A 69534-nucleotide genomic window follows, 5' to 3' on the forward strand; every position below is an offset into this window, starting at 1 on the left:
CTTACAGGTCTGTGTAGCTGGTAAGGTAACAAATTAGTTTGAGCATACTCTCAAGTGCCTATCAATTATACAAACAACATTCAAGCACTATACCCTTACCCAAATCACTAACATTTGGTTAACCTTTCTGTAACATTTGCTAGAACCTGCAAAATGATAAGCAAATGTTTAATTTTAACCTTTATGCTTAGGTGGAATGTGTAAATATAATGGTAAATTTGAAAGGTTTAGGTTTATAAAATGCTTACTAACCTTCCAGAGAAGCGAATTATTTAAATGAGCTTAACCTTTAAAGGTTAAGCAAAGGTTAACAGGAATGGTTATATTAAAAAAGGTTAAGGTTAGCTTCTTAACCTTTAAATGTTAAGCTCCTAAGCCTTAATTGGGAAAAAATGCTGGTTAACCTTATATAGAGGCGAAATATTTAAATGAGCTAAACATTTCAAAGGTTAAGAAGCTGTTCTCTAACATTTGAAGGTTAACATCTCTGAAAGGGAAATTCACCTTTGGTAGCTTCTGAAAGGTTAAGGATACTTCCTTAACCTTTTATTTTTAAAGGTTAGGGAAGCTCGCCTGGTAGCTATAGCCATATACTAGTATGCAATTCACACGTCCTGCGAATTGTGTACTTGAGGCATTTTTTAAATTGCTGGACTCTACATTCATGTGTGTACATGTATACACAAAAAGTCTTCAATCAAAATTACCAAACTGAAAGACGTACAAGCTAGTATGTGCTTATAAATCATTTTAATAGTACATACCAGAAACATACAGATCAAAGTACATACAGTAATTGCATTTGATCTTTTTACTGTTGCAAGCGGTCAATAAAAGGGCGATGTATTGTGCAAAATAACTTAACAGTAGTGAACATGTAATTTTCATTCTTAATCACACATTCTGCAAAAACTAGAGCAAGTCAACTAGTCCAATGGGATGCCTCCACCTCTCTGGCAGTCACTAAATATTGCCACGAGTGAATTTTACCAATTACCTTGACAGGATCAAGTGGATTAAGTTATTAAGCCTTTAAACTCAGCCAAAAATCTGTTTATATGTACAGTAGTTGCATTGGCAATGTATTGCTCAATATAAAAATAAAAAAAAATGAAAAAAAAATGTCTGAAACATTATTATACATCTAGCACAAATTCAGCTGATCTGGTCCAAAATCTAATCAGCTCATCTTCATAGAAATGGAGTATCCCTGAGCCAGGTTTGATGAAAATCCATCAAGGCATTCTTTACATATCGCGGCAACAAGAAATAGGACGGACAGATGGACAGACCACCCTTCAAGGCGGAACATCACTGAAGGTGATCAAGGTTTAACCCTGCTCCAGCAGATCCAACTCCGAAAAAAAAAAATGGTAAAACTTACTTTGGCGACACTTTGTCCTATAAACCCAAAACGTATGTCTTGAACATCTATACCTCAATGCCTTCATGTACACCAGATCTGATTTCAATTGCTTGCAAACTGTGAAAGTACAGTACTTTGTTCCAGAAGATTTTTGCAAATATATATTATTACTATGGCAATGCTTGAACATGTACAAACATTAAGGATGTCATGCACAACTGTACAACTGATCATACATGCCCAATTTCACCTTAATTGCTCAAATGCTGTTGAAGCAGTTGACTCCACAAGATTTTGGTATAATTTTGGTTGCCATGGCAATGCTTAATTCTCTAACAAACATAAAAAAAACATATCATGCACATCTAAACCTTAATCTCATCTCAGATGTACGTCTCTTAGCTACTTTGAAAGAGTTTTATTCACAATGTCATCATAATTTTCATTGTTTTGAGCATTACCATCATATTGATATGAGGGGCTGCGACAGCTAATGAGTGAATCCATTATGCTGAATCCGAGTGATTATTTGGTGCTAGCTGGTCAACATATGAATATTGGCAAACTCAAATGACCCACAATTTGCTATTGGCAATTTTCTACTCTGCAAAATACGCATTACTTGTAACTGTCAAAAATCACTTATAAATTTATTTCATTTTTTAAACAATAATTAATGCATCATTTTTGTAAAAAGCTGTAAGCTGTTGGAATACATACATACGTACATGTAAATATAATACACACATCATGACATTCGTACAGGCAGTAAAGCGTCTTTGCCAAGACGTACAAAGAGGTATACAGGGGAAACTCGATATAACGAGATGGTCGGGACCTAGTCATTTTCCTCGTTGTAGCGGATATCTTGTTGTATCAGTAGGCATAAAAGAAAGCATAACATAAGGACATTAATTTGCACACGTTGGACTACCCATCATCTTTCAATCAATACTGACAACTTGGTAATGTGTGTGAGGGAATTGCTCACCTTTATGGGTAAGATGTTTTTCACCAATGAAATTCAATATCAAGAATGTGTTTCTCATTAATTGTAGATGTTTGAAGTTGTAAATCTATCATATAGCTTGCGATTGCGTCAAGATCGTCTGTGGATTTGTATGTGGTTATGGTATGGGTGTGTGTTGTGTGTGGAAAGCTTGAATACGGTCTGCACAATGCTATGTGTGTTTGTGACACATTCTGTATGTACATTGTGACTGCGTTTGTGTGTAGATGGGGAATTCCCTACATAGAAAGCCAATCACAGCATCAGATTGCCTCACACCAGCTAAACTTCATGATGTCATGGACTGTATACATACGGCCGTCCCACCACATTTTCTGCATGTACCAGTGCGCGCACACACACACACACATACACTTACAACAGGGAGGTGTCCCTGCTTACAACATGCAGTGCTAGCTGTAGAGTGCACTGAAGAAAATATGTGTGTACAAGACAGTTTTTGGCGCATTGAGCTTTACAATCTCGCAACATGATAGCACAGACAAAGTAAAGCTTTACCCAAAGGCATTTTGCTTTTAAACCTCGCTATAACAGGTTTGATTGGCTTTATTTTTCCTTGTTTGGAAATCACACAATTTATCTCATTATAGCAGTTATTTCGTTATAGCCGATCTTGCTATTAGAGTAGCATTTTACATAGACTTGTGTGGAAGGAAATCTGGAACCGGGAAAATTTCCTCGTAATAACCGATATCTTGTTATAGCAGTGTTCGTTATACAGAGTTTCCTCTGTATTTATTTTATGATACATCAAATGCCCTAAGACATATCCTTGTCAACTGCCAACACCAGCAATAGTGATATGATTTTTCCCTAGATACAGAGGACTCTTGTTATGAGGTCTTTGGGACCAGAGAAATATGCTACTTATAATGAAACCTTGTTATATCAGGGTTACAAAAACAATATAATACAAAGGGGAATTAAAATTTGGGACCACAAAAATTACCTTGTTATAATGAAAGCTCATTATATCAGTGCTCATTATCATGAGAGTCCACGGTTTTTGAAATTCAAATTAAACCCGTTCAGTGCTGAAACATTGATTCCATATCCGATATTCTGAAAATGTTCAAGCATAATGTCAAAATCTAAAGCATCAAACGCAGCTTGACGATCAAGGGGAATAATGTAAACAGCCATTTCCTGATCAAGTTCACAAAGGATATGAGTGCTGAATTAAACGGCTTTGGCACACAGTGCTCTGGCATTGCAGCACTTGTTGGTGAAGCGCAAATTAAATGCCTGTTCTGTCGTTTGTGGCCAGTCATACCTGGCAGTGACTGCCTTCATGTATTCTGAAAAGAGACAGAAAAAGTAAAGAGTATTATGAATGTATAATTTATACGTACAAACTTTCTTACATTATATACCTCATCTGAGATGAGAAAAAAAACCTTATATGTTGTATGCCCTAACCTAGATTTACATGTATCGTATGGGCCCTGTTGCATAAAAATTAAAATTGTTTACCTGAGAAAACTGTTTTTGTTTTTTTTTACATTTTATTCCTTTTCCTGTGTTAAAGCCAATGGCAAAGTCAGACTAACCAGATTTTTTAGTTTTTACCCGAGTTTTTCTCAGTTAAAACTTTCATGCGATAGGGCAATGGAGTGCCGTTTTCACAAACTTTTTATGAACACTGTAAAAAAATTTTTCCAAAGTTTCATGAGTTAATTTGACCCCACAAAAATGTGAATACTTATCACTCAGAAAAGCACAGCTGATAATGATTTACTGTATACGCCATATATTTCGCGAGTCTAAATTTTCGCAAATCGGGAATTCCCGACGATTTCGCAAGTGTTTAATTTGCGATCATGAAGTCCTGTACTGAATGAAGAAGTGTACACGCGTACGTCGCGTTCACATTGGGGATCAGAGTCAAATTTTCGCGTGTCTTTAATTTTGCGAATAGCACCCGACTCGCGAAATTCACGAAAATAAAAACCTCGCGAAATATCTGGCGTACACAGTAAATAAGATTCAAGATTAATATTTCTCAGACCAGGCTTGTTACAGTAATAGATGTTCGGTCATGCAACTTCAGACAAGGTTTTACGAGTCTGCGTGAAACTGAAACATGCAGAGTTATGCAATGTTTGGCCAACATGAAAGTAAAAAAAAAAAAAAAAAAAAAAAAAAATTGTACATGTACACATGCATGCCAGCAGCATGTGACCATCCAGCAAAATATGACATGCATGCAATCATGTAAATGATACGATCTGCATGTGTACAGTGTAGTAAATGAGTGGCCATTAGAAATAAGCATGAAAAGTTCCAAGGAATTTGATTAACTTACGGTAGACAATAATTCCACTAAAATATTTTGATTTCTGCAGAGGATTAATCAATGCAAGTCCATGGAATTAAATTTGAACACTTTAACATCAACTTAGCTGATTGCCTGAGGAATATGACTTCGACTTCTGACTTTGACTGTATTATATTCTTGACCTTTCACTAAAATGAAATTGGTCTAATGGCTTGTAAATCGTTTTCTAATGAATTGAGTGGTAGAAAATGTGCCAAACATCACCGACCTTACCTCTAATTGCTTCCACTGCCACTTTGTTTAGTGGCTTCCGGTTGGCCACCTTCTTCTTAGCAGTTCTTATGCCCAGGGAAGAAGACATCGCGAGCTCTTCCCGCGTGAACACCATCCCAATAACTGCATTTAGAAGGAAGGCTGGTCCTCCATTAGGACCCTTGGAGACAGCTTTCTGTTCCGCCTTGAAGAGGTCCTTCTTGTCCACCAGTATTCCAGAATACTTTTGAACATCAGCAGGGTCACTGATGAGAGGACGCTGGAAAAACATATACAACAATTTTTACATCATAAATGCAATGCAAAGCATGATAAATGAACTAAGTACAGGTAAATCCTGTTATAACGAATTGCTTGGGACTGCAAAAAAATCCTTTGTTAAAGGCAAATTACATTTTAAATGAAGTTCAAATATCATGTACAAATACTACATGTACAAACCATATGAACATTATGTGATATACATTCCTAGTATAATCAACAATATGACACAAATGGACCATGTACATTTCATCAGTGACGTTGAAATGTACACAATACATGATGAACTATAATGTTTATTTTGAAGGAAAATATGTAAGAACTGAAAACCAATACTTCTCAACAAAAACGCAGCATAAACCGTGATTCCAGTTTTCAAAATTGACACTTCGTTTCTGTCATGTCTCTCGTTTATAAACTATGCCTGGCTTTGTACAGGCATAGTTGGTAGTGAAGGGCTTCGCTAGTGTGTGGCCGAGTCCAAGTGACCTAATTTTATCAGCGCACACAACGCAACTGCCGAATGCATGCACCATGTACATCATATATTCAGCTATTACATAAACTTGCTTGTTGCTCAATGTTGTGCTGAAGAGGCGAGGCTTTGCTTGCGTATCAAGAAGTGTCTGTTGATCAGAGAGAATGATGGAGTGGGGTGCTTTTGAGGACTGAAAATTTGCGACTTCCCCATAAGCAAGCTCTAAATCAAAGGAATATATGAAGACGGGACAGAACAATCAGTTCGTAATGAGTGAAAATTTGTTATAGGCCACTTTGTTTCATGGGGATTGTTTTGCTGTTGGTTTGCAGATGCAGAGATTCAAGACTTAAGTTTTATTTCATTTGTAAGCAGTCATTCTTTAGAAGGGACTTCGTTATAATGGGATTTACCTGTAATATATAGGAAATTTTGAATGTTTGATCACCTGGGTAGCTACCTTTGCTCATAAGTTGTGGTTAGATCAGTGAAACCTGGTCCTTGGGACCATGAAAATTACCTTATATTAGGTTTCTTGTTATATCAGGACCATAAAAAAGCAATACAAACTTATAAAGTAAAACTACCTTGTCTGTTATAACACCTCTAGAGGTTATATCTGACCTCTATGTGAGGTTTAACTGTACTAGCAACCTTCTAGCTTCCACAGTAATGGGTATGGCTGTTACGGCACTAAACCAATGTGATGTTGAAACAGACTGGGGATTGGCTATCTACACACAATCATAGATAAGCAATGATTGTAATACAATTGTAGTTTATGTCAAGCATACCTTACGGACATTTTCCTTGTCCTGGTGTGAAGTGGGTGATGGAGATGGTGTTGCAGCTGGTGGAAGGTGACAAGGACTCTTGGTTATGGACCGAGGAATGTTTTGGGTTGAGGAAGGTTCAGTTGATTGAAGGGAACTTGTGGTGGTTGATGATTCATGCTGTAAGCAAGGAGAGAATGTCAAGATGAATTGATGAAAACTAGAACTATCACTGAAGGTGATTAACCCCCCCCCCCCCCCCCCAGTGTTTATTTATAGTATGTGATATCTTGAGGGCACTGAGAATACCGAAATAAGTGGTTACCATGGCAATGCATCGTCCAATACAAACACAAAGGACATTTTGCACAACTGTACTTATTACAGAGCATCATGCACACCAAATTTGACCTTCATAGCTTAAATGCTTAATTTTGAGAGAAAAATGAATGGTTACGATGGCAACACATTTTTCTCATACTAACACATTGGTGTCTTCCAACTACACCTGTAGATCATCATACATACTAAATTTGAATTTAATTGCTTGAATGATGTGGAAGTTATTCAATCCGCAAGGTTTTGGTAAAATTGTGGTTACCATGGCAACGCTTTGTCTGACAAACACAAAAAATGTGTTCCACATCTGTACCTCAAGGCCATAATGCATACCAAATTTGATTTCAATTGCTTTAAAACTGTGGTAGTTCACTCGACAGGATATTTAAAAGAAATACATGCTGTTACCATGGCAATGCTTCGTCAAGTACAAATACAAAGAGTGTCTCGCATAACTACACCTATAGATCATCATAGATACCAAATTTTGAAATTAATTGCTTGAATACAGTGGACGATATTCCCTCCACAAGGTTTTGGTAAAATTGTGGTTAGCACGGCAATGCATTGCCCAACAAACACACACACAAAAAAAAAACATGTCTTGTACCTCTTTACCTCACTATCATCATTTACCCTAAGTTTCATTTAAATTGCTTCAAAACTGTAGGAGTTCGTGACGCAAGATTTTGCATTAGACTGACCTCACGCTGATTCCTATATATCCCCTTCAAACTACGTCTGGCGGGGGTATAATTATAATTTTTTCAGTGGAACTGGAAATCTCGTGGTGGCATTGGCCCTAAAAACTATGCTGGGCATCTCTGGCCAAATTATTTAGCCATACGTTAAACGGGTCAGTCAGATTTATTTCGTCTACTTAGGCTAAAATGAGAAATAATCTTGTGTCCGGCACCCTACCTACCCAAAAACATGTAAAATGGTTCTAAGTGAACCAATTTCATAAGCAATTTGGCGAAATGAAATGTATTCTTACCAGGAATTTTTGTCCATACAAAAACTTTAAAAAAGGGGGGCAATGGAGAAATGAATACTGTATTCTAGCACTGATAAAATACAATAATGTGAGATCATGGTTAATTCAGGTGAATAATCCCTAGCATACTGGTTTCGTTCAATTAGAGCATTATGTTTGTATGCCAAATTTTTCTTACCTTGGTATTGGAAACAAATTATTTTGTTTGGCCTTATATGTACAATTACCTGGATACTCGATGTGTGGCATGAGAGGAGATCCGCAATAGCCTTCACATGGTATTGGAAATCTGGAGAAGCTGTAAATAGAATAAAAGTAGTACCACCTTCAAGTTCTGGAGCATAAGACAAACCCCCGGCTTGCTTTTAGAGCCACTGGTTAATATTGCAGTTGATTGATGTTAACATTCTAAAACTGGGCTGCTTGACCAATGTAATATATATACAGTTTGTATGTTCAGATTTTTGCCAAAATTTGTCTCAGATACTTTTTTAATTTTTTTTTTGGACATTAGAATCAATTAACTTGAATGATTTAAAGTTGAAATAATGTAATTAATATCAATTTAACCACCAAAACAAAATTTGTATTGGAATTGTACACAAAATTACAAATTTGATCCGTTCTCGGGCCAATGTTCAGGCAGTGTATGTACAAAACATTATGTAATACTTCGGAATGGTGTACCCGGAAGTGGCAAATTTGGTCTAAAAAATGTGGGAGACTTCAAAGAAAAAAAAATCATGAAATGGCACAGCAAAATCTTTGCGGGTTGTGGAATTATCGCACGACAAACTTCAGACTTTTGTTTTTGATGTCAAATAGAAACCATCGTTTATTTCTGGCACTAAAGACAAACTTAAACTTCCAACTTGTTTTTTAGCACCATGAGGAAGTGCTTCTTCACCTAAAACCAGAAAAAGATATGGGTTTCAAATACCTGTATAATATGGACACCAAAACTGTCACCCAAGTGTGATTGAAATTGAAGCCCAGAGTACAGGATTATTCAAGTTTTTGTAGCATTACAGATGAGGGACGCCACAAGGAATTCTTTTCTTACCTGCAAGTCCTACATGCTCATTCTCTCTCTCCAGACGCTTCACCTTGGCTTCAAGAATCCCTATTTTGGTATTTGCAAAAGCCAGGTCTCTTTCTAACTTTCTGATTCTCTCATCTTTTGTCTCCATAGTAGTGTAAGTCGGAAGGTAACTGTTGTAAATTGGTTGAACAGCGGGCTCCCAACTGCTGCCACCTATGTTTGAAAAATAGTTTGTGAAGTTCCAAGGAGATAAATAAAAAGGGCAGTCAACATATCAGAAATCTGTATTGCATCATGCTGTCTTCATATATAAAGATTATCTACATACAACTGAACTTCTTTTGGGTTGGGAGACTGAACCTCTTTTGGTCAGTAGACTGAACTTCTTTTGGGTCTGGAGAGAAGATTTTTAATATTTACCCACTTTTTGTTTTTCCCTTGCACCCCCCCCCCCCCCCCCCCCCCCCCCCAGGGCCACATGCTCCACATGAACAATTTCAGGTTCCTATCCACTAAGGTTGACCCCCACCAAGTTTGGTTGAAATCCGCTCACCGGTTCTGGAGAAGAAGATGAAAATGTAAAAAGTTTACGCAAGACGAACGAAAAGCAATCGCAATATCTCACTTTGGCTTGGGTGAGCTAATAAAAATGCCTTGGTTATGGTTTTTATTGGGGCTGGTTCGATATCATATCGGTTATTGGCCAATTTTTGGCCATATCGGTATAGGCCGAAATTATTTGAAAATTTGTTTTGATAACGATATAGAAAAAAAAAAGGAAAGGAAAATTTAGAGTTTGAAAGCTGTGGGATATCAGTAATTTCCAAGTAATGGGTAGAATAAATTCACAAAGTTTCAGCCATATTGAGGACTGCACCTAGCACTCAATTTTCAAATTTTCTTTAATTTTCTTAATATCGGTGTCAGTACCGGTATCGGCCGATATGAAATGTCCTCATATCGATATCGGCTGATATGCGTTTTTCCATAATGAAACCGCCCTAGTTTTATTTCAAAATATACCTTCATCAAAAGGTGAAGACAACATATCTAAGAAGCCACCATGTTGCTGATCATCATGCTGTAATGGTTGATGATCCTGCTGCTGTGGCGGTGGTTGAACCTCCTGCTGCTGTAGCGGAAGTTGCTTCTGCTGCTGAAGCGGAAGTTGCTTCTGCTGCTGTAGCGGAAGTTGCTTCTGCTGCTGAAGCGATGGTTGTACCTCCTGCTGTGGCAGTGGTTGCTTCTGCTGCTGAAGCGGTGGTTGTACCTCCTGCTGTGGCGGTGGTTGTACATCCTGCTGCTGCAGTGGAAGTTGCTTCTGCTGCTGAAGCGGTGGTTGTACCTCCTGCTGTGGCAGTGGTTGCTTTTGCTGCTGTAGCAGAAGTTGCTTCTGCTGCTGAAGTGGTGGTTGTACCTCCTGCTGTGGCAGTGGTTGCTTCTGCTGCTGAAGTGGTGGTTGTACCTCCTGCTGTGGCAGAGGTTGCTTCTGCTGCTGTGGCGGTAGTTGCTCCCCCTGCTGTTCGTGCTGCTGTGGGGGTGGCTGTACATCCTGCTGTGTTGGAGGTTGTTCCTGCTGGTTTGGATGCTCCTGCAGCTGTTGTCGTTTCTGTGGCTGTGGTGGTGGAGGTTCCCGTGGCTGTGATGGTGGTGCATGCTTCTGCTGCTGAGCGAATACGGAATTAAATCCGTGGATCATCCCCATGTTAACCAGTTGAGCAGCTGTATGAAAGGTATTTTTGTAACATCACTTTAATGACGAGGGTCACAATGAAATTTTGAAATCATTAGATGTTTAATAATGTGTGTGGTACAGATCTGCAATCATATAAAGCACTAATACGTGTATATTATGTAATGGTAATATACAATATTACATTTATGTCAGTAATAATACTATACACAGTAGGTTAGCACTAGCCTAAAATATCTTGTGACTCAATTTCAAACCTTTGCAGGCCATTCAAAACCAAATGTAGGGGTCCAATCAGAATTTCAAGGGTCCAAACTTCTGGGCTCTGAAATGGGTAAACAATAATGGGTCTGTCCTGGTGGGTGTACTCACGTTTTGCAGAAATGTCAGTTTTTGTTTGTTTCTCTTCCGCTTTCTGTGACTTCTGTCTCTTTCTTTTTTCAGTTGCTGTTTTTATTGCCATATCTGCACGTTTACATACAGAAAAAAGGCACTTTACACTTCAATTATAAGACAAAAATCATGATAAACAAAACATGAAATTAATCAAAATATGCAATATGTCGAATACCGTTGCTGCATGTTTATTTTCGCAATTATCTAAAGTTGTGATTCAGCACAGACATGCAATCATGCTTCAATGATATCCGCATTCCAATACAGGGCTTTATTTATTTAAAAGAAAATTGCTGGAGAGCAATGAATCCCTTTCATGAAACATAAAATCTTCCAGGAATGTGATTTAATTTAAAAAAAAAGGAATGTCAGAGCAGTAAATAATTCTTGTGGAAGTTTTAGGAGGGTTGTAGAATGAAATGTATATCACCCTCCTAAAAATGAAGATTTCCTAATGATATGTATAAAGCATGGCAAATCCCCCCCCCCTCACCAAAAAAAAAAACAATCTCTTTTTATCATTTCAGCATTTTCTTTTACCACAGCAGCAATCTTCCAACAAGATACATGTAGCCATGAAATTTCCACCCAGCATTGTTATATAAAATGTAATACAGAATTAAATACAAATGTATGATATACAATGTACATACCTTCTCAGTTATGCATGGAATGAACAGTGTACTGACATGGTAATATATACGGTATGCATGCTGTCAACAACGTCCAACTTCTGCAAATGATATGAATTCAACAGTAAGTTAGTGGCTGTATGTAATACATTTAGATAACAAACAAACTTTAACAAAGCTTTGGGAACACAAATTCTCATGTGAGCTGCACTATTAGTGTTGGCTCACGAAAGTAGGAGGAAAGATTATAGTAGGTAAATCCCATTATAACAAAGTCCCTTTATAACGAATGACTGCTTTAATACAACAAAGCAATGCTAGAGCTGAAGTTAGATTACTAGTAATGCCTTGCATGTACAAACCATGCAATATTGCACAGTGATTCACTTATAACAAAGGATTTTGCGTGGTAAGATTATAAGGGGATTTGCCTGCATTGAGTACATCTAGGGGTTTTTCAACATTAACAAAATTATCAACTACAATATTCTAACATGAAGATATTTCAATCAATTAGAGAATTTGTTTGCAAAAACTGGTAAGTCTGTTAACATTTTGTCAACGGTTTTCCACGATGATTTCTAACATGTAACGCCGAAAGGTTTGGCATTTTGCCCGACAGGTTTGAAAATTGCCAATAGGTTTGAAATCATTACCAACAGGTTAAAAAATTTTGACATGGAACAATTGTTATTGGAAACTATTACAATGAACACATAATAAACTACATGTAGATATGTACCATGCCCTTTCCTTGGTAAATCGGCATGTTTACATGCGGTATTAATCAAAGTTACAAGGGTTTGTTTGACTTAGGCGAGGTTGACTTATGAATAATTAAAGATAAACTAGAAATGTCGCTACAGCGACTGGTTATACCCCCGCCAAACAACATTTCATAAGCTTTGGTCAAAAAATTGAGGAAGTAGTTAAATCCGCAAGATCTTTCCTTGATCTTCTGCCATTAATATGCCGTTACCATGGCAACGTACTTTCAGATACTGTCAAAAAATGCGTCTTGCACATCTACAACCAAAGGCACACATCTGTACCAAGTTTCATGGAAATTGGGCAAAAACTGAGGAAGTAGTTTGCAACACAAAATTTTCCATCATTTTGGCTCATAATATGTGAGCTGTTACCATGGCAACATACTTTTTGTCACTGTCAAGAAATGTGTCATGCTGACCTATATCCTAAGACAAACATTCAATATGAATTCCATGAGAATTGGAAGAACACTGATGAAGCAGTTTTGCCATGAAGCATTTTGCCCTATATTTTACCAATAACATGCCGTTAACATGGCAACGCACTTTTTGCCACTGCGGAAATATGTGCCTTGCACATTAACATATTCAGATGAACATCTGTACCTAATTTCATAAAAATTGATCAAAAACTGTGGGAGAAGTTCGCGACGCAAGATTTGTACCCATTTTTGCCCATAATATGCCGTTACCATGGCAACGTACTTTTGGGTACTGTCAAAAAATACGTCTTGCACATCTACAACCCAAGGCACACATCTGTGCCAAGTTTTATGGGAATCGGTTGAAAACTGAGGAAGTAGTTCGCGACGCAAGATTTGCAACGGACCGACCGCCCGACCGACCGCCCGACCGACCGTCCGCTGATTCCTATATACCCCCTTCAAACTTCGTTTGACGGGGGTATAATTATATTATATGAATAATTTCAAAGGATTAAATGTTAGAAGAAATAAAAACATGTTTGTATACACACACCTGTCTCATGACCTTGTCCACAGCTTTCCTTCTTCCTTTTAGTGTTGCCTTTCGTTCCTGCCTCAACAGCATTCAGTTCTCCTATTGTTACATGATTTGGGTTGATCAAACTAAAATGATTGATGGAATACAATGTACACAATACAATAAGGCTGAATTAAGTCAGGTTTTTTTGGTCAGCAGTGGGGGGCGAATTGGCACTGGCCCCTCTTTTTATGCTGCTGACCTTTTTTTTTCCCCCTTTAGTCATCACGCAAAAATGCGTGCGTGATTACTGATGACCTTTTTTTTAATCATCACACAAAAATATTCGGCCGAATTTTCGGCACCCCCTTTTGGTGAATCCTGGATCCGGCACTGGTCAGCTACACATATGAGCAGGGAGGTGCCTCCCTGGTGATTACAGCTCGTTGTTCCGAAGGTTCGTTATTCCGAAGGCTCTTTAGTCCGAAGATTCGTTATTCCGAAGGTTCATTGTTCCGAATTTCATTTTCGGATTAACGGATCTTCAGAATAACGAACCTTCGGAATAACGCCACAAATGTTCGGATTAACGAACCCTTATTCATTTTTGGTTTAACGAACGTCTAGGTATAGGGAATTTGTGTGTTTCGGATTAACGACCCTTCGGAATAACGAACCTTCGAATAGCGAACCTTCGGAATAACGAACAGCACCCCTCCTTGGTATATAGCCGTCTGCATGGTAAACCATCCACCACAAGAGGAAGGTTTTCAAAGACTTGGCAATAAGCATTAATGTGTCTTGCCCGCTTGAATGACTTCATTAACAAAATAACCAGAAAGATTTACACATGTAGCCTACTAGTATTCTACTGTACTACCCATGCATTAATGAGTGCACGGACAAGGATTAAGGACCTATGCAGAAACTTGCACAATGTTAGTGGAACGATTATATTCAGTTGGAAGATGACACAGTCTGCAGAGCTGCCAACCTTTGGAAGCACAAATTAGCACTCCAAAATTCGTATTTTTCCACCAGAATTCATATTTTATCCATCTCCCTCTTTTTGCTATCTTGAATCAAAGTCGTCGACTTACGCGGCCTACAGGCTCTAAACATAACAGTACGACACATGCCGAAGTATCGAACTGGTCACCAGCACGATAAAGATTCCAAACTACGCAATGTTCAGCGTTGACTGCTTTCTCGCAATTGTTGTTGTTGGTGCTTAAAGGCGCGTCGTTCAATATTGAATATTTACGCCAATATTTACGCAATGAATGTGTACAAGTGGATGTATGTACCTCCAGAAACTTGCTGGGCTGGTTATGGAAGCCTCCACTATCAAGCAGGGGAGGGAATGCTTTCATCGTCTCAAAAGAGCTTCTGTGAGCGAATGCAAAACTCTGTTCGGTGTTTCCAATTATTGCCTAATATAAAACATAATCATGCGTTGTTTTCAGGCTTTACCCTTTTCATTTTACTGGATTTTAAAAATCAGTATTTCCTGAAGTATCCCAATTCATTTTACCCTAACTGGAATCAGAAAGTCAGCTACAACGACGATCGCAAACTGCCGCGCTGCGTGTGGTTGTGCCAATTTGCAAACACGTGGTGAATGCACCATGTGCTCCTGCCTAAGAGGTTACTGCAAGTTCGATGGATCGAATGTGCCATAGCTGAGCTGAATGGCTTGTTTACGGTAAACATGCAGTTTACGTTTGATACGAAGAAATCATTACGTCCTTCACGAGGAATAACATACAAACAAACAAACAAAAACACCTACGAACGAATGTTGATAGTCAAAACTTTGAAAAGTAATAAGCAGTTATGATGAGCGTGAACTCAAATTGATGTGCAATGTCATGATTCTGCTGTCTAACCAGGTGATGACTGCATCTCATTGGACATACTCGTAGTGAATTTGTCTGGGCATACGAGACCTTTTCGGTATTTCTGTGATTGCATTTTCAATTGACTGATTAATCGATCCTTTTCTTTTTAAGTGTTCAGGGAACATAAGATATTCGAATATAGTGTACTGCAGTACACTATATTCGACTGTTTTACGTTTCCTACTATGCGCCAAAAGAAAGGCTATAGAATCACGATATCTTGGCAATGATTCCTTTAATTCAACTAATACGATCGATATTTCCTGGATATTTATACGCTGTTTCAGAGCTACCAAGTCTCACGCATGGCACCCATTTCTTCTCACGTATCGGGCAAATTCTGCAACTTGGGCCAATAATAGGGAGCATAGCTCGAAGGATTAAAGTGATAGTTGCAATTGAAGGTATTATTTCCCTTTTGTCTTTCAAAATAAGTAAAAAAATAGTCACTTAAGTATGCTCCTGCACCATTAAGAGCTGAAAATTAAAAAAGCTCCCTACCGCGGGAGGTGGGAAAACCCCTCCGACACCATCGCTTGCGCGCATATTCGCGCGCCGAGATGCCGAGTCATGAAATCTCACTCATATTCTTTTTTTTTTTAAACTTCGCACCCCTGCTGTTTACTCCAGTGCGCGCATTCTTTCGTCTGGCACGCACCTGGGTGTGTGGCACCTGCTTTTGTGGAAATTTCCACAAGGGGGAGAAGGGTGGGGGGTCAAGTTTCTTCGAGCCGAAGAGAGTGCACGTAACACGATCTCTTCGCTCTGCTAGTAATTTATTGTTATTCGTGCTTTCCCCTTATTCTTTGCTGATATTGAACATATTTAGGTTTAACTTTACGAGGGTTGGTAGCACGTGCATGGTTCTTTTTGTGGTGAGGTGTATGTAATTTTTTTTTCATCATTCTTGGGAGGGGAAATAAAGAAGAGTAAGGGGGAAAGAAGAATAAGAGGGAAAGAGAAATAAAACGAACAGCACGTACGCTCAGCATTCACAGTAAGCCGTCTTTTTACACCAGCATAGTTAATTATCAGCATCACCATCAGACATTACTCAGATCATTTTAGCCTTTTCCTATCAACATTAAGAAACACGCACAGTCCCTCGAGATAAACACCTGGGAAAATAAATAACAAATACAACATATCAACACCTCCCAACAACACAAATATCTAGAAAAGACAACACACAGCACACCGAAGCGGCTGGGATCAAACTTCGTCGCTTTGATCAGTTGATTCGAAAAAGCATTGCAGGAGATCAGAGAAATCGCCGTTACGAAAATAACAATGCAAGACACTTGAAAGAATTACGTCTAAATACTTCAAAGTACAAAGGGAACGGATACTAGTGATATAAAATATAAGAAATCGTACCAAACGAGGTGTGAAAAACGACAGAAATAGAACGATAAGTTTAGTACACATACATGTAACGTAGCTTGACCAGACCCCTGTGCGACTTCGAGACAGTGGCTGCGTGTAGTTAGTTCTCTAACAGGCCCTAGGCCTAGCAAAAGTTTGCAGCACCGAAAGCTACGCGAAAATAAATGCACATTGGAAGCTCGGTTTTGCGACGAGATCCTTGGGATCAAGTCAATAAACGATACAAAACAAAGGAAATTAATTCATTTTGACCGGAGAATAGTTTATATTGTTACACGAGATCTCCTTTAAATGGGCCTAGAACCACTAGAAATACATGGAGTTTCCACGAAACTCGGGAAGGAAAGTTCGAACGCTTTTCACTTGCACATACTGCAGACAGCAGTGCACATCAATACACGAACAGAAACTCACCTCTTCCTTGCAGAAAAATGATGCAATAACGTTACAAAAAACACACACAACACTCTAAAAATCATTTCGTACTTGGGAGGCAAGGGAAAAGTGGATGAAGAAGAAGAGAAAAAGAAGCAGACATTGCACAACGGAACGCTTCTACCCCGACTCAAAACGGAATAGGGTACTGTCTGTTGTGGCAGCTGGCTACAGTTTGTAGCTAAGCTACATACTGTACATGTACTGTATACTCACGCTCCCCCAGCCGCCAGTAGCCGGCCGCGCCAGCCGGCCACACATGGGGATACCACAGCGATCGGTGTTTTCAGTACTAAACACCCGTTGATCCAGGGTCCGTAGGCAACAGGGATTCACGCACGCGAAGTTCGGTTCGGTGTACACAGTACGCAAGCGGCGAATTGCGTGTGCGCACACTTTTCTATTCAGCGCTTTCCACACATGGTGCGTACGCGTTGCATCGATATCCCAGCTGAGTAGAGAATGATAACATTGCACATGCGATGTGCGTTATGCCAAGGAGGTACTAGGCCTAGTACCTCCTTGGTTATGCCATTTTTTTTACCCATTATTTTTTTCCCACTGTAAATTCGTACTTTTTAAGGATGTTTTCGTATTTTCGTATTTTCGTATTTTCGTATTTTCGTATTCCCTTCGATTTTTCGTAACAAATATTTTTAACAATTTTCGGAACGGTTGGCAGCTCTGTACAGTAATCCAAGATTACCACCTTACAACTCAAGAGTAAAAATTGGGGTCAGGGTCAGCTGTGAATGTAAAGCCTAATGTTCTACTACAGTACTCTCCGCGTAATCGGGTATCGCTTAAACGGGTACTCCGTTTATTTGGGTAGTAATGTCAAAATCAGTTCCAATGCACATTAAAATTACCTGATAATTGGGTTGCCTCTCCGCATAAATGGGTAAATAATTTCTTCTAATCTATTGTCTACCCACATTTTATCACAGATATAACATTTTAAGAAATCATGAATGTCAAATTTTCCATCGCTAACCGCATTCTCTGCCTAATTTGAAAAGAAGACCGATCATTTGGGGAGTGATCAAACATAAAAACACATGTACCAGTACCGACTTGCCACACTTAAACGAGCATTATACATGTAGCTGGCACTCATAGACATAGACAGACAGGAGTTATCCACACTTGCGCTCCTCCCTTGCTCCCCAACAACATTCACAATACGAGAAATTTGCAAAGAAAGGTCATGCAGCAGCTCCATAATGTTGCTTTTCCCCAGTCAATTCTCGAAAAGTAACCTGACGTTCTACGTGACCAGTGCACGCAAAGAGAAATGTTCATTTCGGAAAACGCCTTCATGTTAGCGGGCTAGAGTCTATACTCAAACAACAAAGTTTTCTGAAGGACATATTTGTCCACAAAAAGAGTGTAAATTATTGTTCGTGACTGAGGAGTGAAGCGTAATGTATGTATAATGTGCCGTGCAAGCACGCGCGTTACGCATACAGTGTAGGTGTTTGGTGCAGTGTACAATGCATGTACATACACATTGAGTGTGTCAATTATGAATGAGACCTGGGCCCCGTTGCTAGAAACTTTGCGTTTAAACGCAACTCCAAAAATCAAACGCAAGTCCTGGAAATCCCACGCAACTTTGCGTTTAAACGCAAGTCTGTTGCTGAAAGGACTTGCGTTTAAACGCAAAGTTGCGTTTAAACGCAAGTCCCTTGCGATCAAACGCAACTTTGCGTTTGATGTAGATCAAATGCAAGCAATCAGTCACAGCACAATCAAAATGGCTGCCTATGTGGTAGAACTTGAGGAGGAGGAGGAGGCACTCCATCAAGCTCCTCGGCCTCATCGTACTTTCAAACAAAGGTTCTCTGCCTTGGACTCCCTCACTGACGAGGAACTCAGAAAGAAATATCGTTTCAGTAGGGATGGTATCATGCACATTGTCAACATGCTGGACAACCATCTACAGCGCGCTACAGCAAGGAGCCATGCCATCCCTACTGAACTTCAAGTTCTAATTGCCCTGAATTTCATGGCTACCGGCTCATTATTTGACTCTGTTGCGAGTATTCACGGTGTACACCGCAGCACAGTCTCCCGGTGCGTGCATGCTGTTGCCGAGGCCTTGTGCCAGCAGAAGAACAACGTTAGTACATTTATTTGCCTTTGTAAAATTTATTTTGTATTCTAGAACTAGATACCGACTTTCAATAAAGTCGCTATTGATATCACCACATTCATTTTAGCAATGTTCTGAACTAAACTTTATTATGAAGGCCACCGTGGCAGTCGCCACCATGAACAACCATGGCTGGGACTAAGAGTACCTGTACGAATGTTTACCGTAGTTACTACACAGTATAATAGTCATTACGCTGCAGCTGACACTCAGCTTGCTTGCCTTGCCTTGCCTTGACTACATTTTTCCCACGTTGTTTGAAGCGAACATTCAATTGTAACTCAGCAGTCCTAGCCTTGTCTAATGTCCAGTAGTGAACTAGTACACTTGCAGAATTTCCAGACAGTCAGTTTAGCTCAGTTCAGGAAGATGTAGAACACTAACTCAGTTTGATTATGATAATTTGTCAGCCTTCAAATCGAGCCTTTCTGAACTTCTGCTACAGTTCAGTGGTGGTGTACGCATCGAACAGTATCCGATCTCCTGTGATCATCGAATCGTCGTCTACGTTTACGTGGCCTGAGAGGGCAGCAATTAATCCAGCAACTTTTTATTATTATTATTATTATTACTGTACAATGTATTTAGAATTTAAAAAAAAGTTTTTTCCCTGCAAACACTGTTTAGGGCAAAATGTTTGAATGTCATTATTAGCATCATATTCACACACTCATACACATCAGAATACAAGTGTAAACTTAAAGCACGCAGCTATACTTTTTTAATGTACAGTTAAAGCACACTTTTTAAAGTGCACAATATGACATCTTTTAAATGAAATATTTCAAAATCCTTAATAACTTTTTTAAATGAAAAATCTGCCTCCAATAACTTGCTAGAGACATCAATGTCTCTTAATAACTTTCATAATATGACCACAATCATTTACCTTATTACCCATTCTACAATGTATGTGAAATACCTCTAGACAATTGAAAACAATACCCTGTAATCTGTATTAATTATGAAGAGTTTGTTTGCAAAAACCGATAAGTCCATATTAGCCAAATTGAGATATTTACGATTAAAGGTCAAGAAAAATAAAGAGAATAATAAGGAAATGTTCGCTTCTTTTGACCATAAGTTCAAAAATGTACCTGTATGTGTAGTGACCAATATATCATTTAAAAAGGTATTATTTTGTACTTTATGACAGAGACAGTACTTCAAAATCTTCAAAAATGGACCTATTGGTTTTTGCGAACAAATTCGTCATATGTTCTACATGTATATATGTATGTATGTATATACACACATATATACATATAGAACACATAAGTCTACACACCAAACTGTAGCACCCGCCCCCATAAAGAAGAAATTAACAAAGCACCACACAAATACTTAACAGCACAACAAAACAAAAAACATTTCCACTCTCATACATTGATGTACAAGTCAATAACATGTGTCAAATGTGTACGCACTCCATTGAAAGCGTTACTACTTATAAGATGTGCAAAGTTAAAGCAGTGAATCATGATACACACACATATACTGAATGCACCACATACATCCCACACAAAGAAATGAAAAAATTCATTGCATGTACATACATAGAGAGAGATATAGATATAGATATAGATCTGTAAATATGTAACCACACAATTACACATAGTATACTGTACAAGAGAAAATGAAATAATATGAAGTTATTAGGTGTCAATGATGTGAAGAAATAATTTATTCAACATCATAATAACTTTTCATTTAACTTATCATTGTAATGAAAAAGAGAATATACACGGTATAGAAAAAAACTGACAACAATAATACAAACGTCACGTACGTAGATGTAAGTACCACATACTGTGAGTATTGTATTCTAGACCTTTTGCGATGTTATTTAAAATGTTCAATTACATGTAGAACAATTTGTCTTGTCAACAAATTTCAGGTCATCAAATTCCCCCATGCCCCAGAAGTTGTGGCCTCAACTGTGGAGCAGTTTCACAACATTGCGGGATTCCCAAGAGTCGTAAGCGTGATAGACTGCACGCATGTCAGTCTCCACGGATGCCACCTCGGGGAAGACGAATATGTTTACATAAATCGTAAGGGAAGGTGTACAGTAAATGTTCAGCTGGCATGCGATGCCAAGTTCAGGATAACCAACTGTGTTGCGCGATGGCCAGGCAGCACACATGATAGCCGCATATTTCAGGTAAGTTCTCTCGATAATGATAATACAATTTGAAAATGCACCATTTTTTTTTGCTTTAAATCTCACAAACTTGACCATATGTATCGAAAGAGTTGATACAGTTTCATGACAAATTACAATTTAAATGAGTTTGACATTAGCTGTTATGAAATAGCACCTTTCAGAATTTACATTGCTTTAAAAGTCTTGATGATGTTAAAACAAGAAATAGTACTGCAGCACAAGGCCATCAATGTATATTTCCTTAGGCAATGAGTCAATGATACTATGAAACAAAATAAGAAACTAAATGCAATAAAATTTGAAAAGTCAATGTGAGAAAATTGATATTACCTTCACTCAAAAAAAAAGAGAAAAACATGTCATAATTGAAGTCACACTTATATATAAAAATATAAATAATTGTTGGTTGACTGAATACAAAAAACCAAAAGCATTACTTTATATTCTTACAAGTTTGTATTGTATCACAAACTGTTATCACAGAACAGCAGACTCTTCCAGAAGTTTGAAAGTGGCCAACTTCAAGGCATACTGCTCGGAGATTCTGGGTATCCCTTGCTTCCATACCTCATGACCCCAATACTGAATCCTCAAACGAGAGCAGAACATGCATACAACCAGTAAGTAACCAAGTATGTCAAATTCTACAGTAAATATTATGGTACATGTTTTCAAAACATAACATGACATAGTGTTCATTGAATAACATCTTCCTTTTTTTTTAGAAAATGGTGAACACTGCAGTTATTTCACAGATATCTTATCTTTGTGTATTGCATTGCTATCATTTACTTTGTATTTCTTTTACATCAACAAATGTATTCAATCTTTTCTTCTCTGAATGATTACACACTGTGGTACTACACCCTCAGACCAAACTAAAAATGAAGAAGGCTTACCGGTATATACAACCTTCACTGTACTGTAACTCTATCTAGGAAAAAAAAAAAGATCTGTTCATTACAACACTAATATATATTGGTAGATATCTGTTTACAGTTGAATACAGTTACTCCAAAATTATTTATTTTGGCAAAATTCTGATAGACAGCTTCTTTCAAGCAATTCTGTGGCATTTGACACAATTACCTCTTATAACAGTGTTGTATAATACATCATTGTACAGGAGGTTATGCATATAAATGTAATGTACCCTTTCACTGTGAAAATGCCTCACTTTATATTTTGATGTCTGGGCAAAAAATGTCTTCATTTTCAATTTGTAGGAGGGTAAGACAACATTAATGTTGACATTTTTTCTTTGTTTTTTTCTAATTTCATCTACAAATCTACAGTGCACATGTTCACACCAGGTCCATCATTGAGCAACTCAACGGCCAGATCAAAAACAAATTTCGTTGTTTAATCGGCCATGGACTGCAAATTTCCCCCCAGCGAGCCTGCAATATCATCACAGCAGCGTGTGTCCTGTTTAACATCTCAAAGGATCTGGGTGGACACGACATGGATGACGACTTCGCACCTGCCAACGAAGATGCTGCAATGGAGTTCGTCAACAGAAATGTGGACCCAGCAGCCGCAGCTGTGCGAGCAGAGATAGTCCGTGCATTTGATGCCTAGGTTTCTTTGGACCATAAGTACAGCATACATGTGCTTTTATGCCTCAGCCATGAAGTGTTACTTTTGGGGTTCAGGGGTTATTCGTATGTCAAGTTGTTCCAAAATCTATCTTGTGAAGAGTGTCAATTAGAAAAAAAAATAGTGAACAGAGCTGTGCCTATCAACTCCTGGTTGCACATGCTCAATAAGATTAAAGGTTAAAGTCAAATTCTTAAAAACATCACAATAACTCCTATATACATGCATTGCCTGGAAGTACTTCATTGCAACATATAGCGTACATACATGTACATGCATTTTCAGATAAATTCGCTGGGGAAAGTTTTGGGCCAAGATTTCAAAGGGCAATGGTCAAAGGGCCAGCTGAATTGCTAAAATGTCCACACTAGCAGCTATGCTCTCTTAATAACAAAATGAATAAGTAAAATCCATTGATCTTCAGTCCATTTCAGCTCGTTGGAACCATACCTCAGAATTTTTATTGGATAACTTCACCACCTCGAAAAAAATGGATTGAAATTAAACTTGTCAAATTGGACCAGTTATCTCTATGGGAGTGAATTTTTTCTTGAAATGAAAGTTGACACGACTGTCTTCTGAGAGTACTAGCTCACTATCCTTCGATGAATATGTACATGTATTAGCCGAGACCTGGGGCTATCCATTTTTCATCATATGTTGGGATCACATCAAAAAACTTATCTGAAAATGAATCTTTGCTTCGATGTATGGAGATATTTCTTCTTTCTGTGATTTTCTTAGCAATAGCAAATGAAGAAAATTCAATATCACCCCACTATTTTGCACTTGCTTAGTACATGTCATGTACATCACTTCATTAAATAATTACTTCATCTGACACCATCTTGGGTAGGTAAATTTGGGTCATTGGTCATAAATGTTTAATACTGTGTATTCATGAATACATGTTGTATCTTTCCCATATTTTACAGACTTAAAGAGCATGATACAACAATCATTTCACAAAATAACAACTTCTTGCTTAGACCCAATCTTGTCCGTGCAAAGGAGGTTGAAGGTCAAATATACTTCATTCAGTAGCTTTGTGATTGTATGTGGTATCACCCCCGTACTTTGCACACATGGACCACGATACATTGATAAAATAACTCTTTGGTCATCTGCCATCATGGCTGTAATAACAAGTTCAAAAATTCTTTCTTCTGTATCTTGGTTATTATACAGTCCCTTACGGGGGCCAGATTGTGCACATACGTAGACCAAGTTATCATGATCATTTCATAGAATGTCGACTTTTTTAATCAGACGACATGTTGGCTGGAGCAAAGGAAGAGTCAAGACTAGAATTTGTACTGTACCTTTGTATACATGTCATATTACTCCCATATTGTGCACACATTTAGCCGAAGCCATATGGAAGGTTTCATGAAATAACAACTTTCTAATTAGGAGCCATCTTGTCTATGTACATGTTAGGGACAAGGATCGAAAGCATCTTTTTCTTTATCGTAGCAGATACATAGCATATTGCCCCCATATTTTCCATAGACATGGCTGCGGAAGTGAGGCATGAAGGTCAAAAGTTCTTTATATTGTATCTCGGTTAGAATAGGCCTTACAGAAGGGAGATTGTACACATATATCAAACAATGTTACCTGAATCATTTCATGAAATAATGACTTTATCCTCAGAAGCCATCGTGTCTGTGCAAGGGAGCGTCATAGGTCAAGAATACTTCCTCTTGTATATTGTATAATATGTGACGTAATGTCCACAAATTTGCAGATTTTCACCCAGATTTTAGTATGTTGTAGCTTATTAAATGCTCTCATCGATATTCTAGCAAAAATTTAATTGGAAGACGGCATCACCTCGTAAAAATGGATTGAAAGTAATCTTGTCAAATTTGACCAGTTTACGTGTTATCTCTACGGGAGTGCAGTTTCTCTGGAAATGAAAATTGACATGACTATCTTTATCGAGCACTAGCTCACTTATGCTTTGGTGAATTTCTCCCAGAATTTCATACGTTGTAGCTGTACCCTCCATTATTTCATACCACATCGAAAAACTTGGTTGAATTTAAAGCTTATCTTCGATGTATTGAGGTATTTCTTTCTTTCTGCAACTGTCCTTGCAATAACTCAAGAAAAACAGCCCCTATCACCCCCATATTTTGCATATGTTTAGTTCATGTCACATACATATTTCATAAATGAGCAACTACTTGATCGGACACCATCTTGTGTAGGTAAATTAGGGTCAAAGGTCAGAAATGTTTCATCCTGTATCTTGGTGAATACATGTCCAAGCTTTCCCATATTTTGCACACGCAAAAGACCATGTTACAAGGATCATTTCACAAAATAACCACTTTTTGCTCAGATGCCATCTTGGCAGTGCAAAGTGGGGTCAAAGGTCAAATATACTTCATTCTGTATCTTCATTAGTGTATACGGAATTCGGTACCAAAGATGGCAAGTCTGACTCCCTTTTAAATGAGAATCCAAACATCACACGGCCAATGTCCCCTAAACACATATGAAACCTGTATGGTCATGCCTATTGGGATCAGGACTCAAATTATTGATTTCCAAATAGATCGGATCACCTAATTTGTCAGTGCTGACAAATTCCAACTCTAGTTTATATTTGTTTTTAATGCCCCATGAACTAATATGAAGATGCAGATTATGCATGTTGTGATGGATAAGCAGTTAACATTATTTGTAAAGAGATGGAATAGATTGAGGTGATTTGGGGTATGCAGATTGAAACTTTCTGTGAGATAATCACAAACCATTTGCAAAGATTGATAAAGATCATACTGCTTGAAGAGGTATTCATGACGCAAATCTCTCGTTTGAAGAGGCTACACCCCCGTAAATAATGTCAGTGTATATCTTGGCAATCAATGACTTAAAAACCAAAGATATAAAACACCTGTTTCTTGACCCTTGCCTAATCTAAGCATCAGTCATTGCCACAGCGCCACGGGGGGGGGGGGGGGGGGGGCACCGCGATAGGAGGAGATTGTTTTGGTTTTGGCATGGGCTATGTAGCTCCTTCTTATTCCTGTATTTTCGTTATTTACGGGTCAATTTTTTTCGTTCGAAATGTAAAATGGATGACCATAGAATTTCTCAATAGAATATAAAATTGAAAACTTTAGAAAGGATAGAGAAAATTGAGTTCACTTTGAATGGTCTGCCACAGGCAGATATCCTTATCATGCTCTTACGTAATACGACAGCTGCTGTAGTCATTAAACCCTGGCTTTATAATTGGCCTCCAGGTTTGTCACGCCTGAGCAGAAAGCTAATTTGCAATGGACAAATACTTCGACTACCAACGATCAAACGAAGAATCGTTAGGGGGGTATAGCACCCCATCAGCTTCGTTAAAGTGGGGTCTCGCCTCAAACGAGGGATTGACGGCATGTCAAAGTTAGAAATATAGAAGTCCAATTTTAAAGGACAAGTTCACCTTCATAAATGTGTGGATTGAGTGAATGCAGCAATATACAATAGAAGAATACATCAGCAAGAGTTTGATTGAAATCAGACAATCATTTTAAAAGTCATCAACTTTTGAAGTTTCTGCTTCTTCATTGTTAGTTGAGAAGACTAGTACAGCTTGTGATGCCATTTGTGTAGAACAATGTAAAGAAAATAAGAAGAAAAATCAAGATATTCACACTTTTCTCGCATAGTCAAAGAACACTTGACTTCCTTCTTTCAAAAGGGAAGGGGGAATAAAATTACCCTTAACTTATGACAATGATGAGTCGAGGAAATGTCAACTTTTTTTCAAAAAAAGTGAAATTCTTTTTATATTTTTTATATCGTTGTTTGCATGTGACATCACACACTGTAGTAGTCTTCTCATTCAGCAGTGATTGTGCAAAAACCTTAAAAATCTGTAAATTTTTAATGGATTGTCTGATTTTCCTAAAACTCTCACTGATATGATCTCCTTTTTATTCTTGCATTTACTAAATCCACATGTATGAATGAAAGTTAACTTGTCCAGTAAGTGGCACAGATATCCAAACAAATAATGAAGTAAATGGTCCTATTATGAGAATAAAACTGTCACTAGGATTTCTTTGTTTCTGGATATCTAAGCCTTTTCAAAACCAATTAACATCCAATAAAATGTAAATTCTTTTAAAATGTCATTTTTCGGTTGCATAATTCATAACAGGTTTGTCATCATCTCACAGAAAATATGGCAAACTGCAGTCCCATCTCAACACATGCAATTACATTCATGGTATAAAAAAGAACATTATAGAATTAACACAAGTTAGGTGTTGACATTGCAGCAGCAATAACATCAAGAGAGTTTGCTATTCTCTCAAGGTGGGAATTTTGCTGCCTCAAAATAATAAGACGCTCCCTTTCCAACGCAACGAGCTGCTGACTAGCAGGTGGATGGGTCGTGGGGGGATGTGGAGTAGGGAAAGGAATTTCAAAGGGGCATGTTGCAGAAGGAAGAGATGCTGTCGGGTGGGTTGCAGGGGAATCAGTTGCAGGGGGAAGGGAAGCTGGACGATCTGGAGTTATGGGAGTTGGTTGTTGAACTGGAGTGGAAATCGGGAGCACTGGGGAGGATGCCGTCCCTTCAAGCAGCTGCCTCAAAAGATTTGAGGCAGTGTCATTTTCGCTTTCGTTGGTGCTCTATTAAAGGGACAAACGGTAAACACAATCAAATTGGTAATAGCTAATGTTATGTATTGAAGATGACTATTCTTACACAATTATCAATTAAAAGATTATCTTTTGGGATTTACTTCATGCATCTTTCCTTATTAGCTATCAATTTTATGACATATAACTTGAAACAGAAATAAACCTTTGAACGAAATAGTGATGCATTAAAGTAATTCATTATTCAAGTCTTTTAATCAAAATGTAATTCCTTTTACAATGGTTTATTCCTACAATAAAAAAATGAACACAAAGGCCTACTTCTTGATTAGAAAATGACAGGAATTTGAATGTTTTGTTGGAAACTTCATTTTGGTGAAATTGAACAATAAACATTAAAAGGCCCATTAAAAAAACATGATAAATGGCCACAAAACACTTTACCAACCTGAGATGAACTGAACCCCGCTTCAGTCTCCTGTCCCTTTACACCTACAACAGCTTCCTTGGCCAACACTTCAAGCACCGCCTCCATCAAGGGTTTGATTTCAAGGCTTCCTCCACCTGCATGTAACATAACGTGTCAACAGTCGGTAACTTGTATGTTGATTTGTAACATTTGTAACATCAGTCAACATATTTGAACTGACATGCTATGCGTACATATCACACAGGGAACAATACACTTATAGTTGAGAGAGATAGACTTTAATAGATGACTATGTTTGGCCAGAACTTGGAATAAAATTCCAATACACTGTGACTGTCTGCTCATATACTGATACTACCTACAAAGGGAACACCTGCTTCTGTAACACATTGTGATCTCTGAGTGACGTGTGGTTGAACCCTCTGGTCGATAGAGCTTAGAGGCCATGTCTTGCCTCATTATGTAATATACTGCTTATTTCAGTTATCTGTAGCAATCACAATGGTAAAAGGATCCCTCCTTCCAATACATTTGCCAATTTGTGCATGTTTTCTGGTTGCCCTACATTCAATAGGAAAAGCAATTTGCTGTTTCCCTACAATCAATAATAAACTCAGTCAATGATCTGCATGTTAGAAGTTTTTTATAAGATGAGAGGTATCATATATGACACAAAACTAATTTGAATTATCAATCCATAAATGATCTAGTGAGGGATTTAAGTTTATCAAAATCACATACTATCAATGTGTTTGTTTCATTATAAATGCTGTTTGCTTCGATTCATCTGGGACTAATTGGTTGTTCATAGCAATCATTGTGATCACTGTTGACACTGGGTTAGGATATGACTGGAAAAAAATGCAGAGGCTGTACGTACAACTATCAATTGCACCAATACAATAATACAATATTATCTAAAAATCAAAGAGTTGTGTAAATTACAGCAGTTTGCTTCAATTCATTTGGGACTAATCTGTTGATCATTGCAAGCATTATGATCACTTTTGACACCGGGCTAGGATATGACTGAAAAGAACATGCAAAGGTAATTTGAATTATGAATCCATGTATGAGGACTTAAATGACCTAGTGAGGGATTAAATATGTATCAATTGCATGCTTTAAATGTGTTTGTTTCGGTAGAAATGCTGTTTGCTTCAATTCATTTGGGACTAATCAGTTGTTCATAGCAATCATTAAGATCACTTTTGACACCGGGTTATAGGTTATGACTGGAAAAAATTGCAAAAGTAATTTGAATTATGAATCCGTATATGAGGACTTATATGATCTAGTGAGGGATTAAGGTGTATCAATTGCATACTATCAATGTGTTGTTTTGAAAGAAATGCTGTTTGCTTCAATTCATCTGGGACTAATTGGTTGTTCATAGCAATCATTATGATCATGTATCCATAGGATCATGAATCCATGTATGAGGACTTAAATGACCTAGTGAGGGATTAAATATGTATCAATTGCATGCTTTAAATGTGTTTGTTTCGGTAGAAATGCTGTTTGCTTCAATTCATTTGGGACTAATCAGTTGTTCATAGCAATCATTAAGATCACTTTTGACACCGGGTTATAGGTTATGACTGGAAAAAATTGCAAAAGTAATTTGAATTATGAATCCGTATATGAGGACTTATATGATCTAGTGAGGGATTAAGGTGTATCAATTGCATACTATCAATGTGTTGTTTTGAAAGAAATGCTGTTTGCTTCAATTCATCTGGGACTAATTGGTTGTTCATAGCAATCATTATGATCACTGTTGACACCGGGCTAGGATATGACTGGAAAAAATTGCAGAGGCTGTACATACAACTATCAATTGCACCAATACAACATCTGGAAATTGAAGAGTTGTGTAGATTACATGTATATGTATCTTTAGTGTGCTTGTTTTGGTGATTAATTCAACTCACCAAAGCTTAATTTTATTTAGAAAAAGCCATTACAATGACTAATGACACAGTACCAAGATATTAAAGAAATATGATTATTTTGACAGAGGCTGTTTGCCCAACTGTAATAAATGCATTGATTCAACACTAAGCTGTGTGATTTTTTTTGTTACTTTTGTACGATGTTGATGTTTCGTGTCATTTGGGTTTAGATATTTGTTCACTGCAATCATTGTAACGAATTACACTGAAATCGGATACAGATTTGTACAAATATTATAAAAAACAGCAGAGGCTTCAAAAGAATAAATGGACTGAAGTTTGAGGCAAAACATAGTTATGGTGTGCCTGCAAATCTGTCAATTGAATTTTCGGTCCAAAATGTGCATGTATGCCTAAAAGAATGTAATGAATAATGCTTTAAGAACAAGATATTCGTTGGATAACGATGAAAAATGCAAAATATCAACAATAAATGTTTGCATATCTGAACTTATCTGATCGGGGTCAGGCTAACTCGGACTCAGGGACAACTCGGCCCACTTGGATGGCAGGGCTGAGTTGTCCCTCTGGACTGTAAAGCGTGTATGGGAGCGCATCATATTCTGGCTGGTCGCAGTTTTGGGCCGAGTTGATACAACACAAACATCAAAGAACCCCTTTGGCGAGTCTAAAAAATGAACATACGTGCCTATGTATGGCGATCACTAACTGCGTATAAATTGTCTGAAATAAAGTGGGCTGAGTTGTCCTTCATACCGAGTTAACCTATATCCTTTTGCACTAAAAGTTGGTATAAACCAACTTTTAGTCTTTATCTCAAAATAATATGAAACTCATCATCCCATCAAATTGTGTCATCGAAGTAAGTTTCTTGGTATGCTCTTTCAATATATTGCAAGCAAATACGAAATGGTGCCAGACAGGTTTATTTAACTTTTCACTTAAAATCAATGCAATATGTAGTCTGACGATAATTTCGGGTGCTGTTCGTTATTCCAAAGGTTCGCTATTCCGAAGGTTCGTTATTCCGAAGGGTCGTTAATACGCAAATTCCCTATTCCTAGAGGTTCGTTAATGCGAAAATGAAAAAGGGTTTGTTAATCTGAAAATTTGTGGCGTTATGCCGAAGGTTTGTTATTCCGAAGATTGGTTTATCCGAAAAGGAAATTCAAAACAATGAACCTTCGGAATAACGAGCTGTAACCAATAATTTCAGTGTAAATTGCAACATTGAATTCTTCAGCGTCAATAAAATATGATAAATGTCATATTGCTCTGTTAAGGCATGGATTGGTGTGTTTCGGTGTATGGGTGTTTACAGAATCATGACAATGCATTTCCCATTCAAATCATACTTCATTTCTTTTCAGTAATGTTTGCATGAAAAATGCTTTAAATGCATGGTGAAACATTACAAGAATACGGCGACTGTGAACAGAAAAGACATGCATCGGTATGTAACGTTACCCGTTGCATTTCTTGCTGTCTTGTATTTCAGCGCCCTCTGCTTGAGGTCCTGCCATTTTCTTCTCACTTCCTCCTCCTCCCTGGAAAACCCCACTGCTTTCAAATGTATGGTTGCCTTCCTCCAATACCTCTTTTTCCGCTTTTCCACCTGAAAACATAAATGAAAATGAAGAAAGTAATTATGACTACATACAATATGAGTAGAGACATGTATTATTGATTTATAATATTCTGGACTACACCTTCACATCTTTCACCACTATTTATCTCAATCATTTCCAGTTCTAGAGGAAATTTGTCAAGATTCCTTACAGGAATTGGGGGGGGGGGGGGGCACCCCCCCCCCCCCCCAGGTGGGGTATGTTGCCATTTTGATGTAATTGAGATTCTATTCCCCTAGGGATGCTCCCTGCCAAGTTTGGTGAAAATTAGTGATAGGGTTTTCAATAAAAAGATGAAAATTTACAATGTCCGTCCAAATTCAGGCCCCCTAGGGCCCCCAGGTGGGGCATAGTGCCCATTTGATGGGAATGAGATTCTTTCCCCCTAGGGATGCTACCTGCCAACTTTGGTGAAAATTCTTAATGGCATTTTCAAGAAAAGATGAAAATGTACAATTTGGGCCCCATTAGGACCCCTCCCCACCCCCTTCCCTGGGTCCCAAGGGGGGGGGGGGGGGGGCACCCCTGATTCTGCTATGAACAAACTTGAAACTACAGTCATCAATGCACTAATTCATAGTATAAACTTAGGTCTATCACTACTGGTTCTACAGAAGATGATTTTTTAAGATTCCTTAATTTGGGGGGATTTGGGGGTTTGGTGCCCACTTGAGCAAATTGAGATCCTATCCCCCTAGGGATGCTACCTGCCAAGTTTGTTGAAAATCGGTCAAGGGGTCCTCAAGAAGAAGATGAAAATGTAAAACTTTACGCACGACGTACGCCGGATGAAAAGCGATCGCAATAGCTCACTAAAATAGCTAAAAATACAGGCAGTATTGCACCAAAACAATCAGAATGAATAGTGAAGTTCTCATGAAGCAAGTGTTAATATAAGTTTGTGTAAAAGCTTTCAGTACAGGCTAACTTACCGGAACGCTGGCATGGCCTGCCTTGCCAAACAGGGCAGACTTATGTCTGCCCACAAATTGGCACAAAGCCATAGCCTCTCTGTCTGTCCAGTTTCTTCTTCTTCTTCTTGACAGATCTTCCTGAAATTTAAGAGGGAAAAATGCAGATTTCACTAAATGTATAGTTTAATGTCCGTTTACATAATTTATTTTTCTTCATGAAAACTATAAATTATGAATATATTGCTACCTCCAATAGCGATGTATGCTAACACTTTACTGAAAAACCTAATACAAAATGAAGTTTGGCAAAAACTGCTGATACTCTCATTTTCGGACATGGAAAATGCTTAGAAGTACAATTGCAACATCTTGAAGGATTTTTTTTTTTTTTTTTTTTGGTGTGCAAGTGATACAAAAAAAGTAATGGAACTTGTCACTAACATTATTTTTAGTGTAATATCAGTCACCTTGCTTTCTGAAAAAGGTTAACTGAATGCTTTATTATTAATATGTAATGTGAAACATTCTAAATATTCTTCATAATTTCCTGATATTGATCAATACATCATATGGTGTACAGAGTTCCTATCCAGATATGATTCCACCAAAACTGAAAGATTTGCAACCTTTTATGACAAAGTTATGTCAAGCTTTAATGGATATATGCATTAGTACTACTGCTGCTGTCACTCAGTCCACATTCATGTTGGGAATATAGTATCCTTTGTATTTTCATGCCCTGCTTATTTTGGATGGATATCTAAGAGATGTTTGTTAGTTTGTGTTTGCTGTTGTTTTATTTTCTACAAAAAACATGAAATAACAGATACAGCATTGGAAAATCAGTTATAATTTACTTTAAGTGAAGAATGCCAAATTACAGCCAGAATTGTTCATTCAAACTTCTCATTTGTATTGGCAACACAGACATGCAGAGTATATTACACAATTATTAACTTCAATTTGGCAATGACAATAAAACACAGATTCTGAAAATGACTTACCATCTTGATGATATGAGCTAGCAACCTGAAAAATAACATAGAGAAAATGTGTGCTTAAGATAAATTTCAGAACCATTGCAACAGAAAAATTCAGTAAGTGATTAATTTCAAATCAGTTAACATCATTTAGTTAACATCAGTTAACATGACATTAGGACTATGACAGCTGACTTTGCAGACTTGTATAGTCACTATGAAAGCATCTGTATTGGTACTGAATTTTAGTCCACTTCATTGTGTGAGCAATCCATTATGAAATAATCTGGAAATAAAATACCATATCCACAGGTCAGTGCATAACTCACAGAATAACGTTACCCTACAAGATAACGGAGGTGTAACAATGTCATAAAAAAGTACAGGCTGTTAATGGACAGTACAATCATCAACAAATTATTCTTCACTCATCAATTTGTCCATGTAACAATCAAACTAGGGGAGCAAAGGAGACTACCTGAAAGTATTCAAAGAAGGACCACTGAAATGATTCCAGGAATGAGACATTTGTCATACTCTTCTAGTCTGTGTCATCTATCCCTACCACCTCTCAGTAATATACAGGCAAAAAGAGGGGACAGGATAGATGTGTACAAATATTTGCATAGTCATTGTCACACTAAGTTTGACATGTTGAGTCCTAACAGTGTTGGAAGAACTCGTGGTCACTCAATGAAGCTTGGAAAATTGTATGTCATTAAATTGGATGTGAGCAAGTATTTTTTCTCTTCTTTTTTTTGCCAACATTGGTCCATATGTAGAATTCTCAGAAGATGTGGTCTCAGCATGCTCTGCTAATGCTTTTAATAAGCTGGACCAGCATAAGAAAAACTGTGCATTTGATTAGGAATAGGTTGTAAGTGCTATGTAGAGTAACATGCTCAAGTTTGGTACGCTTCATGATTTTCATGCTATAGATGAAGTCCTGAGTGTATCTTTCGGAAGATTGTTTGTCAATATAATGACATTCTAAATGCATATTCGAGATATGAAAATTATATAAAAATTTTGCAAAAAACTAACGGAATTTATGATACCTTATCTTGTGCCATGCTAGGCACAAAGGTCCTTGATTCGTACACACACACACACACAAATGTCACAATTTCTATGCACTGTAATACAACTACATTAATTTGCACGCTTAAACATTATCACCAATAAAAATCATGTAGCTGTACCAATCATGGCACAGTGCTGTCTGGAGGCGAGGCTGACTAGCATTAAATGTAAATATCTCTGTGAGCTCACTAGTCATTTGTAATCTGGCTACTGTTTACTAAATATGACAACCAACTTCACTTGCACAAGACGACTATTCAATCACGATTCAGTGAGCAACAACTGGTGAACAGCGGTCCAAAACAAGAACCGCGTCTAAACTCGCCTGCTAATTTCCAACTTGAAATCAAGTTTGGCAAGAGGTCATAAAGATCAAAAACTTTTTTGGGAAGCTTCAGGTCTTTGCTGCCCTGTTTACTATGAATTTTATGAGGTAGCAGCCTAGCAGGCTCTATCAAGATTTCAAACATGTAACAGTTATAGGTCTAACGTTAGATTTAGCTTGTAGCTACATGTACAGTAACTGTACTAGTACTAGTAGTTCTATACAAGACTGCTTTGTGAATTATTTATTACTTGTATGATTTAAATCAGCTTCAGTGTTACAAAGAATGTCCTTTGAAACCCTGTCCTGTTGGTCCCAAATAAGGGGTGTTGGACAGTAAACAACCAGAAGAAAAAGAATATGTCTAGGCCTACACTACTACACCCTAGTAGGGCTAGGCTGTACCAATCATGGGCTTGTGTACGCTAAATGTCCTTGGTCTTAAGCAGTTCTCACCACTCCCTGCCATAAATGTCTGTCCCAAGGATTCTTTTTTTTTTTACTCAGTAACATGTTTAATAAGATTGGCTCAGCCTCAGGCTATATTTCTAATCATAATAAAACAAGTTAAGACTATCATTAAACGTACGTTTAATACACATTAGTTCGCATTGCTAATGCTATACTTACAAGTGCTACAACCAACCCAAAACTAAAGCAAATGAACAGGCAAACACTGAAACAAAACTAGCCCTGTAGGCTAGGGCTAACAGTTTTTCTAACGCTGTTAGGCCTGAAACAAGGGTTTCTGCAGTGTTGGCCCTATAATATTTTCTTTTAATAACTTCTACCACAAGCACAAGTAGCGTCAGACGATTTAGACCTTATGTGGAACGGAAATACAGCATACTTCACAGCGTTCAGCGGATATTCACGCATTCGAAACTACAGCCACTGAGCTGAGCTGAGCCAGTTCTAATACACATCAGCATCTTCACCCGCACGACCGTACGATCGTGAGCACGTAACTACAGGAAACTATAGCCCGTGAAATGCTTATAGAACGAAAAGAACTTATCTATGCTTTCAATGTACGTTAATTAATTGAAGCTGTTAATAATTCACGCAAAATACCATCATTTCAACGGCCAAAACGTATTAGTCGTCTTCATTTTTACCAATACTCACCGGTGGAGCAGCAACAGGCAGGGAGCAGACGACTGAGAGCTACGCTGACTAGACGCGCGTTCCGTTTTTTCGGGGAAATACCGGAAATTAGGCTCGTCCATGACAATTCGTTCCGATTGCGCGTTTATCAATCAAACGCAAGTTGCAATCAAACGCAAGTCTTTTCTAGCAACGGCGCGCAAGTATCCTACGCAAGTTGCGTGAGATACTTGCGTAGGATGTGACTTGCGTTTAAACGCAATTTGAGTTTCTTGCAACGGGGCCCTGTTCTGTTAATCGGGTACTCCGCTTAATCGGGTAAGAAACGCTCTGCCCGAGCCTACCCGATTATGCGGAGAGTACTGTATTACGATAAAACAACTTTAAAGTATAGGTATAAATCAATGAATTTTAATTTAATACAAAATACTCACCAGAACGTGAAGAAGCTTCAAGTTTCTTTAATTGTTTCACCATATCCCTTTTCTTCTTCAGCAAGGCCTGTTTGTCATCTTGAGATAAAAATAGTTATACAGTGTATTCCAAAAATGTTCTATTGGACTGTGGGATGGACGTCAAAATTGTTTATTTTTGTAGGGGTCCTGCTGCAACCACAGTGACAATCTGTAATCACCATTTTGCTTCTTTGGAGCTGTTTTTGTTAGTCTGCCTTTATTCGCCGGCCGGCGTCATTTTAAAAGTTACTTTCCCAAAGATGAGCTGTTCGAAGGATTTTTGCCATAAAAGATGTGTTCTGGGGGATTCTACTTTGATGACAGCCTGATTTGGTGAGTAGTATAGAAGCCCCCAAGTGTTGGCATAATGCAATATATTTGCACAATCTGGCGAGGTCTAGTGACCTCACGTTAGTAAAAAAAAAAAATAAAAAAAGTGCAATTATTGACGACCAGGAAAGGACCTGAACGCGCGAACAGCGTGATACTGGAGTAGATAGGAGAGCTAGCCTCTGTCGGTCGTGTAGAGAACATTAAATGAAAAAAAAAAAATCAAATCTAAAAGAGTTGAAAATCACTCGAAACGACTATAAAATAGGCCCTCGGTCTACACTTTTACATTATCTTTCTCTTGATAGGTAAATTGTGAATTTTTATCACTTGAAAATCGGCAAATTGAACTGAACATATGTCTTAATTTGACAACATCAGTCGTAGCTACCCTATAAGTACAACTTACATCATGTACAAGTGTAGAAAGAATACGCTCCCACCACCGAGTGAGTGATACTGATAGATATCTAGATCTACTATCCCATATTTATGTACCGGTACATATTGCTAGCTGGGAAGTAAATCATTGAGAAACTGGTGTAGAGACTAACCAGATTATAATTCCTACGTTCGTACCTGTCATGTCCACAACCACAGCGTCATAGAGAGTGCTTCGCGACCCCCATGGAGCAAGACAACTGTCTCCTTTTACTATGGCCGGGTAGAGGTCTTGTAAAGATGCACCACGCTCAGACATCTCCACCTCATCCCCACGTACGCAGTGGATTACACCATCCTCGTCGAATTTTACCAATGCCCAGATAACTAACCGGGGGAAAAAAAAACATCTCTCTCAGATATAGACGTCGACTTTTTCTAAAGCTAATTTGCTTCAGACAGGAAGTCATTTCAATGATAATTTGGAAGAGGCGTACAACTAGGCCAAAGTATTTTCTTAAGTCGTTTTTAAGAGTTAAGTCATAAGTAAGAGCTATAGAACTAGAGCTTTCTAAAGAAATATAGAATACAATAATTTAGACTTAAGAAACATCAATTTCCATGGCAAAACTTGAACAAAATAGAAGTAAGAACACCTAGAGTCTCTATGTCCATGATTAGTTCTATGACTTGCTTATTAAAAGTTCACTAGATAGATTCTCTAGACGTTTTTTACATTGGTATCTGATTTATCTAGATCTAATTTCTAGATCTATGAATTAATCGAGAAAATTCCTCTCTTTAGACTTTGAGTTTGATAACTTTATAAAATATAAGGATAGACCCCTATGCCCTAGAACAGTTACACAACACTTTCCGGACCCACTAGAACCTACCCGGTATAGGCCCTAATGAATTTTCAGAAAGTCGGGACTAACGACGTAACGTTTCAGGTCTAACTGTTAGGAGGGTCTAGAACTGTCTAGTAGGTACCTAACGTTAGGCCTAGACCACTCTAGAAACACTTCTAAAGTCTAACCGTAATGTTCACGTTAACTCGAATCTTCGTTTCTATTAAAAAATCACACACATGATGCATCGATCACGATTGTGCAATTGTCAAAACGACGTTATGGGACAGTTGCAAACAAGATGGAAACGATGGAAATTGTGTTTTAAATCGTAATCCTATTCTTGTTAACGTTGTAGTAAGTTAACGAGTAACGTGCTTTAATCACGGGCCAGGCCGCGGTCATACGGCGAGCTACGCCTTAACAGTTACAATAGACAAGTACGAAGTAACAACGTTAGAGTCTATAGGCCTATCGCCGTTACAGGGTACACTAAACACTTAACGTTAAAAGTACAGGCACTGCAAACAAAGTAAACGTTAGCTGTTAGCTGTTAACTTATAAGGCTAAGCCAAGGCTTTAGAATTAATGTTAGAGTTTAGTCTAGAATTAATTAACGATTAAAGAATAAAAGACAATTACCATCATCAAATGATGTTAGAGTCTTGACTTTCCTCTGAGTCTGAGTCGATGGGCAAGCGCTGCCGGGTTGCTTCGCCATTTTTGTTACTAACTACAGCATGCACGCAGATAGCGCAGTTAGTTCAGAATAGGCGCGAAATTCCATCCACCACATACTGTAGCAAACTCTGCACCCCGCATGCAGCTACCCGGTGCGCACGGCGCATGTGGCGGCAGCCAATAGCAATGCGCATTTATAACACACATATCTATAGTCGTGTCCTCATAAGTGAGATTCGTATCACTGATTGGTCAAAAGTATACAGCATGAGATTACAAACTACAGTGCGAGCTCAGTGCAGCGGTGCGCCGTGTACTGGCATCGATGCACGCACGCACGTGAATAACATCTCGATCGCACGTGTAGCGAGTGCATGCAACCCACTCCCTGTATTATGGTAGGTCACAGACTCTACTGTGTGGTAGGTCAGTGATGCAACCCAGAAAATAGATCAATTACTAGTAATCGAATCTCGCACACTGCGTGCGCGCGCTGTGTGCGGGCCGCCGGGCGGGTTTTAATTCTCGCTATCGCCAATGACGTAAAAAGTACCCGGATGTTGATTTAAGCGTCATTTACGGTGCATTATGGGATAGTCCGGTAGCAAAGTCACTTCCGTTCGTACGCGCGTGATACGTGACTAATGCTATTTACACACACAACCGACTGTATTCTACGTGTACTTCCGGTTTTCTCGACTTGAATTACAGCTTTAATATGATTTGAAATTTCTCCATTCTTAAGAAATTGCTGTTAATACGACTATTGGTTGTTGCTGCGAAACTGCCATGTGTTGTTCGCACGACAATAAATGAAAAAAAATCTGCAGAAATAGGACCCTTACTGGCATGCGAGACGTGACGTGGCCGCGTGGGTGAAGTTTGCGAGTGACTCCACAGCGCAGTACGTGCACGCGCGACTTACTAGTAGTGGTAGTATAGTAGCACTAGGTAGGAGGCCTAGTGCCTACGTACATTGTACGTACATGTACTTACTTGGAAGAAGTTGCTTCGGAGACAGGATAAGTTCGAGATCACTGTTCGTTCCCGATTGTGTTCGCGACATTTCGACAGAGAACAAAATATAAAAAAAAGGGCATTCCATGACGATATACTGTATATCCAGGTGGGTAAATATTTTCCAGCATATTTTCAGCGTATGCAGAGATGACTGATCTGTGATGTGCACAGCGATCGCATGATCAAGCAGTACGCTGTACCGGTATGTGTTAACTTATGCGCTGCGTGCAGTGGTGCATGCTAATGCAAGGCCGGCCGCCGGCGGGGATTACAGTGTACGAGTATGACAGGCCTGGCCACTCACTGGCTCGGGCGGTACAGCCTCCTACTGTACTAGTATCCGTGGTCGGCGCTGCGCTATAGGTAAGGTACACGTACGCGCACGCTAGCGTTGTGCAAATTATGCTCCGCGCCGGAAGTGCCCTTGCTACCAAGTGCACTACATCTTGACGAAAAAGCCACATCCGGGTACTTTTTACGTCATTGGCGATAGCGAGAATTGGAAGTGGACACACAGCCGGCCAATCAGAAGCCCGGCAATCTTTTATTTCGCGGCTAGGCTCCAACGCAACGGGGGATATTTCGACGTGCCTTGTACTGTGTTGCTAGACCTTAATTGGCCTATTTTTTTCGGCTGGAATAATGAATTGTTGCAACAAAATGAGCGCCGAACCTGAAACAGCCGAACCTGAAAAAGCCAAAGGAAAAGCCAAAGTATTAAAATCTGGTACGCGCCAAACTCAAAGACGTGGGCCATATAAAAAATGGATTGCAGAACAACCTGTCACGCCTGTTGAAAAGCATGTTCATCAAGTGGAATTGTGCAATGACTCGGCGGGACCAACGGACACTGCAGTAAGTTTTGGTTTATAGACGGTCGGTGGCTAGCTACACACAACCCTGTAGCGAAGCGACAGGATACATACACGTATAGAAGTTAGATCTAGGGACACCTAGCCTATATAGCTATAGGGCCTAACGTTTAATAGGTCGATTGGGCCTATACCTGCGACACGCTGGGCACATTGACTTGAGTGAGCACAGCGACAGTCAAAGAACTTCTTTAGGAATTAATATTTTATGAATTTTCATATTGGTTTTAATCGATAGACTAGACTAGACGAGCTTAATGCAGGAGACCTCAGTCATACCAACGTTAGTCGCATAAAACTGGACAAAATACTTTAAAAATCTCTTCAACTCGCCTAACTAAATCCGAGACTAAGAGTTTGGTTGCCTCCGTACTAGCAATTATAGTCCCGTCCCCACTTAACCTAATTATTATGTTAGGGCCTAACGTTACTAAGTAAGGGCCTACTATTACTAATAGGCCTAGCTGTCATTTTAAAATCAATCAAATTGCTCTTGACTCTTGTGCATCAAGATCAACTCACTATAGAATATTAGGAGTATATCTGTTAGACCCAATCCACTGCACCCCTCTAGGCACCTAACTGTTAGTTTTTGTGAAATGGTGCTGAAGCACAAAGGAATTGCTTAGGCCCTATCTAAACTCAAAGGCAAAAGCTCTCCCTTCTTGTTCTGCCCATACTGGCTTGGAACTGTGACAAGATTCCATCCAGGCTAGGACCAGGTCTTAAGTTCAAGATTTCTAACGTTAGTTCCTCAAAATCTACTCCCACTCAGTGTTCCATTTTGATTTGTTTTAGTGTGTTTTCTCACGTTCCATTTTTGCTGCAGTGAAATAAATGAAAACATCCAAATCTTCCGTCAGTACGCCTATTTAATACACTGACAAAATTACTGTAACATTATAGAACGCAAGTTGGTTACAATTTTTGTTGCTCATCACATAGACTCTAATTATTTGTTTATCGAAAAATATCACTATCCCTATCGGTAATTAAAATGTTGTCATTTCCCAAATAGTATCTATAGAATTTCTAGTAGATCATGGAGTGTCAATCATACCAACATTCTGAAATTGAAAATATGTGTATATTACGTGAGCCTCGATCATTATCAACCAATCACAGGAGGACAAATAGAATGGTCTATTTGATCCAAAATTATAAGTACCGTACTAGTCAGGGGTCGCACTTCGTTTTTTTTATTTTTTTTTTAGGAAGTGTATACAACCACATGCGTGTGGACGTGTGTGTACATGTTGCACACATGGAGGGCTTTATTGTGTAGCGGGGAACACACTTATCGCGTGTTGAAGTGGCCACACACAGCATATTCCCTGCTACGCAATGGAGCTTCTCCGTGTGTGTGGTATGTACACACGGACTAGTAACTTCAGAATTTTATGATTTTTAGCTAGTCCGACGTGATTTTGGGTGGCCAATGGCCAGCGGACCATCGCCAATTTCAAACCCTGTAGTAACGTGGTATCGAAAAAATTATAGTTATGGTTGTGTGGATGTAATAATTAGACTAATGCGTACATGATGTATACATTTACCTGAATTTTGTATCAAAATGCTGCAAATTGTTAATTGATGTTGTTTCATCCTCCTTTGTCAGGCTGCTTCAGGGCAAGCGGACACCTTCTATGACACTGATGCAGCAGATTTGGAGAGCAGCATGGATATTGAATCATTAGATGTGGAAGAAACTAGCGAAGCTTGTTCACCTCCTGAAAGTGACTTGCCCAACACACAACACGGAGACTTTTCCCCACCTGTTAATGATTTTCAAGACGAACTGCTGGATGAATTGCTGCATGATCTGCAATCTTCTGTACAGGTGGAACAGCGTGAAGATCTTGCAGATGATGCAATTGATGATCCCTTACTTGTCATCGCTGATGAAATTGCCCATGTTATTGAAGACGAGTGTCAGCAATCATATACTTGCAATGAAAACAATTGTGATGACGAAGATCCTCCTCTGTATCCTGGCTCAACTAGACACCTTGGTGTAACTGTTCTTCTTCTGTGTTGTTTTATGATTCGGTTCCGTTTGTCTGAAGAAACTATGCAACATTTACTTGTACTCATTAACTTGCTCCTACCAGAAAACAACATATTTGTCAAGTCACTGCATACTTTGAAGAAGTATCTTGGAAAGTTTACATTCTTGCCTGTTATCCAGTATTTCTGCTCCCACTGTTATACCCATGTAGACAAATCATCACAAAGATGTTCTAATCCTCATTGTATGAAGGATTTGACATCATCAGGAGCAGTTTCTTACTTTGTCCAGCATAGTTTAATTTCACAGTTAAGTGTTCTATTCAAACGGAAATCCTTCACAGACAAAATACGTACGCATAGATTTGAACACTACAAGTTGAACAAAGATGGTAATCTATGTGATGTTTACGATGGCTCCATATATAAAAACTTATTTCAAGGCGGCATATTGAATTCTCCCAATAACATTTCCTTTGCTATGAATACGGATGGTGTGTCAATTTTTAAGAGTTCGAAGGTTTCTATGTGGCCTGTTTATCTTCTCATTAATGAGCTGCCACTTTCAGACCGAAAAGCACGTGAGAATACACTTTTTTATGGAGTGTGGATTTCAGCCCGTAAACCAGTGATGTGGAGTTTTCTCAAACCTCTATACAATGATTTAGTTCAGCTTGAGAATGGTGTTACTTTTGAAGATTACAATGGTGATAAGTTTACATCTCATGCAGTTTTACTGACTTGTACATGTGACCTTCCAGCGAAAAGTTTGGTGTGCAACAGTTTGCAATTCAATGGAAATTATGGGTGTTGGCATTGTTTACAGCGTGGGCATACATTTCGAACACTCAGTGGAGGCAACGTTCATGTCTTTCCATACAACGAATGTGACCCATGTGGTCCTGCACGTACATTAGACAGTATAAAGAGCGATGTTGACACAGCGGTAGGCAAAATCAAGAATGGTGAGAAAGACTATGTAGAAAATGGGATCAAAGGCCCATCTTGGTTGATGTTTCTGAGCCACTTTAATTTCGCCCATGGCTTTGTAATCGATTGTATGCATGGATTGTATGGAGGGGTGACAAAGCTTTTGCTGAAATGCTGGTTTTCCCATGAAAACAGACATGAAAAGTTTTCATTTTTTTCAAGTAGACAAAAGGTGAGTGAGCTTCTGTCGCATATTAAACCAACAATAAATGTGACCCGGGTTCCACGTGGACTAGATGATTTAGCATTTTGGAAGGCATCAGAATACAGGAACTTTCTGTTGTATTGGGGGATACCTGTTTTGCGACACATCCTTTCAGCAGCTTATTTTGCCCATTTCTGTTGTTTGGTTAAAGCTACATTCTTACTCTCAAAGGAGATGATAACGCCTGGAGATATTTTGCAGGCAGAGGCATGCATAAAACAGTTTGTGGGTTCCTTTGCTGAACTTTACTCCGAAAGATACATGACAATGAATGTGCATCAAGTGCTTCACCTGGTGAACACTGTGTTAAAAACAGGGCCGCTTTTCGCCAATAACTGTTTTGTGTTTGAGGACCTTAATGGTTATATCGTGTCTCAAATACATGGCACACAAGGTATAGACACACAAATCATAAGCACTATAAACCTTATACAGGCTATTCCAATCTTGAAGGAGAAGTACGAAGCAGCAGACGAGGAAGCAAGTGCTTTCATTGAGAGTATAAGCAGACATCACATGTACCATAAGTGTTGGAATTTCATTCAGACAGGATTTTTTAGAATTGATCAGCTCAAGGACTATGTTTTGTCACCAGAGGACTTGGATGCAATCAAGCGTACATTCAACATTTCATGCAGCAGTTTAAAGATTTGGTCAAAGATTTATGTGAAAAGCAGCTCTTCGTATGTCTATGCATCTTGTTATCAGCGATTGGTTCGTCGTAATCAGAGCATTATCAAGTATGTGCAAGATCGATCTTGTACATTTGGATCAGTGAAATTGTTTACTATGCTTGAAACCCCAACAGGTGAAGTCAGTGTCGCTGTGGTCAAGCCATTTCATTTAATGGAAATGTACAATGAAAGGGATCACATCCATTGTGTGAAAAACTCGTGTGACGAGGCAGAGGTACATGTAATTCCAATTGGAGACATAATTGGTTCATGTATGTACATTCAGATCGAAGAAGATCACTTTGTTTGTGAGGTAGCCAATAGGTATGACAAAGACTAATTAGAGAACTCAAATATCTACGTGTACTTGAGGATGAGTGAAAGAAGGGCCCAGGTCCATTCAGCTGTGTTGTTTTATGATTCGGTTCCGTTTGTCTGAAGAAACTATGCAACATTTACTTGTACTCATTAACTTGCTCCTACCAGAAAACAACATATTTGTCAAGTCACTGCATACTTTGAAGAAGTATCTTGGAAAGTTTACATTCTTGCCTGTTATCCAGTATTTCTGCTCCCACTGTTATACCCATGTAGACAAATCATCACAAAGATGTTCTAATCCTCATTGTATGAAGGATTTGACATCATCAGGAGCAGTTTCTTACTTTGTCCAGCATAGTTTAATTTCACAGTTAAGAGTTCTATTCAAACGGAAATCCTTCACAGACAAAATACGTACGCATAGATTTGAACACTACAAGTTGAACAAAGATGGTAATCTATGTGATGTTTACGATGGCTCCATATATAAAAACTTATTTCAAGGCGGCATATTGAATTCTCCCAATAACATTTCCTTTGCTATGAATACGGATGGTGTGTCAATTTTTAAGAGTTCGAAGGTTTCTATGTGGCCTGTTTATCTTCTCATTAATGAGCTGCCACTTTCAGACCGAAAAGCACGTGAGAATACACTTTTTTATGGAGTGTGGATTTCAGCCCGTAAACCAGTGATGTGGAGTTTTCTCAAACCTCTATACAATGATTTAGTTCAGCTTGAGAATGGTGTTACTTTTGAAGATTACAATGGTGATAAGTTTACATCTCATGCAGTTTTACTGACTTGTACATGTGACCTTCCAGCGAAAAGTTTGGTGTGCAACAGTTTGCAATTCAATGGAAATTATGGGTGTTGGCATTGTTTACAGCGTGGGCATACATTTCGAATACTCAGTGGAGGCAACGTTCATGTCTTTCCATACAACGAATGTGACCCATGTGGTCCTGCACGTACATTAGACAGTATAAAGAGCGATGTTGACACAGCGGTAGGCAAAATCAAAAATGGTGAGAAAGACTATGTAGAAAATGGGATCAAAGGCCCATCTTGGTTGATGTTTCTGAGCCACTTTAATTTCGCCCATGGCTTTGTAATCGATTGTATGCATGGATTGTATGGAGGGGTGACAAAGCTTTTGCTGAAATGCTGGTTTTCCCATGAAAACAGACATGAAAAGTTTTCATTTTTTTCAAGTAGACAAAAGGTGAGTGAGCTTCTGTCGCATATTAAACCAACAATAAATGTGACCCGGGTTCCACGTGGACTAGATGATTTAGCATTTTGGAAGGCATCAGAATACAGGAACTTTCTGTTGTATTGGGGGATACCTGTTTTGCGACACATCCTTTCAGCAGCTTATTTTGCCCATTTCTGTTGTTTGGTTAAAGCTACATTCTTACTCTCAAAGGAGATGATAACGCCTGGAGATATTTTGCAGGCAGAGGCATGCATAAAACAGTTTGTGGGTTCCTTTGCTGAACTTTACTCCGAAAGATACTTGTATGACAATGAATGTGCATCAAGTGCTTCACCTGGTGAACACTGTTAAAAACAGGGCCGCTTTTCGCCAATAACTGTTTTGTGTTTGAGGACCTTAATGGTTATATCGTGTCTCAAATACATGGCACACAAGGTATAGACACACAAATCATAAGCACTATAAACCTTAATACAGGCTATTCCAATCTTGAAGGAGAAGTACGAAGCAGCAGACGAGGAAGCAAGTGCTTTCATTGAGAGTATAAGCAGACATCACATGTACCATAAGTGTTGGAATTTCATTCAGACAGGATTTTTTAGAATTGATCAGCTCAAGGACTATGTTTTGTCACCAGAGGACTTGGATGCAATCAAGCGTACATTCAACATTTCATGCAGCAGTTTAAAGATTTGGTCAAAGATTTATGTGAAAAGCAGCTCTTCGTATGTCTATGCATCTTGTTATCAGCGATTGGTTTGTCGTAATCAGAGCATTATCAAGTATGTGCAAGATCGATCTTGTACATTTGGATCAGTGAAATTTTTTACTATGCTTGAAACCCCAACAGGTGAAGTCAGTGTCGCTGTGGTCAAGCCATATTTCATTTAATGGAAATGTACAATGAAAGGGATCACATCCATTGTGTGAAAAACTTGTGTGACGAGGCAGAGGTACATGTAATTCCAATTGGAGACATAATTGGTTCATGTATGTACATTCAGATTGAAGAAGATCACTTTGTTTGTGAGGTAGCCAATAGGTATGACAAAGACTAATTAGAGAACTCAAATATCTACGTGTACTTAAGGATGAGTGAAAGAAGGGCCCAGGTCCATTCAGCTACTTTGTGAGTTATGAACAAAAAATATATCACCTAGGATGTCTGCATTTTAATACATGTATAACTATAACAGTCTATTCACACTACAAATCTTGCGGGTAGTCTACTTAATGGAAAATTCGGTACACAAGATGCCTTGCGAAATTCTGGTGCAACTTTGATCATATTTTGTATGCAAAAAAAAATCTAGAGAAAAGTCTTGAGCTGTGAAATGCTTGTACTGTGTATAAGAGTGGCCCATCAGACATATTTCGTGTCAAGATGTAGAGGAACAGGCACAAATTTGAGCATGCTTATCAGTTGAAAAGGAACAAGTACTTTTTCAATTCTAAACACATGTTCTGTATTTGCCCAGTGCTATTTTAGCATACAATTATTTTTGTGGTTTTTGGACCTGATGCGATAATTCGAGAGAGGTTAATTTCGTGATTTCGCTGACTTTGTCCTTGCTATCTAGATACGAATAGTCAAGAATTGAAGTGGAAATTTTCAAGAGTGTTTGAATCGCAAAGTACTTTTGAAAATATGACAGAATGTTATGGACTTTGAAGTGAAGGAAAACCAGCAACCTTTTAGGGCGTTGAAATGCATATATAGCCAAAGACGTGTGTGCGTACAAAAATCATGAAAATAGGATAAGATATGAGGGAGTTCCATGAATAATGAATTTTTAACTCCTACTGTTTTGAAGCAATTTATATGAAACTTAGGGTAAATGATAATATTGAGGTATAGGTGTGCAAGGTGTTTTTTGTGTTTGTCGGACAATGCAATGCCATGGTTACCATAATTTTAACAAAACCTTGTGGATTGAATAACTTCCATAGTATTTGAGCAATCAATTTCAAAATTGGTATCTATGATCTATCTTGGGTGTACATGTAGTTATGCAAGACACTCTTTGTGTTTGTACTTGACAAAGCGTTGCCATGGTAACCGCATGTTTTCTTTGAAATCCTGTAGAGTGAACAACTTCCACAGTTTTGAAGCAATTAAAATCATATTTGGCAGGCATTATGGGAAATCATGTTTCCATTTGCTGTGCACGTAGGTTTTATACTCAGTGTCAACTCTGTAATTGTACAGTAAACTAAAATTATTCTGTTCCCAGTACGACAAGTGCACAAACTTGGTATTAATGTCATTGCCCTCATGACATCACATACAAATGTACTATAAAGCAACACTTGGGGCGGGGGTATTTATCACCTCAGTGATAATTCTAGTTAGAGTGAAGTGAAGATGTCATACCCTCACAATATACATGTATCCGTGTACATACACTGTACCACACATGAAATTGTGAAAAGTGTCATTTTGTGGCAGATGAAGGCAAAAGGATAACCCTGTATTGAAATATTTTGGAATTTTATAAACACAATTTCTCATTTATTTTTGGTAGAGAAAAGGATGGATTTCCTTTAGCTTACCCCCCCCCCCCCAAAAAAAAAAAGAGAAATATATAAAATTCCATCATTTCCTGTAAATGAAATGTGTAGAAAATTTTGAGGGTATGACATCATCTCCTCACCCTATGAAATATTCGTAAGGACTGGTCAAGAAATGTTTTCTGAAAATATGGGAAATTTCAGAATGACATAACTTGCTCCCTATTTCTTATTCAATTTTCTTCATTTTCACACCATTTTGTTTAGAATATTTTTTTTCTTTCTTATTAAATTCGTTCATGTTTGATCTGGACTTTTCCTTTGAAATTATTGTATGTACCCTTTTGCTATGCAGTGTGCATTCAGGCAGTAAATTTTGTCTCACACTTCGATTGTCATGAGTAAAAACTGAAAAAAGTGTGATTTTTCATACATGTAGTCACAAATCATGTAGGTGCTACACCTATCCCTAATTGTCTGAAAAGGTTTGACGCTCTTTTCACATACTCCAAGATGAATAAAGAGTCCTGGTCATCAAGAATATACACAAGTGTACATGTACATTATTCTTTCTTGTTTCATTTCGTAATTTGGTATGTCATAAATGTAGGTCTTTGTAAATTTAAGCAAATATATTTCTGTGGTGAAATTTTGCACTTCAAATAAGCACATTTCGTATTTGTCACTTGCTTTTTTTTAATAAAATCACTTTTTCGTTCATATGATATTCTATTCTGCCTCAGGCGAAGATTAGTAAGCAGGAAAGGTTTGTAATTACTCGCCAATACGCAAGATGTAGTGCTCTCAAATTTTCATGTTTTCATGCTTTCCCACGTTTTTGTGACAGTGTGCCTGTAGATTGTAGAGACTTGTTTGTGCTACTATGTGCTTTAAAAAAGTATGTTTTCCTTGCCTCCAGTCACTGATGCTTTCTTAAGGTAATTATGCACTGTGTATAAAAGCTACAGGGTTATCTATTTCCAGCCAATCAAAATAAAATGTAAAAGATCTAAAAATGAGATTGATATAATACCAGTAGTTTGAAATAAGATTGGGTATATAGATTGAACTCGGTTTACCGACTTTTATTATTCATCTCAAAATACTCCAAAACGACTCATCATCCTGGCAAATCGCATCAGCCAGGTAAGTTTCTGAGTATAGACTCTTTCGATAAATTGCAAGCAAATATGAAATGGTGCCAGACGGGTTCTCAAACCCTTACCAAAACTATGTTTTCACTTTAAAGGCTAAGGACTTAGAAAATTTTTGGTTAAAGGCTTACTACTTACATTTTTTTTTTCACTAAAGGTTATGGACTTAGAATATTTTCAGCCAAAGGATAAGGACTTGGTCAAAAGGTTTATTGCTTATTGACAAATGCTAAGAGTGTGTCTTAAAAGGTTAGATTTTAAAGGCTAAGGTTAAGCATTCCCAGCTGATAACCTTAGACTGGTACGAAGGTTAAGAAAATGCTAACATTAACCTTTAAATGTTAAGGAAAGGTTAAGAAAATGCTATCTTAACCTTTCCTTTGGGTAAGGGTAATGTTAGACCTAACACTAGATTCCAAAGTTAAGATTCTAGACAGATTCCAGGGGCCATGGATATATGTGCCTAGACCTAGCAAACACAAAGTTACTATTTTAAATAGTTTTATACAGGTAGGCAGAGGCCCGGGCTAGATGGATTTTGGGTTTGGCTTTAAAAAAAAAAGTTGTAATATTCATATAACGACACATGTGTAACCATTGGGGTGTAGCCAGAGACTAGAATACCAGGTTCCTAAGTAGGGTAGATCTACACTGTAGATCAAGAGCCTACAGGTCTACAAATACAATGAACCGAACCGTGACGTGCTATTGCATATCAACATATTGTACATGTTCGTCTTTGCATGTCCACGATGAACCACATATACTGTAGATCTACTCCTACGTACGGTACTGTACTACTAGTTCTATAGTCCTGGGTAGCATTTTCCAGGGTGTTGTACATCAGAAGTGAGAAGAAAGTCCAGGGTTTCCATACAACTTGCTTGAATTTGTTTCATGCACGTAGGTTAGATACGTACCATGTGGTACAGTTGAAAGTATTATAGTTGTCCTTGCATGATGTCATTTTTGTACAGGTATTTGTTCAGATTTTGTCAATGATTCCATTGTGAACTGCAGAGCTTGGTTTTTCTTTAGCCCGACCAGATGCTTTTAGTACGCTTTGCGAATACAGCGCTACTTACAGGGACTGGGCTGTGTATATTGTGTTTTTCTTGTGCATTTACTTGCAGTTTCGGTACATTTTATTTTAACTTAAATTTAGTGTAATTACGGTACCGGTAGTGTCATTGGAGGTCTTCTCCTGTGCTTTCAGTTCCATTTTAGGCAAAATATGAGTGGGCTTTTGTTGAATCTTTTTCATAAAAGTTTGTCAACTTTCTTCAAACCTGACATTGAGTTGAATTTTTGGTTAGCAGATGACTTGCAGGAAGATGACTAGGACACGACGGCCAAATTGAACTGGTTAAGCTGCCATGATCATCCCATGTAGCCAAGTGGTATCTTGGATGAAGGAAAGGTGCAAAAGCAGGGCAGTTCATCGTAGTGAGGAGTAAGTGCCAAATGCTGATCTTTTTTAGCATTTCCCTGATTGATCGACACAGACCGGAGGGCACGGTAGGAACCCTATACTATAAAGTTAAATCTCTTGTACTATATTGGAAGCAAGTGATGTTTGTTTATGGCACTCATGTTTACCATTGCCCCCTTCACGCTCTATTGCACATTTTGTCTTCTGCAGAACTAGTGGATAAAATTCAACCAAACTTGATGGTATCGTAATTGTGTCTTTATGTGTTTGGATCCCCCACCCCCCCCCCAAAAAAAAATGTAAATAGATAGAAACTTAAACACCATCTTCTAAATGGGTAGGCCCTAAGATATCCCAGATTGTGTCTGCTGAATGAAACATCGTCGATCAGATCCAAAAGGGTTTCAGTCATAGCATGAAATGTTAAAATGTTGATATCTTTAATCATTGATGAGGAACGTAATACCATATATGTTGCCCCATGAAAGGTGAGTAGGTAGCTCATAAGGGTCTTATTTTTACTCGCATATTTTTAGTGACTATATATGATCATGTGAAAATGTATTACATATAGATGAACATGGTCAGTAAGTAAATTGCAGATGAAGGTCTGATGTTAAATGATAAGTTTCTTTCATTTCATTTACATATTTCAGCACCGGTACATTTAACTGTAGTGAAGAAGTTAAAGCCTGGTTATAATAATACGTAGAGCTTTCCTGGTCTACATATTCTAACTTAAACCTTATAGGTGGGACAGGATTTTGAAATCTTGGTTCCCCAGGCAGCCTAACAGCTCATCATGAAGAGGCCATGGTATTCAGAGATATCCTGAGATACGGCGAGAAGCAGGTGGACTGGAGGAACTACCTCAACTACCATATGGAGTATTGGAAACAGGTCAGCATATCGTCATATTGAAATTAATAGTTTTCTTTTGTTATTTGTGATTATGGTAGCTAAATGCTCCATAACACTTTCTTGGAGCATTCTATTTCAGTCTAAAACAGGTCATTTCACATTACACTAAGGAATTTTGAAGGGAACACAACTTTGAAATTCAGCAGTTCATTTTATAGGCCAATTTATATAGGCACACTCCTACTAGTTCTAGTCCAGGGTAGCATTTTCCAGGGTAGTGTACATCACAAGTGAGAAGAAAGTGTAGGGTTTTCATACAACAAAACCATGAACGTAGGCTACAGACAGTTGGAAGTTGTCCTTGATGTCATTTGATAGGATTTGTTAAGATTTTGCCAATGATTCCATTGTGAACTGCAGGGCTGGGTTTTTCTTGTGCATTTACTTGCAGTGTGGGTACATTTTATTCTAACTTAAATTTAGTGTAATTAGTGTGACTGATGGTCTTCTCCTGTGCTTACTTTCAGTTCCATCTTAAGCAAAATGTGAGTGGGCTTTTGTTAAATCTTTTCCATCAAAAGTTTGTCAACGTTCTTCAAACCTGACATTGAGTTGAATTTTTGGTTAACAGATGACTTGCAGGAAGACGACTAGGACACGACGGCCAAATTGAACTGGTTAAGCTGCCATGATCGTCCCAATAGTCAAGTGGTATCTTGGATGAAGGAAAGGTGCAAATGCAGGGCAGTACATCGTAGTGAGAAGTAAGTGCCAACTGCTGATCTTTTTTAGCATATTCCCTGATTGATTGACATAGACCGGATGGTATATTTTACTGCTAAATCTCTTGTACTATATTGGAAGCAAAGTGATGATTGTTTATGGCACTCATGTTTAGCATTGCCCCCTTCATGCTCTATTGCACATTATGTCTTTTGAAAAACTAGATGATGGATTTCAACCAAACATGATAGTAATTGTCTTCATGTGTTTGGCCCCCCCCCCCCCCCCCCCCAAAAAAAAAAAAAAAAAAATGTAAATAGATAGAAACTTAAACACCATCTTCCAAAGGGATAGGATATCCCAGATTGTGTCTGTGTGTTGAATGTGGGGTTCCCATAGTCAGAATAGGGAGAGGCCCCATTCTCCCAAATGGCAAGGCTTGAAACATTGTCATCAGATCCAGAAAGGTAACAGTTATGAAATGTTAAAATGTTGATATCTTTAATCGTAGATGAGGAACGTAATACCATGCATGTTGCCCCATAAAGGATGAGTAGGTAGCTCATAAGGCTCTTATATTTACTCGCATATTTTTAGTGATTATGATCATGTGAAAATGTATCACAAATTGGTAGATGAACATGGTCAGTAAGTAAATTCCAGATGAAGGTCTGCTGTTAAATGGTTAGTTTCTTTCATTTCATTTACATATTTCAGTACATTTAACTGTAGTGAAGAAGTTAAATCCTGCTCATAATAATACATAGTGCTTTCCTGGTCTACAAATTTTAAACTTAAAATATAGGTGGGACAGGATTCTGAAATCTTGGCTCCCCAGGCAGCCCAACAGCTCATCACAAAGAAGCCATGATTTTCAGAGATATCCTGAGATACGCCGAGAAGCATGTGGACTGGAGGAACTACCTCAACTAGTATGGAGTATTGGAAACAGGTAAGCATGTTGTTATCTGCAAATGGAACCGGCGGACCAGCCAAATTATTTCAATATTTTTCTTTTTTGATTTGTGATTATAGTATTTAAATGCTCCACAAGCATACTATTTCAGTCTGAGACATGTTATTTCACATTTACTGAAGAATTTTGAGGGAAACTCAACATTTGTTAAAATTTTGGCTGGTTCAGCTGTTCATTTTGTAGACCAAGATGTATTGTAGTCCCTACCAGGCCTGTACATTGTCCCAAGAGTTTAGATACTTTCATTCATTTCATTTCATTTTATTTCACTATTATTCCCTTTTTTTTTCTTGTCAATATAAGGTCATGCAGTTGCAAAACAAAAAATATTCAATGATCATTTATAATTTGACCTTCATATGTTAGTACACAGATGTCAGTCCAGTGCAACATACGTTTGCAAAAAAAAAAAAAATAAGAACAAAAAAAAAATAATAATTTTGGTAGATATTCTAATATTTGTTTCATTTCTTCCCTTTGTTTGTTTTCATATGCAAATAACACATAATGATTATAAAGTAGCATAATCGATTAGATATTGCTTGTTTGAAGCATTTGATGGCTAAGTTTCTGTGATGTCCAAGTCAAATCCATATCTATCAGTATGCTATTATGGACTATTGTATCATTATTATGTTCTTTATTTGTCATTACATATTCATTTTGTAATCCACAGATCAGTACAAACATCCCAGTGTACCTGGAGACCTTTACGCGATCACATGTACAGCCAGATACAAAATCTACATAGAAGAAACCAAATGGAGACTGGCCATTTGCACAACAAAACATCTTCGATCCATAAGGCTACAAACACCAGGACTTTCCGTAGCCCACAATTTCAATTTGCCAGGACACACCATGAACAACCTCAAGATCTGCGTTATGATGACCTGCTATGGTAGCATGGACAAAATCCGCAAAGTAGGCGAGGAACAGCTTGTCCACCACCTTGGATGTCTACAGCCCACTAGACTTAATGTTTCTTTCAGTACAGTAGCTACAAATTATAAATTTCACGACACCTGTGATGTCTGCAGGATTTTAGAATCAAAATTCAAATAAAGTTCTTGCTGATGAAATAATCAATAGTACATGACATTTCCCATGTTGCTTCACTGCCGTGTTTTGCCACTTTGTCACCATCAATTTGATGAAATGAGAGTGTGTAAAGAGAATAATATCCAGTGAACTCTGCTTATCAAATTCAAATCTTTTTGGACTGACGAAAAAGCTTTTCACACAGAGAATTTGGCTTTGGGGAATGAAAAACATAAGAAAAAAGAATGAAAGATGTGGAATGGCATTTGACTGTGGTTAATATTTAACTTGTGTTACTACAACATATTGTAGGGACATTTAGATTTGTAATAGACAAAGATGTCAGCAATTATTTCATTGCATAGATAGATATATTTTATCCCACTTAAAGTATTCTTTACAACACAATGTGACATATTTACAATAGGGCACGCTGAATATGAATTGGGGTATAGCCATACACACATGAAGAACCACGCAAGTATCATTACATACGTATAACTCGACCGAAAATTTTTCAAAAGACCACATGTGATATTGTGTTTTTGAATGTGTGTGTGTGTGTGTGTGTGTGTTGGAATATGTGCATGCTTTTCTGTCTGTGTGTCTTAGTCCATTTAACAAGGCAATCTCTTCACATTTGAAAAGTTGCCAGCTTAATTTTGAATAGAAGTACTTGTTAAATTGACAAGTTTCTACTAATTCTGAGCAGGCACTCTTATCAAAAAATGAAAAGGTTCCTCCTCAAATTTTGAGAAGAACTCCGACTCAATAAAAAATGAGAAGGTTCCTCCTTAGATTTTGAGAAGAACTCCAACTAAAAAATTTGACAAGTTAGTACTTATTATTTTGATAAGAAACTTGTAAGTGCCCCTCGGATGCGGAGAACTTGTCAAATTTAACAAGTTTCTACTCAAATTTGAGGAGTATTTTTAGACACCATTAAAAGGGTCTATTTTCAAGGAGTTTAGGCGTGGTAAGGTAGCACATTTCTTGAAAGAAGGGTTTGCTGTTATTAGCACTCATCTTTCTCAGAGTCGTTACATTAGGCCCTTCAAATACTTTTTCTGTATAATCTAAAATTGATCAAGAAATACCACTAAGAAAAAAAGAAGAAGAACATGACCAGAAGCTGTTTTGAAATCTAAATAGCCTTTTTGAATCTTCAGCAGATTTTTCAAGAAATCAAAAGGATTTAAAATGAAAATCCATGCCTTTTTCAAGCTGATTTAAATGAACTGAGTTATATCAAACAGGCTGAACCGTGAAATTATAGACATCGGAAAAGGAATGTGAATGTTATGGAATTTAACACATTATAATGTTTTCTTAGGGAAGTGGAATGAGTTTTTGCCAATGAGATTAACCCCATTATATTGATCAAATCTGAAATTTCAGCGGTTTTGACCTTTGTGCAATATTTTCAAGACATTAGACATAATATATCGTAGAATATGATTCTTGCATCTCATATATGTGTGGCGAGTTCTATTGAAGTTGAAATGGATTTACAGGAAAAGAGAGCTGGAAGAATACATGTACAGTAATAGTGTTCCTCAGGTTAAGGGATATAGGTCAAAGTGAAAAACTAAATGTTGTTACATTTAGAAATAAAAATCTTGTCAAATGAATGGATTTTTAATGTACGTTCAAATGATATTTTCCTAAGAAATTAAAATGACACTGGTTACAGCAACATGCTTGTGGCTGCGGTAGGTTCTATAGTGTCATTTTTTATTTTATGGCCTTAATTCATATAATAAACATATCGTGTCAAAATAGAATTTCCTATTATCTAAGTATAGCGCAGATATTTGAAGTGTTTGTTTCCAAAAACCGATAAGTCCATTTTTAAAGATTTTGAAGTACGATCTCTGTCATAAAGTACAAAATAATACCTTTTAAATGATATATTGGTCACGACATATAAAGGTATATTTTTGAAGTTATGGTCAAAAGAAGCAAAACATTTCTTATTATTCTCTGTATTTTTCTTGACCTTTAAACGCAAATATCTCCATTTGGCAAATATGGACTTATCGGTTTTTGCAAACAAACTCTTCATTTTCTCTTGTTCTTCCACTTAGTTCATACCTTCTATCAGCACCTAAAGATAAATTAACGCCCAGTCCACCTGCTTTTCCAAAAACGGCAAACCGTGGTAAAAAACAAACAAACAAACAAAACAAACATGGCACGGAAAGTTACAGAAAATATGAGACAAGAAACAACCATTGATGAAATACATCCGTGTTGATCATCGTTGATCAGAACTATAGGCCTACATAATTATTAACATATAGTTTTAGAAGAATATCTTTTGTTTTGCTTTCATTTTTTTTTTGTTAATGCGTTACACTGATAAGATTTTATTTATCTTTTATACAGCAACATATTTTTTTTCCAACACGCCCCTCATAATATTATCCCTCTCTCAGCAAACCTTAATTAACAGTAATTTCCCGGTAAATATACTAGTAGTTATGCCTATGCTTTCAGCTTTACTGGCATATTATGCCACTAAAAAGATGCCGATGCAAGAAATTCCATCTCTTCTATACAGTCCAAATTGTGCAGAGAGTGTGTTTGGCCCAATTAATTAAATGATGATGATGATGACGATTAACATCATATTATAGCTCCATAAATCTTAAAAAAAAAGAAACAAATGTGCCAGTATAATAGGCCTTATAATACTAGTATATATCTTGTCTATATAGCCTGCTCGCCAATCTTCCTTTGATTGCGCGTGTTTAAAGGGATAGTATATTTCTGGTGGAGACTGGGATTCAGGTTTTAACTTCTTCTTTTTTTGTGTGAGATAATTCGAAACCACTTATATGAAATATTAATGAGCATACAATTCAAAGAGAAATTAAAAGTTTATTCGGTGAATATTCATTTTTGAAATGGCTGAGATATCCAGAAACAATGTGGTCCTGATAAAAATATATAATTTACTTTATTTTTGGATATTGGCCATTTCAAAACCAATTTTCATCTAACAAACCTGTAATTCTGAAATTATAATTATTTTTAGGGAATAAAAACATGAAACACTAGTGGCAGAACTGAAGTCCGCGTTATTCTTCCCTCGAGGACAATTAATTTATAAAACACCGATATACCGGTTAGTAATAAAATAGGGTTACAGTAAATATTCAAAGATTAGGTTAGCTTTTTGTTTAGAATCTAGGATAGGGTTAATTAGGATTAGGTTCAGGATTAGGACGAGGCCTAGGAGCAGATCAGGGGAATTGTCTGGGGTAATTGTCCTCGCAAATTGTCCTAGAACCCAGGAGGTCCGATCCTTTTCATTTCTGTGCATACCCCATACCCTCTTCCACGTGAGTTCTCGCGCTACCTACCACATCCTTCGCTGTATCAGCCACGCTTGATTGGATCATGGAGCTATTTGATTGGATTAGAGAATCTGTTCAGTTGGAGCGAGCACAGTGCACATTGTGTGTGCATCGCCGATACACCTGCCTGCTGGGATATGGCATCTTCACACAGCCTGGCTGGCTACAGTGTGGGGGTGCAGTGTAAACAGCTCGCTCTTCTTCTGCAGACACCGCGCATCATTACGCAATCAACGAATGTTGTCGATTGAGATGAGATTAGATTGCAATACTACGTGCTGTGTCGTGCTCTTTTTAGATTCACTGTCTCTTGCTTTGATTCTTCGCTATGGCCTGTGGTTTGTCGTCATGAGAAAAGAAGGTTTTCACGTTTAAATTCTTGTCCTTGTCGGATACGCTCAACATAGCTCTCGGCGAACGCATTATCGATTGATTTCTTGACTTGGAAAGAAGCAAGGATCACAGTGACAGCAGGGCGCACATTCATTCCGTAGCCGGAGAAAGTGTGTGTGCATGGTGTATGGTTTCTGTTTGTGTTTACCGACGCATTAATCGGCTTGACCAGTTCAATGAGGATGACGACACCATAGCGGTCGATGGATCCAGGTCAGCTAGCGTCGGACTTGCTAACCACGCACATTGGAAGAAATAAAAACAAGTAGATGGTAGGTAGAACATAACGTTAGAATTCACTTGTACTTGTGAAAAGGTCTGTATAGTAGAAGAATATCGACATTGCCAATTGCAATTCATGAATTGCCATCACATCATGCACCAGAAGCAGTGTAAATTTACATGATCTATGTAGCCGTTAGATTCTGGTTTGCCTAGTCTATGTTATATTACCTTTTAGATGGAGGTGTTGACCGAAAGATCGGTCTGTATCTTGTCGTCGGGGAAATGTTCCACGGAAACTGCATCTAGCTTCACGCAGATCCCCTCCTTTTGGAGGAGAGCGATAACGTCAAAAAAAAAAAAAAAAAAAAAGACTCTGGAGGACAGACAGATCTTTTTGTCTTAGTGTCTAATGCCTAATGGAGGTGGTGAATGAGTCTACCCTAGTAGTAGTACACAGTCAGATGGTAGGTTGTACGACAGTACTACTGCTAGGTAGTCTATGCATGAGTCTAGTGTTAGGCTTAGCAGCTACTGAGATGAGCATCATGCATATAATGCAGCGGCTGTTGATTCATAATCCTGTTTTACAATGAGAAAATGGGTACCTGGTAGGCCTCTACCATTCTAGACTGGTACTCTCTTTAAACATTAGTGTCTAGATAGTACCGTGACATCATTGTACATCTCAATGCAAATCATCACTAGCAGCTGGTGAACTATGAGGACTGGTTGATTTTGCTATGACACGTATGACTATATTTCCCATAGACTCCTCAACGCCGTTGACAACGGGTTAATGCAAGAGTAATGAACAAGTGTTGTACAATGCAAAACGGGTGCTTTTGAAAACTTACGACCATCCATGTACTCTTCAATATTAAAGTTCAAATACATTAACTGTCTAAATCTGCATTTTGAGGAGTAATTGTGGTCGCAGAGGCACACTAATTACAGTAGACAGCAGCTCAGAAGATTTATGAATTATTATGGGAGAAATTGAAAAGTAGTGCAATGATTTGTCTGTTAGTAGGCTTGTTCCAGCCTTTTTTGAATAAGAGTTTCATTAGCTTAAAAATGCTGTAATAGTTTTTGTATGAGTGGTCTGTACAAAGAAAGGGTTGGAGGAAAGCAAACAAATAGGATTGCATAGCCTGTTTACACAGTTATGCACTGAATAATGCATCCTTGTAACTGAATTTCAAATAGATCTTTTCTCTACCATTATGCCATTCATGCATCATTCATACCATCAATGTATGAGAAGTGACTAAAACACTGTAAATATAGCTCGAGGATGTCCTTTCATGCAATGCTATATTTCAAGTGGATTAGTAATTCTAGACCACATGATCTTCAGTGCTCTGTTATGTAAACAGTGTAACAGCAGTCTCATACATGTATCACACATAAAAGGGTATAAAGGCCAGTTTTTTACTGTGTTGGTGATATTCTGCAGGTTGAAGTACAGGCTGTCTCCAAGCAACTTTGTAATCTGGTATACAGAAAGTATTTATCGGTTAGAGAAAGATTGAATATTTTCAGAACAAAATTAAGCTGCAACCAATGATTATTTGACTGGCTGGCTTTTGTCGTCTACTGTATTTGAAAGAATACAGTTGAACCTCTCGTATCCGGACAAGTCGGGACCGGGGCTCATCCGGATAAGGGATTTGGCCGGATAAGGGAGACTCTATGCTTTATACATGTACATAATACATACACATGTACTGATGTAGCCCATTGTAGTACCACATGTAGTAATGTGTATACTGCAACCTTTTCATTGTTACATTTGGGGATGTTTCGGGATGTTGAAATGTCTGAAGGTAAGCAATTTGGAAGGAAATTTGATGCAATGTATGTTAATCATATTGGAAGTAATATGTAATTCATGTGTGTTTGGGTAGGAGTTCTCAATGAGTTGGGAATCCTCCTTTCTTCCCGTAATTATTAAAAAAAAATCACGGCGAGATTGCGTCCGGATAATAGAGAGATCCGGATAAAGGGAGGCCGGATAATAGAGGTTCAACTGTAGTTAGCTTGAGAAAGTCCAATTTTGTTGTGATATTAGTCTTAATGCTGTCAGCACAGTCTATGTGACTTATGGAATGATATTGATTATTCTGGTTTTATCTCTTTCAGTTAAACCATTGGTGTGGGCCTTTCAAGACAGGAATATATTGTGCCAATATCAGTGTTGTGAGCCCTGGGTTCTGAATCCTGTGTTCAGGGGACCAACTGTGCGGTAAATCTCTGTGCTAACTGCAGCGATATGATCTGGCATGACCAGAGGAGCTCTTGTCGCACCCTGTGAGTTTACCGACGCCACCAGGAAGTAAATTGTAAACCAGCATGGCGACTTTCCATTCCCAACACTCTACCTTCCACCACATCAGCGAGATCACAGGCAGCCTGTTCCTCACCAGCGCCTACGGGGTCAACAGCCCCACCGCCCTGCGAGCCAAGGGCATCACCTGCATCATCAACATCACACTCTCCTTCCAGTCGCCCACGCCCAAGATGCGTGACATGGAGTTCGTCCGCATCGCGGTGGATGACATCCCCACGGCGCAGCTCGGCGTCCACTTTGACCGCATCGCCGACAAGATCCACGCCGTGAAGAAGAACGGCGGCAAGACCGTGGTGCACTGCTACGCCGGCCGCAGCCGCTCGGCATCGGCGGTCATTGCATACCTGATGAAGTATGAGCACATGTCTCTCAAGCAGGCGCACTCTCACGTCAGGTCACGCCGGGCGGTGATCCGACCTAACCCTGGCTTCTGGAAGCAGTTGATCACATACGAGCATCGACTCTATGGCAAAAACAGTGTCAAGATGATTTACACCCCAGCGGGTGCCATACCAGACATCTACGCCCACGAGATGAAAAACTTTGTGCCATTATGAATCACAGCACTTACCGTGGTAAAGAAGTTTACTTCATGAGTCTGTTTTAATGCTCTCTACTTTGATGCGAGTGCTTGGATCTAACAGAAGCATTTTAGATTTCTGTGACTGGATCCTTTATCCCATATACACACCTATTGATTATAGTAAAATAAGGTGAGTGTAAAACAATATTTCTTTTTTAGAAGTGAGTATTAAACAAAGGCAATGATATACTAGTGAATCCACATTCGTAAAATTAATTCTTTGACTCCAAGATGCTGTAATTCTCGTTGGATAATTACACTATGTACAGTGTACTGTGGCACACCCTTTTCCTACAAGCAATATGTTTCCTGATTTCATCTGACTTCCTGCTCAACTATAAGATACTGGTTTGTGTACAATTGTATCAGAAGAATGAAGTGGTCATTAATTCAAGACATACAAGCTACAAAATGTGTATTACGGAACAAAGATTCTTCTGGATTTTAATAAGGATGGGCTAATTATGCTACAAGCTGTAGTATGCATTTCCCATAGATCTATACACCTGCCCAAGTGAACCTTTGACTAGTCTTCAATGGGATCGTAGTAATGTGCACACTTGTGACCCATCACTATACTGATACAAAAATAAGCCAGCCATTAATGAAAAAAAATTTTTATTCAAGGTAGGAGATAAGAATAAATATTTCCTTTTTGTCTTAAAAAGTAAGGAGTTTGATATCTTAAAGGGATGGTACAGTATTGGTAGAGATGAAAATTGGGCTTTTAACTTTTTGCGAGATACCAAGAAAGCACTTATGATATACTTGTAGTACAGAGCATTCCATTTTAAGAGGAATTCAAAGTTTATTTGATGAAAATCGGGTTTGGAATGACTGAATCATCCAAAAACAAAGGAAAACAAAGCGATCATAATAAAGTGTGGGTCCCACACTTTATTAGAATCGCTCTTTTTTGGATATCTCAGCCATTTCAAAACCAATTTTCATCAAATAAACGTTGAATTCCTCATAGAATTACATGCTCTTTCATATTTCATAAGAGGTTACTCATTATCTCACGAAAAAATTTTAGAAACCCGAAATGAGGTCTCAACCAAAACTGTACGATCCCTTTTAATAATATTAAAAAAAAAAACTACCTCGTGCTGAATTTTAAGGTCAGTGTATGATAAATTGCAATACAAAATGATATTTCTTTTCTTTCTCTTTACAAATCATGTCACTGTGGCATTTGACACTGACCTCATTTTTTAATAGATAATTTCATGCACATTTGACCCAGTGTAAAAGCTGATTGTAAAAGCAGATATCTGGCCAGCTTTCTCACCAGTTTCATGACAGGCTTCTCAGATAAATTTGTATAATTTCAAGTGTAAACTGGAAGAGTCTAATATTGGACAGCTTATGTTCTGCCAGTGCCATTAAGCTGCTGTGGTGTCAGGTTACATTTAATTTTTGCAGGGCTATGCCACAGTTGTAATACAATAATGCTGCATAATTCACACCATGTTTCCGGCGGCCAAGGCAGTCACGTTTCAGACCACGTGGACAAAACGGGAAGGATACGAGGCAACGCACTGGGATATTTCTCCTACCCGTGGCGCACTACATTTCAGGCAAACGGGGCTGCCGTGGCCGCCGGGTACATGGTGTAAATGTAGCTTTAGTGGCAATTGCTATACACCAACATAGGGCATGCATGATTATTTACTGATTGGAGAGCCTGTTAACCCGTTGAGGACAGGCCGATTTTGCTACAACACGCATTTCTTACAGACACTTGCCCAAGTATACTCGCGACCCGTACTCAATGGGTTGATTATTTTTTGCAATACCTGACTGCACTTGCCGTGAAATTTGTCACAATGGAAACTTTCGTCAGCATGTGTTGTTATGGGTGTTGGAGGTTGTAGTGTGTAATGACCACAATGACACTGGCAAAACCTTGCAAAGTTTAAGCTCACAGAGTTAAAATTCTCCAAGGTTTGTCACTGTGGCCACAAACATCCTGAAAACTTTTCGAAAAACTTCTCACGAAACTTCCATTAAAACTAGGGAAATTTCCCAAATCCCTGCAAGTCATCTTAAAGTTTGTGCAGTCTGAAAACTTGCAGCTGTAATCCAGTATTATGCCACACTTCACTCTGTCTGTTCAAAAAAAAAAATAACAATTGAAGAAGAAAAATGAGTTACAGGGCAAGTCCAAGCTATTTGATCACACAAGACTGAAAATTCAAAATGGGTCAATCTACATAAACTTGGTATCATTTTAAAGCTAAGAAGTTAAAATACATGAATTTCAAAAAGAAAAAGTAAAAATCCTTCCGCATAACCAGCAATAAATTAATAAATCTGCATAAATTAAAATTTAGAGTAACGCGTGGGACATTCAAAAATTCTGGATTTTAAAATATATCTTTTAATTTTTACAAGTTTTTATGAAAATAAGTATGGTGACCTTAAGTCTGACTAACAAGTTATCATGACTGTGATTTTCAGTTTCTCAACTGATTAAATATGCAAATGAGGGATGGGCCAAAATTAGCATGTCCCACGCGTTACTTTTTTAGGTCATTATTTCTCATTTGCATAAAAGTTAATGATTTAATTGACCTGAAACTTTCAAAAGACCAAATTCACAATGGACCTAATCATATCCAAGAGATTAAAAGTTAGTCTGATAAATCTCATACTTAGATTTAGTAACGCGTGGGACATTTTAGTAACGCGTGGGACGATTTGTGTACAAGTCAATGGAAGTGTACTAATCTTAGTCTTCTATGGGAAATGTGTACATTATTGAGGGATTTTTTGGTAATTTTCTGAATTCTGACTTGAAATTTGGTGAAAAACTCCACTTTGGATAAATAATTCACTAAAGATCATCCTTAATGCTATTTTCAAGGTCACATTCAAAGTCAAATGTCAAAAAATAAAGGATAACACAGGCATTTCATATTTTTTATTATATCTATTGTTTTGTCGGGTCTAAATCATTTGAATTTGCAAGAATTTATTAGAAATACATCTATTTAGATAATTAGTACCCCATATTAAAGTTTCTCTGAGCAAATGTGCAATTCACATCACAATATTCATAGTGACAAAAATGTCCCACGCGTTACTTGTCCCACGCGTTACTATACCTATCTTTCTATAATTGACCTTGAGAGAAAACAGTTTCATAATTTTTTCTGAAATGTTTTGTTTCAGGTACAGTAATTGTTGTAGGAAAAGATGTTTGTAATGATTTTATAGTATACCAAGTATTTTCACAATAATTGAGATAAAAGTAAAAGAAGAAAAAAAGGACACTTTTTGTGGTCCCACGCGTTACTGGAGAATAAATTTGCATAAATTAAATACTGAACGCGTGATTCTCATTATTTCTATTGTTTTGAATGAAGATACCTACTAGCTATCAAAAGCAACCCAACATATGAAGTTTCAATCTTAACAGTGCAATATAGGGCTAAATCTTCTTGTGGGCAATTCCGCAGTTAGGTGGACATGACATGGATAAAAGAAATGTGCCTCTTTATCTTACTCCTTGATTTAGGTATCAGCTAATGCCATGGATGTTCATCAATCATTAAGGTCTTTCAAATTCATCAGATTTTATTTTTCGTATTCATTGATTTTGCGAGATCTAAAACCATCATCTAAAATGTACATGTGGGACTGGGGATGCTGAAATTCACTTAAATGCAAATTACAGTGGGTTCCTTTGAAATTTTTTCCTCAAAGCTTTGCTAAAGGGTAAAAGATGAATACATTTAAATACTCCAGAAGTCATGTGACATTTTGTCAATTACAAAAGGGTGAAATGACCTGCGGAATTACTCCGGACAAATGTAACGTTACTAACCGTAACGTTACTAACCATGCTTTGGGGGGTCTAACTAAAAAATTATCGGTGGAACTGCTAAAAAAATTTGCATGAACATTTGTCATGATGCAATAATTGAAATTAATGCAACACTTTGTTTGAAGTAACTTGAATTTTTGCACACTTTTTGTTACAAGACATTGATTTTTTTGTCATGTCCTTTTTTCGTAACGTTACTAACCAGCCCTTTAAGTTGCCATAGCAATTCTAATATTTCTTGGATTGTATTCATTCTTTTCTGTATCATAAACATGGGAAGGATGAATATGTTTTTGACATAATTTTGACTTGAAATGAATAAATGGTAATTTTGTAGTAAAAACAAATATCTAAATTTGTTCAAATGTAACGTTACTAACCGCGGAATTGCCCTTGTGATGTCCCACGCGTTACTGGTGCAAAATAGCTTGGACTTGCCCTACATTGTTTCTTCTATTGGCATTTCTTTGATTGGCCAAAAAGGAAAAAAAAAAAGAAAGTCAAAGGCATTTGATAAATTTAGATTTGTTTCATTGTATTTTTACTGATCAATGTGATGTGTACCATTGAAAATCAAAATGGTGATTGTTGCCAGCCAGTAACTCACAAAATTGCAATTTGATGCTACCCACTGCCTAACAATTTGCACTGGACCAAACTTGATACCTTATGGAGGGAAACGGACGACATGCCAGAGAACAGTGGCCCCCAAACACTTTGAGACGTGCCAGTTAACACATGCCTCGTATGGAAATCTTGATTGGCTGTACAGGTTTTTTTCAAGTCCAGTATTGAGTGGGTTCATGATTCCACTGACATCACATACAAACAACTAGCCCACTACTGTATACTGGAGTCATAGACTTCATTGATGTGTACCTGATCTGCATGTATAGGCCTACTGTATGTGTGATATGCATGATTCAAATTTACATAGATCTGAAAACTGCATGAAGTAGTTAACCACTCCATGTTAAACCAGATACTGTTTAAATACAGTCATGTATGCTTATTCAAGAAAGCATGTATTTTACTTTTCCGTTCAACCTTTTCTTTCATGTTTATAGAATGAAATTAAAGGTTTTTTTTTTTCTTCTTTTTTTTTTTAGTATTTATACCGGTATGTGAAACAATGAATCAAACAGTGTTCTATTGCCTTTTAAATAAGCTGGTTACATTTAGAAACAATACTGAAACTTCTATTTCTTCTTCAGGTGCATGGATGACAACGAGCACCATTTGCACACTATGCATACAAACTTGTAATTCACTGCAGCCAGCATGTTGCTTCACTTCAACTGTTTTTAGGAAGCTCGAGCAAAAGAAAGAAAAAAAAAATCATTTCTGGTGTGTGTTTTTTTTTTCCTTGTGTTTGTGTGAATGCTATCTTTAGTCAATCAATATATCTATCATTTGCTCAGCTGAATGGATTTTTTGCTTTGTTTCATTCTTAAGAGAGCACATATTTTCCAGGTTTGTTTGTGTTGATAATTGATCAAGAAAAGGATATAAATTGTTGTAGAAAAAGAAAGAAAGAAAGAACCAACAAACCTATAGATCACAGTATAATTTCAGAGAATACTGAGTAGGAAGTATATTAAGAGGGTTTAATTTTTGTTTGGTGTCCAATGTGCATTGCAATGATTCATGAGTCTAATTGTATGAATTTCTGTGGTAGGAGCTTACATACATAAATTTCATTGCGATGTGAAAGGAGTGAAACAGAGACATTTTAGTGCTCAAGATATATTCATATTTAATGTTTTTGCTCTTGAAAAAAGATGTTGATTACAAGATCTACGCTATTTATATACAAGTATTATCTTATGTGACGCAAACCATAATTTGAAATGTAAGCCTTTTTGTGCAATACTTGTCAGTGTGAAATCTGCCATTAGCGGTTATATAAACCTGCCATCCTTTCTGAGTTTCTATACATTAGTGTAAAATATACACATATATATTTTTTCCTGTTTTAGCTGCACCTAATGTCCATTGATATGGTGTCGTGCATATTTACAGAACATTATTTTCTAGCTTCATTTTTTCACTTACATGTAGTTCTTTCTTCATTCTGTGGTATAGTGACTGACACACAGTGTTTTATTCCTTAAAGTAGTTTTTTCATCTTCAAGACATGCTGATTTATTCATTTTTTTTTCACACAGGAAGGATGTATTTGTAGCTCTTTTCTAGGGTTGATTATCATTTTGCAACTGTTTCAGCTTGAGTGATGCTCCATTGATAACATCTGAATCATCGTCTAGTTTGGCTCGATCTACTAGATGTGAATGCAATTTTTGCTGTGCATTGCTTATTTCATAGAGTGTCTAGTAGTGCTTGGTAAGCCAAGGGGACAATAGCAAGGATTTCCCCATAGAAATGTTATTTTATTATCATTAATACTATTATTTTATTTTTCTTAACTTGATTGAGATTCCCAGTGAAACCAGAGGTTTATCTCTCTTATCTTGATCTATGTATACTATACTTTGCACTTTTAATTTTTTGCAGGCACGCTCAAACAGAGACACATTGCAAATGCAACATAAGCATAGTCAGGTATCATTGCTGTGTGTTGAGAAACACCAAGCTTGGAGGGTTGAAATGAAAGTGGACTTTGTGTGTCATAAGTTTTGTCTCCTTTGACACCAAAGGTGTGCATTATTTTATTTTAGTGCCTGAAAAAACAAAACGCATGAATTCAATTTCAGAATTGATTGTGACATTTTGTGCCAGCAAGTCAGCCCAGTCATAGTGAAGCAGTATAGTGTTGTTTTCAGCAGAGTGAATTCAGAAGAAAAATATTACCGTGATCAGTTTGTGACTCTGCCAATGAGAAAAGTGTGCCGGTATGTGGTACCTGTATCACGTCTATTCCTTTTGTGAATTTTACCATCAGTAGATTGGCAAGCTGTTCATTCAGTGACCATGATCCTATTTATGTCATATTTTAATAATTATATATGAATCCAGTCTGCATGCATCAGTTAAGTGGCTTTGTCAGAATTTGCTATGGCAACGGTCTGCATGTCGAGAACAACACTTTAGTTTGAACGTGTGCATGCATGACATTTGAGTATTCTTGTATAGAGCAGTCTATAATTGCTGTGTTAACCTGCCATCTGAAATTGCCGAGCACAAGTAGACGCAAGATGCTGTGAAATGTCAGTGTATGGCGTCTTTTCGGAAATATTTGCACAGCCAGGAAATGGACCAACTTGAATAGTGAGATGGAGTTATTTTAGGAATGGATTCAATCGTGTGCTCTTTTGTGATGCAGTGCACCTGCACTGTCTGTGATGTGCTCTCAAGGTTTGGTCAATAGAAAACATTTCATGCAGTATCTATCTGGAAATCTGTTAACCCTGTGTGTGCTCTGAGTGCAAATTGGCACAAAATCCCCATAGCATTGTACACACTGTCCAAAGTCCGTAGCACAGAAGAAGTTAAGGGAGGTTATGAAACACAAGATACAGTTTTATGTATAATACCAGGTAGTAATCTCTGGATGCCTCTATATATGCTGGGCTTTGGGTATTCCAGTGTGTGCACACTGCATGGTCACAAATCCAGTTTTACTTTTCTGAAAGGCTTGAATAAAGTCTAGACCACTGCCATGATTATTGTGCTCAGTTCATATTTGTGCTCAGTTCATATTTGTGCTGAGAATTTCTTGTCATGTTAAGTTACAGCTTTACTGTAATAATCTTTTCTGTTTGCTGCTGTGGATGTTGTCATTTCCCCTGAACGTGTCATCATCATATGGAAATTGTGCTCAACCGTTCAATGCAAATTCAAGTCGCGATAAAATTCTTCCCCATACAAGCCTGCATGTATTGTGAATGTACAATCTCGACAGCCTTATGAATTGGTCATTGAAAGTGCGAATACACTGTATGGTACATAAAAAAATGGTCGTCTGTGACAGTATAAGCGATCCACACAGTTGGGTGGAAGGGATGTTAGCTTTAAGAGATTTCCGTTGCCTAGATACAATACACTGTACTTACATGTTGTAAATGCCATGCTGTATCAAACCAAAGGGCAGTACATTGTAGAGTGAGTTTCAGCGTGGCGTCTCAGCTAAATATCTTGCCGCACATGTTTTCAACCGTATTCATGCGTGCTCGTGTCAAGATGAAAGTGTGCAAGTGATTTTTACCTGTCACCA

The 69534-nt window shown here is 37.9% G+C and overlaps 4 protein-coding genes and 1 long non-coding RNA gene across 8 annotated transcripts; 3 read left to right on the forward strand and 2 right to left on the reverse strand.

Annotated features, from left to right (window-relative positions):
* Window positions 1–494: 494 nt before the first annotated feature.
* LOC139734324 (uncharacterized) lies at window positions 495–17438 on the reverse strand. Of its 4 annotated transcripts, none has more exons than XM_071645116.1 (10): window positions 16972–17438; window positions 13307–13387; window positions 11580–11659; window positions 10903–10995; window positions 9861–10559; window positions 8859–9050; window positions 8023–8093; window positions 6481–6639; window positions 4948–5206; window positions 495–3694 (listed from the first exon to the last, which is right to left on the reverse strand). In XM_071645116.1, exons 4-10 carry the CDS (start codon window positions 10991–10993, stop codon window positions 3576–3578), a joined length of 1590 nt encoding a protein of 529 aa, XP_071501217.1. In that variant the 5' UTR covers window positions 10994–10995; window positions 11580–11659; window positions 13307–13387; window positions 16972–17438; the 3' UTR covers window positions 495–3575. The 4 variants fall into 4 exon arrangements, with proteins under 4 accessions (XP_071501217.1, XP_071501218.1, XP_071501219.1 ...); XM_071645117.1 differs by having other exon boundaries at window positions 17209–17275; XM_071645118.1 differs by lacking the exons at window positions 13307–13387; window positions 16972–17438 and having other exon boundaries at window positions 11580–12590.
* A 1310-nt stretch (window positions 17439–18748) lies between these two features.
* Window positions 18749–22955, forward strand: LOC139734347 (putative nuclease HARBI1). Its single transcript, XM_071645139.1, has 4 exons — window positions 18749–19068; window positions 21017–21311; window positions 21798–21934; window positions 22610–22955. Exons 1-4 carry the CDS (start codon window positions 18749–18751, stop codon window positions 22893–22895), a joined length of 1038 nt encoding a protein of 345 aa, XP_071501240.1. The 3' UTR covers window positions 22896–22955.
* Window positions 22956–25930: 2975 nt separating this feature from the next.
* On the reverse strand, window positions 25931–32729 carry LOC139734299 (uncharacterized). The gene is made up of 4 exons (XM_071645093.1): window positions 32437–32729; window positions 31344–31491; window positions 27979–28094; window positions 25931–27560 (listed from the first exon to the last, which is right to left on the reverse strand). The coding sequence occupies exons 1-4, from the start codon at window positions 32506–32508 to the stop codon at window positions 27177–27179; spliced, it is 720 nt and encodes a 239-aa protein (XP_071501194.1). The 5' UTR covers window positions 32509–32729; the 3' UTR covers window positions 25931–27176.
* An 18038-nt stretch (window positions 32730–50767) lies between these two features.
* LOC139734300 (uncharacterized) lies at window positions 50768–55167 on the forward strand. Its single transcript, XR_011711152.1, has 3 exons — window positions 50768–51035; window positions 53404–53550; window positions 54251–55167. It is a non-coding gene; the product is annotated as an uncharacterized lncRNA (long non-coding RNA).
* A 5634-nt stretch (window positions 55168–60801) lies between these two features.
* Window positions 60802–61503, forward strand: LOC139734301 (dual specificity protein phosphatase 14-like). The gene has a single exon (XM_071645095.1). The coding sequence runs from the start codon at window positions 60948–60950 to the stop codon at window positions 61500–61502; it is 555 nt and encodes a 184-aa protein (XP_071501196.1). The 5' UTR covers window positions 60802–60947; the 3' UTR covers window position 61503.
* The last annotated feature ends 8031 nt before the right edge of the window (window positions 61504–69534 follow it).

The sequence above is a fragment of the Diadema antillarum genome, unplaced genomic scaffold (genome assembly GCF_040938485.1).
Source record: "Diadema antillarum isolate AM-2024a unplaced genomic scaffold, OU_Dant_1.0 seq00000523_RagTag, whole genome shotgun sequence".
NCBI lineage: Eukaryota > Metazoa > Echinodermata > Echinoidea > Diadematoida > Diadematidae > Diadema > Diadema antillarum.

Bases quoted from the DNA above. Each gene is read 5' to 3' on its own strand.
- LOC139734324 (XM_071645116.1), bottom strand. From the start codon at position 10,993: ATGGCAATAAAAACAGCAACTGAAAAAAGAAAGAGACAGAAGTCACAG. The intron at 10,560-10,902 runs GTGAGTACACCC...CCTTTCATACAG, and splicing joins AACTGACATTTCTGCAAAAC to CTGCTCAACTGGTTAACATG. The intron at 8,094-8,858 runs GTAAGAAAAGAA...TTCTATTTACAG, and splicing joins TGAGCATGTAGGACTTGCAG to CTTCTCCAGATTTCCAATAC.
- LOC139734347 (XM_071645139.1), top strand. From the start codon at position 18,749: ATGGCTGCCTATGTGGTAGAACTTGAGGAGGAGGAGGAGGCACTCCAT. The intron at 21,312-21,797 runs GTAAGTTCTCTC...CTGTTATCACAG, and splicing joins ATGATAGCCGCATATTTCAG to AACAGCAGACTCTTCCAGAA. The intron at 21,935-22,609 runs GTAAGTAACCAA...ACAAATCTACAG, and splicing joins GCAGAACATGCATACAACCA to TGCACATGTTCACACCAGGT.
- LOC139734299 (XM_071645093.1), bottom strand. From the start codon at position 32,508: ATGGCTTTGTGCCAATTTGTGGGCAGACATAAGTCTGCCCTGTTTGGC. The intron at 31,492-32,436 runs GTAAGTTAGCCT...TTATGTTTTCAG, and splicing joins CAGGCCATGCCAGCGTTCCG to GTGGAAAAGCGGAAAAAGAG. The intron at 27,561-27,978 runs GTTGGTAAAGTG...TCCCTTTAATAG, and splicing joins CGGGGTTCAGTTCATCTCAG to AGCACCAACGAAAGCGAAAA.
- LOC139734301 (XM_071645095.1), top strand. From the start codon at position 60,948: ATGGCGACTTTCCATTCCCAACACTCTACCTTCCACCACATCAGCGAG.